The following is a 71,445-nucleotide window of genomic DNA, read 5'->3' as shown; positions in this document are numbered from 1 at the left end:
ACTATGACACTGTGGACTTAATAGTCACCTGATAATTACTATAACCACCCACAAAGCCTTTTCTATACAGTGCCAGTCTACCCAGCTGTTTGCCTGCCTCTCCCCTGTTTGCACAGAGGACTGCATCCACACCGAAACCTGCGCCATCCTCCTCAACTTGCATGGTCAGGACTAATGAAACTGGTGAGCAAAGAGGGGGCTGGGCATGGTGACCATACAGTGATCTTTAGTGCTGGCAGGTGGAATTCTATAACACCAAGGGAAAAATCATTTGGATTTTCCAAAACACTGCTTAGTTCAGCCTCTCTGCAGGGACACCTGACCAGCACAGTAGACAACTCAACCCCTATTCCATCTGTCATGAGTCACATTATTTATTTTTTAATTAAATCTCTGCTTATTAGTGGGAAACTCTTCCAGCACCTCCAGATTCCTTGCTGTCACCTTGGAAGACACAGGTCAAATAGCACATGTCCCATAACAACCTAAGCAAAGGAGAATGTGATTACAATGCAGGCACCACACAGCTTTATTCATCTCTGAGGAACAAGGAAGTTCAGGTAGGGCTTCCCAGAAACAACAGTGAAAGGGGGTCTTTCCTAATGCTTGAGCCACTACCCAGCACAACCTGCCCCACTGCAAAAAGTCCATCTTGATACAACACCCATTTTCACTTCACATTTCACGTGTGGAGGGTAGTGACTCTACAAGGTCCCAGCAAGGTAGAGCGTCAACTTCTATCTGGAGGCTCTGCACCTAGGCTGCTTGGCAGCTGAGGTAGATAAACCATGTATTGAAGTCTCTCAAGAACCATGACAAGGAAACCCATCAGAGCCACCTTGGCTTCTCCTACAAACTTCAGCAAAAGCTGAAATTCAACATAAAATAGCAGCAAGAAACAGAAGCATGAATAAGGAGGAAGATTCACAAACTTTTCCAGCTTTAATGAAAGAATTAAGTCTGGAGACTTTTGACTGAATACCTTTATCCTGAAATACCTATGAATCACAGTTGTCTGGGATGTTTCATGCAGGATACAGACCTCTTGTACAGACCATCCTCACCAGCGAGACCAGGGCACTCTACCTCCTGCAGGGGTGGTGAGGACAAACCAAGTAGATCCATGGAGGAACTGGTAATGCCTATCTCATGAACTTTCCCTCTTTTATTTCTCTTCACACTGAAGAATATTTTGATTGACATCAAGCTTCTAAGCTAATTTAGATCATAGAGGAAGACAGAGCAAATATCTGTCAAATTATCTGTATGTTTTCTTTGTTCTGTATCAGGATCTCCATATCATTAGAATCTGCTTTACTAATTTGACCTGAAATGGCTGAGGAGCAAGTGCTTTAGCACCCAAAGCCCTACAGTTTTCACAGCTGTAGTTGTCATTGTTTCCTCACCTGACAATGCCATAAACCTCCTAGCTCACAAATGGCCAGGTATCAGGTTCTCTTGCCATTGTGAAATATTTTGGGTTTAAAGGAATACGAAAGAATAAAAAAAAATCCCTGCTTATCTCACATGCACAGCTTCTGTAGGATGAGAGAGTATTGCGAGGGCATTGGTGCTCGGTGAGATGGATGGGGCAGTCCCACCTCACCAGGAGGTGCAAGCCATGCCAGACCATAGCACACATGCAGCATAATTCCATCAGTCTCAGTAAGAAGGATTCACCCTCTTTCACAGTACGAGAGGAAGGCTGGAGAGCACTAACAGGAGTATCAAGGAGGTTCTGGGATGCTGCAGCACCCCATTTGATCACCCATTTGGACAATTCACGTGCTGGCCACGCAGATCCTGCTTCATGAGAGGGCCCCATAGTTACTTTTCTTCCACTTGGCACCTGCATTGGCTGTTTCCAGCCCATTAGCTGTTCTGTTGCAGCCTGGGTGTGGATGCTTCCATTCCTGGGTCATGGATGAGGCCCCATTGATGGATTAACCACTTCAATGGGCAGCATGAACAGCAGGCATGATTTGTATGCTCAGGCTGCAGCTGCCAGGAGGAACTGAATTTTAATCTCATGCCGCAGGGGTCATATCCCGAGCTCACAGCCTGAATCACATCCTTGCCTCCCATTTCTGACCCACTTTCCAGCACAATCCAGCCCCATTTGCAAGGAAATGGAGAGGGCTAACTCCAAGAACATCCCTGAGGCATCTAAGGGGAAAACCGTGATTGAAACTCCCACTAGAACTGGTGGGAAATGGGAGCAGCTGACATCCCTTTAGGCTTGGCCCTCAGGAAGACAAATTCAAGACCTCCCTTCTTCCTTTTTAAGGAGAAAAGAGAGAACTTCTTGGAGATGGACATGAACAAAAAACCATTGAACCCACAGCTGCATGGATTTGCTTTCCTACCCCTCTCACACTACACCCTCCTAGGCGGTCAGCAGCCCAGAAACAGCAAACCCACCTGCGCCCCTCCACTTAGCCTTCTCCCATATAATCGGAATCAGGTCTGGTCCTTGATTTGGCAAATGCCCTGCAAATTACACAAGAAACCTCTGGTTACATAAAGTGCATTGCACAACACGTTATATAAAACACAGGTCACAGCCCAATCAACCAGCACTCAGCTCCCTTACATCAAGAAAAATTAATCTGAGGAGCAGCAAGGTAGGGAAAGAAAGAGGAGGATATGCTCCTTCTCTTAAAGACTCAAGGAGAAGTTACAACAGGCATGATGGGGCATACGGGTGTGCGCAGACAGCAGGGACGCAGCTTTCCTCCTCAGGTGATGTGAATGGGGGAGAATAACTCGGGAGACCTTTCTTTACAGCCAGAGTCCCCATGGGTCAGGTCAAACAAGTCCTCGGGAGTGGAGGTACCACAGACAGATCAATGTGCTGCAGCCTGGCTGGGGCACAAAGGGAAACTCATACCCTTGGAGCCTGCCTGAGCTCAGCAGTCACTGTGACCGCTGGGTTTGGGCTGATGGGCAGAGGTGAGGGGGTTGCTCCTAGGTACTCCTTCCACCCATCCTCCTTTTCTTCCAAAAATGGTGTTATCTAGGGATTATTCAACATGCATCGTCTTTTCTGTGCCAAGGTTAGTTTGCTGAATCACCAGATGGAAACAAATCCTATGCCACTGTGGAGATAATGGATGTAATGCAAGAGCAAGAGGGCTCTTGCACAAGACTCTGGGTTCCCAGTGATGACTAGCCCCACACCTGGCAGAAAGCTGCAGATTTTCACACTCCATGTAAAATTCCCAGGGCAGACATGAGATGCCAGTCCTTGGGACTCATCCGGTCAGGAAACTTGTCGTGCAGCATGACCAAGAAAACCTGTCCCCAACATTGCCTGCACTAAATCCTCCATTTATGTGAAACAACATTGGAGGAGTGATTCCATTCACGCTTTCCCCAAAAAGACTGGTGTGCAACTCACAGCTCTGTCTCACACAAATGGTGTGTTCAGGCAATGCCAATTTACCAACACAAACGCACTTTGCACTGTGACATGTGCAAGGGGAGATAATCACGAGGTCATGTTATTCTTATTAAGCTCTGGTTTTGAAGCTCATATTGCCTGGAGAAGCGAAGGCTCCTAGGAGATCTTATAGTGACCTTCCAGTACCTGAAGGGGCTACAGAAAAGCTGGAGAGGGACTGTTTACAAAGGCTTGTGGTGATAGGACAAGGGGCAATGGATATAAACTGGAGAGGGGCAGATTTAGCCTAGACATAAGGAGGAATTTCTTCACTATAAGAGTGGTGAGGCGCTGGCACAGGTTGCCCAGGGAAGCCGTGGCTGCCCCATCCCTGGAGGTGTTCAAGGCCACATTGGATGGTGGCAGCCTGGTCTGGTGGGAGGTGTCCCTGCCCATGGCAGGGGAGTTGGAACTAGATGATCTTTAAGGTCCCTTCCAACCCAAACCATTCCATGATTCTGTGATTCTATGATTAACAAAAAGGTCCCATCAATGTGAAACAGAAGACAGCAGAATTTGACAAAATAGTCTCACATATGGTCCCAGCAAGTCTTCAAGACAGTCAAGTAATCCAGGAACCCGTTTGATATGCCGTCTGATGCCTCATGGGGGTTTATCACTGTGGGTACCACCACACAACTGCTCTGATGCATAGGGGACGTGAGACCCTCCAGCTGCAGAGGAGCCCTCCATGGGTCACAGCAGAGGCGAGGCAGGCTGGCACTTGTTTTCCTTCACCAGAGAACCATGAAAACACTTCGTACCAAAGAATAAGGCTCAGAGGAGAACATCGAAACCTGTTGAGGATCAAGCTATTCACCAAAGCAAGTGACAGAAATTACTAGAGGTGCACACCTGGCCAAGGAATGACTGTGTTGGTACAACACAGGCAGTGAGTGAGAAGAGTTCCTGGCAAGGCACTGGCCCATCAGCCCATCTCCCAGGGCTTTGTCAAGCCTCAGATATGATGCAGAGAAGTCAGCACCGGCCTCCTCCACCCAGCGGTCTTCACCTGAAGAGGGATCCATACCCAAACCTCTTCCCTCCCTGAAGAAATCAGACTCCAGACTGAAAAGATCAGCCCCTGTGTTAGCAGCTACCCTGAGTGTCAGGTGGCCATGGGTGAGATTTCCACATCTCTCCTTTGGAAAGCTTTCCCACTTTGCATCCACTTTTTGAGAAAGAAGATGCCACTTCCATCAGAAAGAGGATGGCAGGAGAGCTGGTGAGAGCCCTTCTCCTCAGTGCCCTGCTAAGTCCAATTGAGCTTTCACGAGTGACTTGTGTTTAGGTCTCTGCAGGTGGGGAAGAAGCTGGACCTGGCTCTTCTGAACACTGGATGGGATAGAGAGGTAGAAAGGTAAAAATAGGAAAGCAGATAAAGAAAGAAGGGAAGCTAGTTGTGGGAGAGGAGAGACCAAGGCTACGTACCCTTCCCTGCCTGGAATTAAGGGGGATTTAATTAGTAGGTATTTATCTTAAATTCTCTGTTATCAGACTGAAGCATTTGGGGAGTTTTCAGAATCCCCCTGCCGTGCACTGTTCTGTGCAAATGCGACAGGGCACATGATGCTGTGTGTCATGGTTTAGCCCTTCCACGACCAGGTGAGCAGGTAAACATGAGCAGTTGTGTTCAAATCCAGCCCCTCCACAGGGAAAGGGAAATGAAAGACAGAGACTTCTGAGTTGAAAACTAAAACCAAAACAGCTTTAATGAATCAATAATAATAACAATAATAAATAAGAAAAATAATATTAATAAGAAAATAATAAAATACATACAAATATATGAAATCGAAGCCCCCAGTGACTATACAACACCACTGATGCTTCAAGGCAGACATGGGGAAAGGTCCCAGACTGGATTTGGGCTCAGGAACTGGATTCAGGAATGCATTAATCTGAGATCAGGGGCAAAAGGAGAGATGCAGTCTGTATTAGATGCCAGCCATCAGAGAAGAGGCTTGACCCTCATGATCCCACAGTTTTATACTGATTACACTGTATACAGAATGGAGTGCTCTGTTGGTCAGTTTTAGATCAGTAGTTCTGTCCATTCCTTCCTGCAGGTGTGATCCTTTTTTGCCCCTTTGACTTAAGACATTCCACCAACTTAAGAATACCCTTGGTTTCCACAGGGAAAAATGTAAGCTATGGCTTTTCTGCATACCAGTGCCCCCTCACTTTGGTGATAATCGTAAATTTTAAGCATTATCACTTCTAGAGACACACACTGTCTGAAAAACATGCAGTTACCTTTCAGAAAATGAAGTTGCTTAGACAAGGCTTAGCTGAAAAGTTAGAAAATTACTTCTGCTTTATGTCAAACCAGAACACTGTGTTTCCTAGATGGGAAAGGCCACTGGGATTAGAGATGTTCCTGTCCCACAGCCATCTTCTTCCCCAGGCATCCCAAGGAAGCCTTGCACAGGTTGAAAACCACCCCTATGGAGCTGCTGTGCCTCAGACTGTGCAGGGAGGGATGTGGAGAAGAAGACCACAAAATGCTGGTGAAGTAACACTCGAGTCACCTACAGTCCAGTGCAGAAAAGACCTGGTTGCTGCTGCAGGGTCACTAATGCACCTACTGCAGTTCAGGGTTATTTATGGTGACATCTTAGAGAGCAGAGGCAACTACGTCTTGTAGGTCCAAAATCACCCTCTGTATGACACCAGCTGACCCGTAAGAAGACCCACAACTGTGTTCACCCCTCCCCAGGCTGTAGCATTAAAAAAACATGTTGCTTCTTCTCCTTGTTTCTGGGGTCCAGTGTCATGCTAAAGAATGACAATGGACGGCAAAACACGCATGTAGGAAACAGGTGGTGGTGACATTCACAGTGATAGTTACCATTTGATGTAGTTATATTGACATCATTGTGTTTTTCTTGCCAAAATAAAACATTTGCCAGCATTGTTCCGTCATACATGCTGTTACCACAAACGTTAAAGTATTTTCAGGCTGATCTACATGCACAAGGCCAGGCACAGGCATGATGGAAATTATCCACACCATACGAAGGAAGGGTGCCCAAGGGATTTGCAGAAGGTAGGAACTTGTTGTCTGGTCCAACTCAGTCAACAGAACTGTGGATCTAGTGTCATGCTGAAAATCTGTGTGGGATCCATTGCCTGGCAGACACTCTGCCAATAAGTTGCATGCCTGGTTTTGATCAAAGCAGATGCAGCATTCACCGAGGAGTCCAGGCAAGGAGCACTGCTGACCCAACGTGGTGATGCCCTGCGTGTGGCATGAGACGGACAGCCCTTGCGCCACCACGATTACTGCTTTCCTCCTCGGGCACAGGAGAAACATCAGCACAGCACAGAGGGAGGCAGGTTGTCAGGCAGCTCAACAAGCAGCTCTCTTCCTTGTCATCTTTATCAACCTTTTACCTTTTTTAATTTATTGTTCACCTGCTGCTAGAGGTTTTGGTTGCCCCTTGCTGCCCAGCCACAAGGCCAATGAAGTGTTACCGGGCAAGGGAGGCTGACACCTTCTCAGAAGAGGGACACATGGGCAGCCACAGGCAGAGCAGAGCAATCGTGGCTGTAATATCAGAGCACTCACATCCTCTTCCTCAGGTCAACCAGGCACTCCTTGCACCTTCAGCTGTTGCTGTGCACTCTCCTATCCCTGCATGTGTGGACTGGCTCTTTCTCACATTGAGATCAACGATAAAAGTGGGGAATAAATAAATAAAGTAACTTGAGAAAGATCAGCTCTTCAGACCAAGTGCAAACAGTATCTAGTCATCCAGAGAGCATTTTGTAACGTGCAAACAGGAACTGATAGAGATCCTCTTCCAAAGGCTGAGCCTACTCATAACTGGTGGATTCCCTTAGCCAAAACCTCCTCCTGCATATCTGGGTGTGAGCACTGCTATCTACTGCTGCATTGTGCACAGCACAGATCTCTCATAAGCCTTGGGCAATTCTCAAATTAGAGAGAACAGAAGCATCAACAGCGGCAGATCTGCTGTCCTCATTAGTCCAGCATGTCAGGGAGCATTTCAGGATGAAAGAGAGGAGAAGAACATCCATTTTTATCTTGTCACGTTCTTGCATAAAGAACAGAAGGGTTGAATCCCTGTGGTGAGTTCCCCTAGCTGACCAAGCCTGGATGCAGGACCTTCTTGTGGATCTCATGCTACAGTCCACTGAAACATCACCTTGAGAACAACTCCTGGGGCTGACATCTAAAAAGGGCTCAGTGCCTGACAACTACAATGGTGGATAAATAGCCTCACTAAGGAGTCAGGGCTCTCAAGGCACTGCAAATTTCTTCACAGCTAATCTCACGGACAGCAGGTCAGATTCTTCAGCCCAGGACAGGCCACGTAACTATGTCCCATTCCTGGCATTGTTGCCAGTGACCCCTGTGATCTGCAAGGCAGATGGACCATAACCATCAAGGCTGACCACTGGCCTCACCCAGGCCAAACAGCTCCACACCCAGTGATTCCCACCCTTAGCCCGTCCATCCTGCTTGGTGGAGAGTGTCTCGCTTCCAGAAACACACCAGACCTTTTTGAAAGGCTGTGCTGTGCGGGGACACTTCACACAATCTCTGCCTGAGGGAGGATGGTGTTAGGAAGCAGCTGGGAGGTACCACAGGCAGAGCAGCCAGCTCACAGTGGGGTGCAGCACTCAGTGGCCCATCCTTGCCTAACACCTGCTGGGGTACCTCCTCTCAGCCCCACACAACCTCCCCCAGCCCCAGCACTGTACCCAGGAATTGCTCAGGGCAGGGGAAGAGTAAAGGAGCAGAGAGAGAGCATGACCATGCTCAGCTTGCTTACGAAGGGTCTGGAAGAACAGAACCTGCCTCAGCTTGGCCGTGGAGTTGTAAAGCAACATAGACACACAAAAGACAGTTAGGACATCATAAGCTCCTTAGCTATGTATTACTGTGCTCACCACCTCAGAAAGGTGAACAAAGAGCCTTGGCTGATCGGGGACCGTCTGTTTTCACATCTCCTCGTGATGCCCCCACCGTGGTGCCCAACACACCCTGTGACTCTTTGCACTTTTTGGTTTAGGATTTTGCACCTCTCCCTGCTGTTGCCTTCTCACCCAACCCACCTCTGTCTGCAGCCTTACCCTTCCCAGGCCGATCGCTTCCCCACCACGCAGCGAGGGCATGACAGGGTCAGACTTGGGATTTCAGACTTGGAGAGGTGACCCCTACGAGCAGGGAATTGCCCACAGATGGGGTTGTAGAGAGGTGGGGTGAGGGTGGAGAGGGGGGGTGTCCTCTGTGCTTTTTGCTTGAGCTGTTCCACCTCACAAGACAAAAAAAGAGTTTTTTGAGCCAGAGAGCACATGAAGAGCAAGCACAGCTCTTCTGTGAGTTATCTCTGGTTTAAGACAGGGAAGTAAAGATGATGTTTCCCACACCCTGAACACAAGGGACAGTCTGGCATTGCCACATCAAGCTGAGGAAGCGTATCTTGCAGGGTAAGAGAAACGCAGCCTCTGGTGACTGCACAAGCCATAGATCAGCCCAAGCTGAGCAAACATTGTGGCACAGCTGACCTGCGCGCTCCAGCTGCACGTCTTCTGTGACATTCATCAACAAGCCTTTGAAACCCCATCTTAATGGAGCCAGGACCCAGCCTACAAACACAGAGCACGGTCATCATCCGACCATCTGCTGGAGACCATTCCTTGGATGTGTTACTGCTGAAATCCTGCGAGGATTAAAGATGCATATAGGAACTTCCCACACTACTGCCACACTCCCACTAGAAAAATTAAACTAAAACCTACCCTTAGAGCAGCCCATGTTCTTTGTGTTGCTGCAGAGAGAGCAGCAAAAGAAGTTTCTGCCTGCTCTGCTCTTCCCAGCATTTCCTCCCATGTGCCAGGAGATGTTACCGGATGCAGAAGCAGCATTTGGGACAACTGCTTGTGGGACCCATGGCACTCAGGATCCCAGCTAAGGCCTCTCTTCTCCCACAACAGGACTGGACAGTGGTCACCCAGTCACCCTAGAAGGCTGGTGGGAAGCTAGATACTGTTCTCCAGCCCTCTCAGCTTCTTCAACAGCCAAGCAGACACGGGGCTCGAGGCACAAGCTGGATGGGCACAGGTCGTTCTCCTCTCAGGGCTTTGTAGAACTTTTTGGGGATAACACAGGTTCAGGCTGTCCTATTGGGCAGTGCAAGAGTAACCTGAAGCTCAAGGGTTTAGCTGGAGCTGGGAATGCTACAGAAGGCAGCATAGAGGCAGCTTGGGCAAAGCAGAGGGCAGTGCAAGCTTTACAGTCCTCTCAGTGTTACATCTATGCCTGTCACTCCTACTCTTAGGTTAGGTATTTTTGTTGGCAATCCACGCAGCGTAGATCTATGTCTTCTTGATAACTCAGTATGGGTGAACTTCAAACAGACCTCTGCTCCTGTGGCACCACTTGTGGTGTTGTGCATGCTGCACTCCTCATCAGAGCTGCTCAGACCCCAGAAATTCAGGGACAAGAAAAATTACTTTCTCCTCTTGGGAGACCCAAATGGCTGCTTTAGGAGTGAACTCATCTTTGCTATCACTGGCAGCTCCCAACAGAAGCTGTTGAGTTTATTTCCAGGAGATCAACACATTCCGAGGGACTGCAGTGCATGTGCTGGCAGAGCCAAGGTCCACCCTGGCTCATGCCAAGACCCATTTGCCCCAGGGGTACCAGTTCAAGCTGTAAATCCCAGCCCGAGAAAGGCCTACCAGTTCACATGGCCCAGCCAAAATTCCTGAATAAAAACTAATACTAAAAATTAAAGGTTTGCTGGAAGTGCTGGCAAGAGCCAGACAGAGGTTGCTGAGTTTTGCACAGAAACATGGCAACAGCATTGTGGTTTCAGATGAAACTCAAAACACATCAGTTCTTCATTGGAGTTCCACTGCTGGGATTCAGTGTCCACCTAGGCAGCAGGAACCTGCCACTGGTGCAGGATGCAGCACCAAACTGATGGCTGGGAGTGCAGCCACCTCCCTCAGCCCTTCCAAGCCTGGAGCAGCTGGGCTGGTTCAGGAGGTGGAGGGCATCTGTTTCTCCCTGTACCTGTGATAACAGGGAGCCCCAGCACTGTGCAGGTCACAGATTTTGGCTCACTCCTCATAAAGTGGCAAGGAGGCAGCCCAACCTTCTCCAGTTTGCACCGTGGATGTAGCAGAGGCACATGGGGGAGGCACCTGGCTTCCAAGGCACAAAATGCAGCTGAGACCTGGGCAGGCAGCGCGGGCACCCAACCCCTACCAGCCTGATCCAGTGCAATGCGCATTGTACCAGTGCAACGCGCATTGTACCAGTGCAACTCATGCTGACCACCCTCTCTGTCATAGCCAGCAGCGCTGCCGCTAGGAGCTGCAAGCCCAAAGCTTCATCCAGCTCCTCAGTCTCTCACCCTGTATCCCCAAAACACTGAAGCTCGTGGGTTCAGGGCTGCTCGCTGCTAAGCATGCTAGTTTCTCCATCTCTCATCATCAAACAGATTTTCCCCCATGCGAAAATGCAGTCAGGCCTCCCCCTACTTCCAGGGGTGATCAGTTCCTTGCAGAGGAAACCCCTACACTCAGGCAGGGCTTTTCTGCCTTCATAGCAGGAGGGACAGCATCTTTTCAGCATCCCATTTCCACAGAGCTGCCCCGCGGCTGCAATCAGAGGTGCAGGAGAAGCTTTGCAGAAGTGTGTTACGGGCTGCTAGTTTATCTTGGATCACTCCTGAGCACCGACAATCCCACACCCCTTGGGAGAAAACCCTCTTGGCAGCTTTGAACGTCACCCTTCAGGTGCAGCAGTGGGCGTGTGGAAATACCTTCATGTTCAGGGACAAGTTATCTGTGAGATGCTGCACTGCCCTTTCCAGCCTGAAAAGCCCCGAGGCACTGACAGCTTGTTAGCAGAGGGGGCAAGAGTGGTGGAAGCCACGTCCCAGCTCCCAGCCCTGCAGCAGCTCACCCAGTGCCATTGGCCTCGTTGCCTCCACAAGCCGCACAGAGGCCAGATGAGATGGGAAGATAAAGGCAGCCCCGCGCTGTGACTGGAAGACAGTGTTACAGTGCTTTTCGCTTACAGGCAGCATCGCAGCCGTACACGGAAACCCTTGGGTTTACCCCTATCCCAGCCCTGGGAAGGTGGGAGAGCCGCTGCTGCACTGGGGAAATGGGCGCTCAGGTCTGGAAAGGGACAACACGTTTCCCCAGCACGGTGGCAGCATCAGTGCTGAGATGGACAGGACATCACGGGGTGAGCAGGGGTGCCAGACACACTCTAGGACGCTTTTGTTGAGGGCTGAGGTGAGGTCCATTTCCAGGGCAGGGTAAAGGGCAGAGGAAGGTGCCCCGCAAGCCCACCTCGCTGCAAGCCAGCATGACTAGAAAGGGAGCCACCCTCCTGCCTCAGATGACAGGACAGGCTTCCCCCATTTTCGGGGTGAGTCCAGGACCGATGGCTGCAATGTATCACACCATCCCTGCCCTGGACCCTGCACTCACCCCCACGCTCTCTCTTTATCTGCTGCTCACACCCTTTATGCCTCATTCCACCTCCCTACACCCGTCAGTGCTTCAGGGCAGGGAAAGTATCTTGTTGCCTCTTTGCGATGGGCTGTGGCAAATCGCTGGCACTAAACACACTGCAGTTCCTGATGGAAAACATCACAATCATGGGGCAGGAGCTGTATTACTCACCCGTGGAATTGCTTTCAGCTGTGTCAAAAGGGGCCAGGAGCGGGAGCTGCAGGGATGGAGGCTGGGAGCCCTTGCTCTCAGCTGCTGGCCAGTGGTGAAGCAGCACAGGCCACCAGTCCTCCAGCTACCTGTGCCAGGGAGAGGCATGTGCTCCCCCAGCATCTCTCTGTCCCCCAACACGGACCCCCAAAACAGTGACAGAAAGACATAGGCATACCTGTATAAGGTACAGGGCAAGACATTGCCCTGTGTCCATGCAAGGAAGGGACATGAAGGTTTGTTTTGCTGAGGAAATGGAAAGGTTCTTGGGCTGGGACTGCCAGGGGAAGAAGGGACAAGGTCCTGGCACCACTGCCACAGGAGGAGGGTTAACCTTCTGCAGCCCCAGGCTGGGTTGGAAAGAAACCTGAGATTCAGTTGCCCATTATTCCACCTGGCTGAGCCTTTAGCGAAGCTAATCCCCACTGACAACACCTAACAGTGAGAGCTGACTCAGCCCTGCACTGCAGAACACCCCTAACACCAAGCAGTCCTGCCCTGATTCCCCTGGATGGAGAAAAGACATCACCACACGCTTCCTCCACTCTTCCTTTGGTTTGGAGGAAGAGGGGCTGCTCTGGGTTGGGGGTTGGCTGCTCTCTGGCTGCACTAGGGAGCTGGTGAACCACACCTCATCCTTTGCCCTGCAGTATTACTGAGGTCTCCAAGCACGGTTGCCCTGTGGCAGCATCTCCAGCCCACAGCCACGATCTCGCCCTGCATTAACGTGAGGAAGGTTAAGCATTCAGCAAAAATAGGCAATGAAGTGAGCTACAAACTTGCAGCCCAGTGGAGGCACCACTGTAGTTTTCATCCCAAACTCTGCAATCCTCGATGTTTTAATATGCAGAGAAACAAATGGCAATTTAGCCAAGAGAGACATCAGCTAATAAGCCAACATCAGCCCAGGTTCCTGTCATGCCCTTTGCTGGAACCACGTTCCTCCACCTTTCCAGGCACATCCAGGAGCAACATGGACAGGAACACTGTCTGGTATCTTCACAGCAGCGCAGGAGCCAAAAGCATAAGGTACACCTGTTTCTGTGACCACTCATGGCCACTGCAAGCCCTGAGCACCTTCATTAGTGACCGCAAATGAAGCCCTAAGGAGCAGATCCCCTCTCTCCCACTCTCTGGCAGGAAGAGGTCATGAGCTTTCTGAATCTGGGCAAGATGCTTAGCAGGGAAGTGGAGTAATGGAGAGATCCTTGATGCATCCCTGGTTTGTTCTCCTGCAAGAGCCTGCCATGGCATCACCAACCACACAGCAGCTCACCACCAGGCTCATGAACGATGCTTATTTTTCTCCTGGTGGCTTCTGAGCCTTGAGCAGCTGGGTCTGGTGCAAAGACTTCAAGGCACAGGAGGCTACATCTTTGTGCCACCCCATACAGTTTAAGCAACCTGCAGCATAGCCTTGGGATGCCAGCCGCCAGCATCACTTCTCCCATTGCCAAATTGACTTTTCTTTGCCAATCCCAGCCCCTTTCCAGACCACATTTCTCCTGTTTTTCAATTCCCCCACTGGATCTTTTGATTTTCCTCTCCCTGTGATGTACCCAGCACTGGCTATGTGCCACCCTCGTCCCCTGAGCAGCATCACTTTACCTTCCTAGGAAGACTATACACAACAAAAGCTGCCGCCTGCCAGAGCTGCTTCACTACTGGTGCTCCCCAAAAGCTGCTATCTTGGCTGGGAAAAATCACTTCAGGGCTAGAGCATTTACCTGACAAAAGAAAACTCTGCAAACGAGCCATCCTCCAGCTAAGTGGACAGAAAACCAGTGGAAGATACTCCCTTTCTGTGCCAAAAAGCAGCCAATTGCTCCTTCCCCAGCTCGCGATGCAAATTTAGCCTAAGTGTTCTATAACAACCAGTGATTGCAGATGCCTCAGCAAAATGCTGCTACAAGGGCCTTCATTTCCAGGAGACACATGCTTCTTGACTTCAGGGGATCAGCCTGAAGTCAAACAGCTACATTGACCCCAAACCACCTCTAAAATGGTATTGATGAGCAAGGGCTGAACAGTTCAGTGGGCAGGGAAACCCTACAATGTTCAGCCTGCTCCGATCATCCCATCATCCCACCTCTGTCTCATCAACTTGCTTCTCCAGCTTCCTTCCATAAATTTTGTAATTGCCACTCAGAGCTGCCAAGGGAGCCTGGCAAGCAGGAGTTTGCTGCAGAAGAAAGATTCCATTATTGACCCCTTCTCCAAAGTCAGCACAAGCTGTGCCCCAACAACTGTTTTTTCAGCCATCATCCTTGTAAAGCATAAGAAGATTCTTCTAGGAGAAAGTTGTCCAAAGGGGGACTCGGGTAAAGACCCAGGAGGACATACCAGCTTTTGGAAAGGTCTGCTAGAAAGCAGTTACCACTGAGCCTGGTCCTGGCTGACCCCATCCACATACCAAGGGTGTATTAACATTGCTCCAGACCAGCTTTGCATTCAGAAAAATCTTTGTGCACAGCAGACTTGCTGTAAAGACCTTCAAAGGTAGCTTTACAAAATCAACATGCAGAATCACAGAACCATAGAATGGTTTGGATTGGAAGGGACCTGAAAGCCCATCCAGCTCCAACCCCCCCCTGCCACGGACCAGGACACCTCCCACCAGACCAGGCTGCTTACAGCCCCATCCAACCTGGCCTTGAACACCGCCAGGGATGGGGCAGCCACAGCTTCCCCAGGCAACCTGTGCCAGTGCCTCAGCAGCATCATCTGGAGAATTTCTTCCTAACGTCTAATCCAAATGTTCCCCCTTCTGATTTAAAGACATTCTCCCTTGTCCCATCACTCCATACCCTTGTAAAAAGTCCCTCCCCAGCTTTCCTCTAGCCCCTTCAGGTACTGGAACCTGCTCTAAGATCTCGCAAAAGCCTTCTCTTCCCCAGGCTGAACAACCCCCACTCTCTCAGCCCGTCCTCATAGCACAGGAGGTCCAGCCCTCTGATCAGCTTTGTTTGCCTCCTCTGGACCCGTTCCAACAGCTCCATATCCTTCTTATGTTGGGGATCCCAGGACTGGACACAATACTCCAGGTGGGGTCTTAGAAGAGCAGCGTAGAGGGGCAGAATCCCCTCCCTTGTCCTCCTGGCCACGCTACTTCTGACGCAGCCCAGGCTGCAAGTGCACATTGACAGACCACGTTGAGCTTCTCATCAACCAGCAACACAGTAGGAGTGCCAACGCATCAAACCCCATTGTAATCACCTCAGCTCTAGCATTTCCCTCCTTTTCCCCTCATCCCACCTCATGCGACAAGACAAGGCACGGGCTCTCTGGGGCAGCTCCGTGTTTGTACAGCTCTTGTTTATGGACAGGTCCACAGCTAAGCAAATGCCTGCAAGCAAGTGCCCACTCACTTCTCTGGAAGTGGAAACCCAGCACCGGCTGTCAAACAAACGTGCTCTGAATAACCCAAGCCCTACCCCAGCTTTCACAATAGAAATTAGTCACGGAGCAAAGGAGTAAATCAGGAGATAAAGGACAAAAGGAGTAAATCAGGAGATAAAGTTGAAACAGAGACCTCACTTGTCCTCTCTTATATACCTGAGACATCCCCTTTCTTTGGACCTTTCCTTTCCAGACCACTAAAGAGGCAGAGAGACCCTCTGCTATGGAGGAGGAGGTGATTGTCCTTTGCTTCAGATACTAACTGTTGCTCAAGAAGTCAGACAGCACCAACACCTCATCTCTTAAGTGCATCCCCAGGCTTTCCAGCTAAATGTCAAGGTGGTTTTGTTTACCCACAGTAGCCTGACTTTAGCAGATGAAAAAGCATGACCTAGAATCATAGAATCACCGAGACTGGAAAAGACCTCTAACATCCTCCAGTCCAACCATTAGCCCAATACCACCATGCCTACTAAACCATGCCGTGAAGTGCCACATCTACACACTGTTTTAACAACGTCAGGGATGAAGACTCCACTACTTTCCTGGGCAGCCTGTTCTGATGCTTCAGCACTTTTTCAGTGAATATATTTTTCCTAATACCCAATCTGAACCTCCCCTGGTGCAACAGACCCACAGAACATTCATAATGTTTGACTATCCAAACAAGGGCTCCAGAATGACTCAAATGTGCTTTTACTTGGATACTGGGGGATCTGGGGCATTGAAAAGTTACTCTTCCTCTGCAAGAGAAGACAGGAGCCTGTAGATCAACGATGGCTTTGGCCACATGAGGAACACCACAAGCACAGCTGCAATAATGTGCTACTTGGGTAACTTTTGCTGAAACAGATGTATGCCCTCCACATTATGTAAACTGGGCTAGCAGTGGTCAGTTTTGCCAGTCTCCAATGCATTTATTTCAAGGCCTTTTTGCTGTGGTACCTGTATCTATCACCAAAGTGGCCCTTTACACCACCAAACATCTGAAGCACAAGCCTGACCAAGGCTCACATCTGGCTGCTGAGCACAGGGGCATGACCTTGTACAAGTACCAGCCTGCTGGTGTTTGACAAGGGTTTGGTTACAAGTGAGTTTATTTATGATTACTTGTCTTGGCATCACTGTTTTTGCAGGTGCCCAGCCTGGACACTTCCTGCCCCTTTGCTGCACACTGCAAACAGCAGCTTTACCCAAGGGCAGGAGCAGAGAGGGGATCGAACAGAAGGTAGCTTGAAGCTACACACCGATTTATGTCTTTTTAAAGGCAAAAAGTAGTACTATGATACCTGACAGCATAACAGAAGCAGATAAAAGCACAGGTGCTGCAAGGCTACCCCTATAAGGGTACAACCTTCCCAAACCCCACGAGCGACCCCATTGCAGGAGCTGGGCTGGGAAGGACAGGGCAGAGGTGGATCACAGCACTCCTCAGCACAAAAGCAGGGGCCATCTCTCTCTAAGTACTGCCAGGCAGGGAACAAGCCAGAAAGAGGCCACTTCCCATGACAGCCCTGGGGGAGGAGGAGCAGGACATTCCAGTTCACCTGGTGCAGCAGTGGGACTGAAGGGGCTCTGCTCCTGTGTCAGCTAACACAGGCTTTAGCGCACGCCTCTGCCCTAGGGAAAAGCACAGATATACACACTGAGTAGTGACCCGGCCCAAAACCATTTACACCCACAACAAGGCAACAAGGGAAACAGCGAGGGCAGGACAGGGCATGGAGGACAAGCAACCAGTGCAGCAACACTGCAGCAACACGAGTGTTGTCCAACAATTGTGTTGGCAAATTTACAGGATCCCAACGTCAACTTGCAGCACAGGCAGATGGCACAAAGAGCAGGAACAATCTGACTACCGAATAAAATTAAAGCCATTGCTGAAGGCAGGTTGGGCGATTCCAACATCTAAAGGATGATAAAACAGAACAAAGAGAAGCTTAAAAACTAATCCCTGATTAACTGCTCCTGAAACCTGTCGAAATCACTGCCTGCATCTTGTTTGCTAATGGACCTGTCAGCAGCTTCTTATGCTGCAAGGGACACGGTATCAACAGAAAGCACTGCTTTGTTCTCAAGTCTGGTGTCTGTTCTGCCCACTAAGTGCTTGTGATCTTCTCAATTTCAGTGTACTGAAAAAGCTCTTGCAAGGAAAGCACAGGCAAAGGATTTTACCTACAGCCTCGCTCAGCCACTGACAAAGGAAAGAGAAAAATGTTTCTTCTAATTATAAGATAGCAGATATATCCAAAACTCAAGATGCTGCACATGTGTATCTATCCCACAGGACACACTGTGCCTCCAAATACTAGGGTGACAGCATCAGCCCTGTGCCACATCTCTGCCACAGTCCACTTTTAAATGCTTCAGAGTAAACATTTGGAAACAAGTTGTGAAACTCCTCCACAAAGCTTTGGAAAGACTGCCAACAGCTGGAAAGGCCAGTAGGTCTTGAAGTAACAAATTTAGCACTCCATCCAAAACGCTCCTTTGCCAAGCAACAACTGCCTACAGTTACAAAACTGCTTTAACATCCACTTGCCTTTCCAAGCTTGATCTGTTTCTCACTTTCTGCACTATCAGCTCTCATGAAGTCTGTTCTTTACCCCACATGCAATATACAACACAATGTATACAAAACATACATTTATACAATATACACAATACCTGTGCTTTCCTGTAGGAACATGCGTGCTGCCTCCATCAGCAGAGTGGGTGGGACTAGAGCATTCATTTGGTCCTCTCTTCCCCCATCAGGAATCTTCATGGTCATTTCACTCAAAGAGAAATAATCCCACATCCTGTTCAGAGTAGGGTTACCTAGAGCAGGCTGCCTGAGACCACATCTAGTTGTATTTTGGATAGCTCCAAGGAAGGAGGCTCCACTACCTCCCTGGGCAACCTGTGTAAGTGTTTGACCACCCTTACACCAAAAAGTGTGTTTTATGTAGAACTTCACACACTACAGTTTACATTTCCAGCCCATCATTGAGAACCACTGCAAGGAATCTGGCTGCATCCTCTCTACTCCCCTATCAGGTATTTAAACATACTGGTAAGATCCCCCCAGGCCTTCTCTTCTCTAGACTGAACAAGCCCAGCTCTGGTACCTTCTCCTTGTGTGACAGAGGTTTCATCCCCTTTATCTTAGTTGCCCTTCACTGGACCCGCTCCACATGTCTCTCTTCTACTGGGGAGCCCAGCACTGGACACAGCTGCCAGATGTGTCTGATCAGGGCTGAGTAGAGGCGAATAATCTGGTCAGTTCTGAATGGCAAGGCATTTCTTTGATTTTGGTAACCACTAGAATAACAGTGACTGCTATGATCTCCGTATTGAACTAGGAAACAGCCTTCTGAACGCACAACTCAGCCAGAATCTTCAGGCTTTGACGTTTTCACGTGAGTATGGCTGTTTCCTGCAATAGGAACACTTCCAAAACTTTATCCCAGCTTTATATTTTCTTCAAAATAAAAAGGCATTTGTATTCTTCAAAACAATAACAGGTCCCATTGCTTTTCTGAACAAGGCATATAAAGATAAATACAATAAACCACACAGTTCTGTGATTTACAAAACCGAAAGCCTTTTCTAGGACCATCCCAGAGTGAACGACTGTCTGACATGTCTCAGTGGCCTCAGATAGTCCATTTCTCAGTACGAGCTTCCACACTTTTGACTAGGCCATCTCCCAGAACCTCGAAGTCCTCCAGAATTGCCTCCACGTTGGGAACACAGACCAGCTCACTGTTCAGAGTTGTCACCATCCTTCCTTTCATGTTGGAGACCTGCAGGACACAAATACTGCTCAGAGCTGCTTTGCAACCTCTGCAAGCCCCGAATAAGAGAAGTAAATTGCTCTCCTGCCTTGTTACATCCAACCCCCGCCATACCACTACACTACATTTCTAAGCTTCACTTATCAGCACAATCACTATTAGAGCTAGCGCTCTAATAATGCTCATTAGTAGAGCTAGTGAACTGCAAAAGTGGCCATTCCAAACTCTTCCAGAGTTCAACCTCGAGCCACAGTCCAAAGAATACAAGGGAAGAAGAGAAGTAACAGCCAGGAGCATGCTGGAGATGGGAAGAGCACATGGCTGCATGGCAGAGACTGTGTGAGCAAAGCAGATGGCGTACGCAAAATGGACCACGCTGTAAAACTGAGTAAAAGATGCCAGGGCTCTGCTCTTTGGTGGGTGTCAAGACCTCAAATGGGAAGAGATCCTTGGCTCCAATCACAAGAGAAAAAAAAATACTCTCATGTTTAATCAAGCCACACTCAACTCAGATGCAAACATCTCCTCCTCTAATTTCACCACTGTGAATAACTAGTTTTCGCAACTGCAGCTAGGCTGAGTGGCCAATGCCTTCCGGCCATGAAGAGAGGGGAGGTAAATCACCCAGAGACTGACAGCAGAAGAGCTTCGGATGCCAACTCTGAGCCATGAGTCACAAGTTTCTTTGCGTCTTTCCTTCATAGAAAGCAGGATGAATCACTCCAGTGTGCCTCACACCTAGTCTAACCACCCTCTAGAGTTTGTCAGCCCACACGCTGTAGCTGGAAGAAGTCCCCACAGGACTCAGGCACCAGAAACCTAGGCTTGCCACCCCAGCTTCCTGCATGCCAGGTATTGCTGGGTAAGACACCCAAAGGCACAAGAATGGGACAGCTTGCTGAACGCATCAAACATCTTTGGTAAATAAGGCAATGCTCAGCTCCCAAGAGGGGACCAAAGAAAAGCACCTAGGACAGAGAGCTCTGTTCTGACCCAGGATTATGGTGCTGGGGCTTGCCCGGGGACACATGTTCCCTTCTCAGCTGATGACTAGGGGCATGGTGGCCACAGCCCTGTCTTGGTTTCACCATTTCTAAGAAGGGACACAGGTATGATAGCCATTTCTCAAAGGGCTTCGGGTCTGATGAGAGTTACACAAAGCAATTATCCTGCAGAAAAAATGCCCTCAAAGCTTTCAGGCCATAAAGGTAACACGAAGCTTAAAACAGAGTCAAAAACCCACCTTAAAAGGCTGAGGCTGAAAGCTTAAAGGTTTCCACAAAACCGCAATCACTTCTCCACCATGCTTGTCATAGAAGAACAAGGCGAGGTCACTGAAGGCATCCTAGGTAGAAAACAAATCAGACGTTATGCCAGACATGCCAGAACCTGTCCACAATTCAATACCTTTACACAGTGACAGTAGCTCTTCACCAGCCAGGAGCAAGACTGTAACTCTTCCAGCAGATTCACAAGACAGAAAGCAACTGGCAGCCCATGGACAAGTCCTAGGTGCCTCCTGCTGCCTCGTTTTCCCCAGCCTTAATGGATACAGTGCACTACAGACCTCATCACTGACTACATCTTGCTGTCCAAGAGAGCAGAAACATGACTCATCACCTCTCACAGGCCTGTAGCAGCACCCAGAATTCAGTGACCAGCTTTAGGACACTAGACTGCAATAGGTGACAACTCACTGAGTGTTCCTCACCACAGTCCCCATCAGTGGGATCTAACACCACCAAGATGTCCTATTCCAGTATCCATCAGGCACGTCCAAGATTTCACAGTGCACCAGATGTCAAGAGGCAGGCCCTGCCCAGCAGGCAACCCTGCCACAAAATGTTTTACTACATGGCAGCACAGACAAACCCTTGGATGCCACCATCTCCAGCTCCACAATTTGTGAGCCAAGGTATTAAAGCTGCCTTTTCCCTCAGGATAAATCCCATGTGTGCTATCAGTAGACAAGGAAATGTAAGAACTGAAATTTTATGCAACACCAAGTCCTCTCAGGTGCAGGGAGACGGAATGTTCAGTGGAGGCACTGCAGGAATCTGCCCTTCTTGCTCCTGTGTTTCAGTGGCTGTGGCAGCTCCTTTGATGGTGCTGGGCAGCAGAGCTCAAAAAGACACCTCACATAGAGAGATGACTAACATTCACAGTCTGGTTTCCTCCAAACCCACGCAAGCTGGATTCCCAATGCTGCAAGGAGGCAGGAGATGAGCACTGCAGTAGAAGTAGACAGTGCTGTGTGCAAGCAACTTTTCAAATGCAAAAGTCTGGCCCTACAGCTCAGCACCAAGCACACCAGTAGCTGTAGATATGCATCCACAGCACAGCTGACCAAGACAGCCAAGTTCCTGCTCCCTAACACTGGAGATGAACATCAAAGGCTCATGTTTACTGGGCCGAGCAAACAGCCCCAGCATCGGTACAAAACAAGCTCCTGCACACGGCCTCACCAGATTCGGAGCAGCCTACTGCAAGAAATACAGACCCTCTGCTCCCTCTTCAGCCTTCCTCTCCAACCCCTTACTGTCCCCAGCTGCAATTCTGCCAAAGAGAGGTCTCTGCTGGCTTCATTGTATCATGAAGTTTTCATGAGGATGTACATGGAAAAAACTCAAAGGCAAGTTTGGAAGAGGTCCTGTACAGACATAGTAGCATTGCAGGAGGAGAAAAAGGCTGATTGGGTCAGTGTAAAAAGTGACACCAAAGGATGAGGTGGCATTGTAAGAGTAAAGACCTGATAAGGAGGGAGAGGTGGTGTTGTCTGCAACCTTCAGAGACAGATTTATGAGATCAGATCTGCATGGGAGAGTCTCAGTTTAGCCAAAAGGCAGGGGAAGGTGAAACTCAATGAATGGCAAGAAAGTTCAAGGCACACTGACTGCCAGCATGCAGCTTTTTGAACTAAAGGGGAGCAGAGCATGTGAGAACCTGAAACAGTCCTGCTTCTCTATAGGGTGAGGTCTCAAGTGCCACACGATGCTCCCTCCAAGAAAGGTATTTCTTTTACAGGCACGTCTTGCTGGACAGGAGCCAGAAGCACTTGCAGGAAAGGAGCCCTCCCAGGCTCAGCTCATTTCCCAATAAAACCACTGTTTGGCCTGATACCCAACACCTTTTATCTAGAGAACAGAGAGCAGACAGCAGATGTTAAAAGAATGGCATCCAGCTCAAAATCGCAGGAAAGGGAAGCTTTTGCACTTGCACTGCTCCCAGCATCACCCAGCTCCTGCACTTGCAGTCACACTGCTCCCAGCGTTGTCAGCTCTACCAGGCTGCGGGGGCGCACATTCAGCTCTTGGGAAACTGCAGCATGGAAAGGGTCTGATGTATTAGTCACCAGACTTCTGTTTGTACAGAGGCTTGGGGAGTAAAAGCAAACAGACTTCACCTCCCTTTCCACATCCCATGCTCTATGCCTAGTGCCACTGGGCTTGCCTGAGCCTGCAAACACCTTCCTCAAGGGAAAGTTTAAGAGAAAAGGGAGAAAAGGCAGGAGTGCATTTGAACACCTATTCCCTTCTTAAGCTGCTGTACTTTTGGTTGCAATTCAGCTTTAAGGGCCCAGGGAAAGCTCTCCCTGCTCAGAAGGATCAATTCCATCAGCAAAACCTACAGCTGGTTCCCATCTTGCAGAAACATGGGGGACCTGCAAGCTCAGAGCTGCAATTCAGAGGAGTCTCATTGTCCAGTGAATGAGTACATGATGCATGGAAGATTAACTCAGGATTTGTAAGAAGCCATCTGGGTTGTAAAAATGAAAGGATGGAGAAAGGTGGCAAGTAAAACAAGACCCTGACCTAAAATGGGATTACTGGATTAAGCAACTGGGGCTAAAGCACAGGTTTTGCAATGAGGTAAGCACTCATTGCTACTTAAGCAACTACATTAGTGTTGTTTAGAGATGGTTTTTTTCACCTAACCATTTATCCATCCATTTTTTCACGGCTCCTATCCAGAAAACAGGCTCATTGCATCACAGCTGCTGGAAAAGCTTTGTAGGGAGGTCTCTGCACCCAAAACAAGCTTAGCAGCCCTTCCTGGTGCAGCAGCAGTTCAAGTGGCAAATGCATCAATCAACATTTGCTCAGTGCTTGGAACATTTAAGTGTTCTCAGCAAGAGATCTACCAGTACAAAACCCTACTAAAGCTACTTACTTCTAACAAACAACTACATTTGTGGTTAACACTGAGGTTCTTGTCATCCTACTGTGACCTGCTCTGATGTTCACAGGTTACACGAGACAGACAAAGCCTTCCCTCATGCCCAAGCAGAGCAAGAAGCACTGTCGAGAAAACCGGGCTGAGGCTGCTGCTGTGTTAGAGAGGTTTTGAAGCAGAAAAAAACACTGAGTTTTGGATTCATCTGCTACAAGGTTTTTCAAACTATCCAAACTCTTCCACCTAAAAATGCTTTATCAGAGCCACACACATAACGCTGTCCCAGGGGTTTGGGGCAGCAGCAAAGTACGGCAAGGAAAAAGCCACCCGTGTTCTCCTAGCTGTTCACAAATCAACTAAACCATTTGAGACTAAACAGCCACTTCCTACAGGACAACTGCAGGACCTCTAGGAAGGCAGTACCAACACAGAAGAAATGCAGCCACAAGTACCCTGTGAGCAAAACCAAGGGACACAAGGGACTGATGCCTTGCTGAGCACACATGTGCATCCACCTTCAGCCCTGGGCTCTACGCTGAGGGTCACGTAGCTGCTTTGCAGCTGTAAAAGGCAGTGATTTCCTGCCAGCTCTGCCCCTTCAAGGGTGTAGATCCAGACAGGAAGGTTTCCCCCATGGTACAAGGGCACACAGAGCCTTTTCAGTTCATCTCTGCCTGCCTGGAGTCACCATACGAGGAGTCAACCCTGTCAGTCAAAACAGGAAGAGAACAGTCTGACCTGGAGATATTACCAGTTCCAGCTACGTTCCATAAACACATCTTATACAGTGTAAGAAACAGAACTTTTAATACCATTAATTCCATCCCAACATGCAGTACCAAGATACACGTTCCTACTCTAAGAGGAAGAAAGGAAAAGGCTGTAAGTCTTTCAGAGAGGTCTTGTCTGAAGGTGCAAGAAATGCAAAACATTGCTTAAGAGGGGAGTATGTTTACAATAAAGCAAGAAACATTTTCCTGCTTATATGCACAGGAAAGATCTCTCATTTACAAGATGGGCAGCTCTTCTGCCACAAGCTCTTCCACAGGCACGTGCAGCCAGAGGAAGCCAAATGTCAGTGAGAGAGAGCCCTTCACGTCCAGTGAACTAAGCAAGGCTAAAGTGCTGGTAAGAAATGTTAGGTCTTTTAAACAGCCATTATAAACATGCAGGTGGATGTGGCACAGACAGCTTAATCCAATTTTCCCCACCATGAGAGAACAGCTCTGGATCTCAGGGAGACCTCTGGGCTTTGAGAGCTCCTGAATGCATGCAGATGGGCATGATCCTCTGGATCATCTCTTGAGTACAGAGGACAACCAAGCAGCCCCGGAGCTAAAGCTGCCCTGATCAAGCCTTCCTATGCTGTGTCCCCAGCAAACACCTTTGGGTTCTGCAGCTCAACAGCCACCACGACAGACAAGCAGTCACAATGGAGATCCAATGGAAGCCTCATTTGAGACACTTAAAGTTAACTTAGCTTTGCTGGACAACCCCTGCCAGGACACAACCCAGGGTTTCCTCGGGACCATAAGCAGCAGGGAGGCTGGTGATGGGATGAAGCTCAAGGAAAGGCCTCTTTGAGGGATGTCTGGCACTTGCTTTCCCTCAAAAGCATCTGGCTGCAAAGGCTTCTTATCAGGACAGACTCCCAGAACACCCCTTTTCTATCAGATCTGCCCCAGAGTTGAAGAATTTGCTGTCTGAATCCCACAACTTTCATCTCTACCTAGAGGCTTCCAGGCACCAGAGCAACTCAGCCAGAACAGCTCCTGCAGGACACCTCCTTGGAGCAGGAAAAATTTAAAGCAGGAAAAAAAATTAAAGCAGTCAGGACTCAACATCTCCCCTTTCATTTTCTCCTGTGATTAGGCTCCCTGTGGAAGGCGTGCAGCAATCCTTTGGCTCCAGAGCACTCCTGTCTTGCTAACCCCTTTGATTTGAGAAGAACAGAGACCTCTCGGGAACTAACAGGTTGGACAGGAAAAAAGTGGGTTTCCTGGTTACTGGGCCAAGTAACTAGGAGATGGGGAAGAGGTACCTCCCTGCCCCTCTCAACTTAAGGCATTTAAATCCCTTTCTCACACAGGAAGCTCAGAAAAAGTCAGATGTTTCTTCTCTGCCCATAGATGAGACCAAAATCCCGCCACACTGCTGCACAGCAGATGTCTCCCTTCATTGCTATAAACCCACCACGGCTGCACTGTCAGCCTCGGCTACAACTCTGTTGCTCAATTCTGTGGTTTGTGCTATTCAGGGATAGCAAATTACTCTGAGTCAAAGCCAGACAACTTAACGTCCAAGGGCCTTCTCATCCAAAATCTCTCGTAAGGACTCACTGCCATGACCACACTACTTTCCGCCACCAGCTTCTTGATGCGCTTGGATCACCCAGTTTGCAGAGCTGAATGCTGCTTAGTGCAGTGAAAGCCTGGAGAGGAGAAACACAAGGGTGGCTAGAGGAGCTACCAGCCAAAGCCAGGTCAAAGCACAAAGGCAACGCCTTTCCTTCAGGCAAGAACACTGGTATGCTGAGACAAAAAGCCAAGTGGTTTCTGATGGAATAGTTTCTACTGACAGCTCGGCATCACCTGCTTGCTGGTGACCCCACAGTGCAAAGTCAGATTTGAGGCCTTCCAACAGAGGCGAGCACCTGCAGTATCACCTCTGCGATTTTTCCAGGAGAAGAAACACTCGTCTGCCCAGAAAGAGATATTCATCAGTGCCTTCAGGTCTGCCTACTACAGATCTAGAAGCTGCAAGAGACAAGTGAACTGGTACTGCAAGATACCTCCAATACATAAGCCACAAGAGAACACAGCCATACCTATCTTAGAGCCTTTAATATGAAGAAAAGCCTCCCAGACAGGGCTGCCGAGGCAGACTCCAGGCTTTCTACCCCACAGAGAAAATTGTGACCAGTTCCTGCTCTGCTGACTCCTGAGCACCCTTGGATCAAAGAACACAAGACACCAAACAAATACAACACTGCTTCCAACAAGGCAACGTAATCTTTGCTCATATCAATGTTTCTTCATTGGAATGTTAGTATATTGGATTTAGGACCAGCTGTAATTTGTAACCAAGCCAAATGCTATTCCAAGTCTATTATTACCTGTATTAGAGAAAAAAAGCAGTAAAAAAAAATCAGACAGCTTGGATCTCACTATTGACTGGATCAATTAAGTCATAATTGCTTATGTGACAATGAAAGTTGCTTTCCAAGGAAGCGTCTTCTGCACCTTTCACTTCTGAAGCCATCTGCTGACACTGAGTTGATCAGAAGCACAAAAAAGTCCTGTAAACTGCAACACACCTATCAGAGTGTGCTTCTCAATTGACAGCCTCCTGCTGGGCGCCCACAGTGCTTCACACTGACCCCTTTGGGGACATGGAAGCTTCGGACCTGAGCATAAAGGCACCTCAAGTGCCTTGGCAGCTGCTAAAAGGCTCTGTTCAGCTGTAACCTCACCTTCCATAACAGGGTGGAGATGGATTTCAGGCTTAAAAAACACCTTTTCCTACCCTCATCTATACCTCCTGGTTGAGGTTTCATGGCAGCAGGTCAAATCCTCAACATTTAGGGCACAGAAGAAAGAGGCTGGTCTTGATATTCCTTCCCAGATCCAACACGAGGAAAGAGAGTGCAATAGAGAACAGTTCCAAATCACCGTGCTTCCTGCTGCCTTTTAAGTCTTGTGCACAGTGTTTCTCCCCCTCCTTCTTGCACATCCTGGGCCCCAAGAAATTCCCTAGCGCTCTCTACAATTCACCTGCAGGATCTCCAGTATCTCAACCACCTTCCTTCTCAAAGGCAGGAGAACACTGAGCATCTCTTCTCTGCCGTGTCCTTCCAGCTAGAGAAGCAGTGCTACTTGCAGGGAAACTGTGGGACAATTTTGAGGTCTTCCTCAATTGAAAGAGGCCTTATACGCATTCCTGTCTTTCACTCCCTCACCCCCTAAGACTGTCCCAACCTGCTGGGGGGTGACAGGATTGAACCTGCACCTTGCTAGACCTGGTAGCTCCACTGAAACCACAGATGATTCCCATGGGCAGAGGTCATCATGCAGTGCAGCTGGCAGGCAGCTTGCGACGTAATAGGGCTGTGCTGGGGAAACCTTCAAAGAAACCCTTGCAAGATTTCTTTGCCTGTCTCCTAAGCTACCTGGGCTAAGGTGAAAGGGGAGCTTGAACTGAAAGGGCCCAGCATCCTCAAGCCTAGTGTTTCAATTCTGGGACCTTCTTCACAACAGTGGCCAAACAGGGTCAGCGAGGTGGGAAATTTCCAACACTGGAGAACATTAGTTGTTAACAGGACTGCGCTCTGTGCAGCCTGCTCTAATGTCTGCTGGCTCTGCCCTAAGTGAGGAACAGGCCTCGAGACCTCTGCAGCAACCCTCTTGCCAAAGCCAGCCTACAATTCCTACAGCAGCTCTTACAATTCTCACAGCACTTCTGTGGGTAAGCACCAATGGCACTTGAAAGTCAAGCCAGGTTTTCAAAAAGGGCATCACAGCCCCACCTCTCTGCATGCTAACATTTAATGCAGCTACCACACATGAAGCTGGGGAGGGTCAAAGGCAAAGGCTGCACATCTGCAAAGCACTGGTTGTGCAGATCCAGTATGGATTGCTGCTGCCACCCAGTATCTTCCTTATCTCCCCAGCTTGCTGAGGCTTTGGCATGGCCAAATGGTGGAAAGGAACAGGGTTGATGACTTGGAATGCTGATGGTCTTCATACACCCACACTACTAACCTTCTCTGCCATCATGTATGTAACCAGCCCAGAGAAACAACCCTGTGATCATTACTCACCTTCTATGGCTCCTGCCATTGCTCTGACAGCAGGAGCCCTATTGGGACCATGCCATGGATTCCTGTACATTTCCCTAGAAAATACGGGTAGTTACTGTTCATCACGCACTCCAGATGGTGCAAGAAGCCACAGAAAGTCAATTAACTGTCTAGAGGGAAATGGCTTAAAGATACTTCTGCATTGAAACAGAATATTCTTCAGCAAAAGCTCAGGTGGTTTGTATCTGAGCTCATTCTCACATCAGCGGCACTCCCAGTTCCATGGAATGGGCAGTGCATTCACCAGGTCTTCTGCTGAAGAAGAGACTTCAGGTGCACACAAAGACTGAACAACCTTTGCAAAATACATAGAGATGTCACCAACAAGGTCCTGCAGTGGCAGGCAGCCTGCACGCTAGCAGGCAGCTCCCTCCTAAGGAGGCAGCTCCCTGTGTCTCCCCAGTGGGCCATGCTTACTCTCAGCTCCTGGAGATAGCACTGTACAGGGTCATAATCCACCACAGGAAAGAGGATCTTCGTGGCAGTGCTGTTCTTCACCACGCCCCGGGAAAAGGACTTCAGCGGACGGTCCACATTCTCCAGATGCCGAGGAATCTGGTTTGGATTCAGATGGATTAGGACATCGTAGAAGTCCAAAGGAGGGCGGAAGACCATCTGCAGGGAGAAGAGACCAGTGCTACTCAATATGGGAGACAGGCAAGGAGGACAGATGAGAGAGATTTCCCAAGCCCTTGCTTGCATTTTATTCCTTTCTCCTTGGAAAACAGTAGACAAAAGCCAACAATTTTGTGAGATTAGCGTCAGAAGTTTGCCAGAACATCCACAGGAAAAACATGACTGCAGTGGAGCCACAGGATGCTCCAGCCCACACTGGCCACCCCATTCACTCTGGGCTGAGACACGTCCCCGTTCCAGCAAAGGTTCTGTTCAGGTCAGGACTTCACACCCCTAAATCCCATGCAAGTGCTTGCGTAAGTTTTGGCTGGAATAGAGTTGATTTTCTCCATAGTAGCTGGTACGGGGCTATGTTCCGGATTTGTGCTGGGAACAGTGTCAAAAATACAGGGATGTTCAGTTATCACTGAGTGGGGCTTACACGGAGTCAAGACCTTTTCTGCTCCTCACCCCACCAGCGAGTAGACTGGGGGTGCACAGAAGCTGGGAAGGGGCACAGCCAGGACAGCTGACCCTAACTGATCAAAGTGATATTCCATACCACGACATTATGCTCAGCATATAAAGCTGAGAGAAGAAGGAAGGGGGTGACATTTGGAGTGATGGCATTTGCCTTCCAAAGTAACCACTGCAAGTGAAGCAGCCCTGTTTTCCTGGAGATCACCGAACAGGTGCCTGCCAATGGGAAGTATAAAACGAATTCCTTGTTTTGCTTTACTTATTAAATTGTCTTTCTCTCATCCCATGAGTTTTCTCTCTTACAATTCTCTCCCCCGTCATGGCCCAGGGGAGTTACCAAGCAGTGCCGTGGTGCTTAATCGCCAGCTGCAGTTAAACCATGACAGAGCTGTAACAAGGGCTCTGTCAAAGACAAGTTGGTTCCACCATGGCTATCTCCTGATGGATAAGCTAAATGTCCTCTGGACCATCACAGCCCACCAGGAAGGACATGACTGATTGCCACAGTCCAACTGTATCGCAAGCTCAACACTTTGAGAAGGGAGCTGCTCCCTGTCCACTTCAGATGTCTAGCTAAGACTACACACTCTACCCTGCTGGATTCCCAGGTCAGCAGAAATATCTAACTGCGGTTCCCAGGACTCGCAGATGGTGCCTGGAGAAGAGCTTTCCACAGGGCCAAGATGGTCCTCTCCAGCCCTACCCACAGACCCCAGGAAGCCCACCTGAATGCAGAACAGTGGCGGGGGGCAGCCTAGAGAGGGACAGATGGTGACCTGAGACAGGTAACTGCGCACATTTGGCAGTTCCAGAATGAAGACTGGAGTTAGGAAGCTAACAAGGGCCAAACAACACTCAGAGGACCTGAGGAGCTGATTAATAGCGGGAGGGTCCCGTCTGTCCAACAGGAGTTAGCCCAGAGGGCAGCATCATCTTCCATCAAGCTGACAGAGGGTGAGAGCAAGCCCCACTAATGGAGGGAAGCAATTCCAGACATAAAAGTATTTGGACAGGCAGGATTTGGCACTGTGGATGCAGTTGTATTAAAATGGAAAAAACTTAGAATTACGTGTACATTTTCATGGAATAAATTACGCAAAGACATGAACAGAGGCATGGAACTCTGCTCAATTAGGCATTGGCAGAAAACCCACTGCTCAGAGCTGGTTTATAGCCAGGGTGGGGAGAACACACATGAAGAACGTCAGTGACCAGCCTCAAGTCCCAGCTCAGGTCCACGCAGACCCCTTTTTCCCAATCCAGATGACCAAGCCCATGGTTCTCTGTACTCCTCCTGGGAGCAAAGAAAAAACTTATAAATCTAAGTCTGCATCTGCATGAGAGTGGGCACATTCCCAGGTAACCCAAATGCAGAGACAAAAAAAACAAGCTCAAAGCTCCCTCTTAGATACCTATGAAGAGAAGGCAACTCCAAATTGCACTGCAAAGGCTTTTCCCTCCTCCCTGCCCCAAGCTTTGCTTACAAATAGATTAGCAGCCCTGGAAACAGAACCCTATGTTTATCCCTAAGAACATCACAGGCCTCAGAGGACACTGGTATGGACCACAGAAATACTCTGGGGATATGAAAGGATCCTGTTGCAATAGCCAAGAGGAGGGGAAAGGGAAGGAGGAACAAGGAGGACAAGTTGAAGCGTTGGGCGGATGCTAGGGACAAACGATGGTGCGGTCAGTTTGGAAGCTAACCACTCCCAGCTCATCCTGCATGTCTTGGATTCTGGCTGTGGTTCACACTGCAACTGCAACACATTGGACACATCCCACATGTACAGCATCTCACCCCTTCGCAGCCCAGTAACACACACTGCTACCACCTCAAGCACATCACACCCCAATAATGCTTCCAGTGCAAAATACAGTGAAACTGAAAGCAAAATCAATAAATTCTTTTTATATGGTTACAGGACTGGTGCCAAGACAGGGTCTTGGCTACTTAAGACAAGGGAATCGCTTCGAGGAACCTGATCTGCTTGGGGTTGGTGGGGTCCATCCATCAGAGAAGCATCCTTGGTCATGGGTTTGCCAGGCTGGTGAAAAGGGCTTTAAACTAAAACTGCAGGGGAAAAGGAACCTCAATCCATCCCTTCTACCAGTCTGATGCCAGCCATAGACACCCAGAACCTGGACAAGGACCAAAGGTCAGTAGGAAAGCACCTGAAAAGGAACACAAAGGAATTCCAGCCACTCCAGCCAGTAAGCCAGCTTTATCAGGGCCCAAACTTTAGTGCCTCTATGCAAACACACGGAGCATAAGGAACAAATAACAGGAGTTAGAGACAGGTGCACACCTGCAGGGCCATGATCTCATTGGCATCAAAGAAACACGGTGTGATGGATCCTATGACTGCAATATTGGAATGGAGGAATATAGGCTGTTTAGGAAAGACAGGCAGGGGAGACAAGGAGGGGACAAGGGCCCTCTATGTCAATGACTACTTGGAGTGCACAGAGCTCCACCTGGGGATGGATGAGGAGCTGACCACGAGCCTGTGGGTCAAGATTAAAGGGAGCACAGGGACAGATGAAATTATGGTGGAGATCTGCTACAGGCCACTGGACCTGGCAGAACAAGCAGATGAGGCCCTCTATAGACAGGGAGGCACAGCCTCGCATTCACAAGCTGTAGTCCTAATAGGGGACTTAAACAACCCCAGCATCTGTTGGAGGATCCAACATGGGTCCAAGCAGGTACATGAGGGTATAGCAAGGTCCAAGGAATCCAAGAGGTTCCTGGAATGCATTAATGGTAACTTCTTTCTCTAAGTGACAGAAAAGCTGACAAGGAGAGGTGCTAAGCTATATCTTATTCTTATCAGCAAGGAAGGGCTGGAGGGGAATGTGAAGCTCAAGGGAAGCCTAGGCTGCAGGGACCATGAAACAGTAGAGTTCAAGGTCCTATAGGCTTCTATAAGGTCTCCTTGAAGCCTTCTCTTCAGCCTGGAGAAAGCTCTGAGCAGACCTTATAGCAACCTTACCTGAAGGGGGCCTACTAGAAAGCTGGGGAGGAGCCGTTTACAAAGGCTTGTAGTGATAGGACTAAGGGAGAAGAGCTGTAAATTGGAGAGGGGCAGATTTAGACTAGACATAAGGAGGAATTTCTTCACAATGAGGGCGCTGAGGCACTGGCACTGGTTGCCCAGGGAAGTTGTGGCTGCCCCCTTCCTAAAAGTGTTCAAGGCCATGTTGGATGGTGCCTTGGGCAGCCTGATCTAGTGTGAGGTGACCCTGCCCATGACAGGGGGGTTGGAATTAGATGATCTTTAAGGTCTATTCCAAGCCAAAGAACCCTATGATTCTATGATTCCTAGGGCAGCAAGGAGGGCATGCAGCAAGCTCACTGCTGCGGACTTTGGTTGAGCAGACCCTGGCATCTTCAGGGATCTGTTTGGTTGGGTACCAGGGGATAAAGCCCTGGAGGGAGAGGGGCACAAGAAAGCTGGTTAATAATCAAGGATCACCTCCTGCACATTCAGGAGCGATGCATCCCAACAAAGAGGAAGTCAGGTGAAAACATCAGGAGGCCTGCATGGATAAAACAAGGAGCTCCTGTACCAACTCAAAGACAAAAAGGAAGCTTACAAAGGGTAGAAACAAGGGCAGGTAGCCTGGAAGGAACACAAAGAAATTGTTCAAACAGCCCAAGTTATGAAAGCTAAAGCCCTGGTAGAATTAAATCTGGCCAGGGAAGTCAAGGACAAGAAAAGCTTCTATAGGTACGTTGGTGATAAAAGGAAGACCAGGGAGAATGTGGGCCCTCTCCAAAAGGAAACAGGAGACCTGGTTACCCAGGATATGGAGAAGGATGAGGTACTCAAGGACTTTTTTGCCCCAGTCTTCACCGGCAAGAGTTCAAGGCACACCGCCCAAGGCACAGAATGCAAAAGCAGTAGCTGGTAGAGCAAGGAACCCTAGGAGTTCTCCTCACTGTAGGACAGAATCAGGTGTGAGACCATCTAAGGCACCTGAAGGTACACGAGTCCATGGGGCCTGATGAGATGCATTCAAGGCTCCTGAAGGAACACCGTAGATGAAGTTGCTAAGCAACTTCATTCCAGGGCAACCACATATGGCCATAGCATGAATCCTCTTAACACATCCCAGTGATCATCACAGAAGACCAGTATGCTTTGCCAGAGCCTGAAAAACGTTGTGCTGGTGCCCCAGCTGGTTACCTTCACATCCTGGTTGTTAAGTGGGTCCATGAGCTGCTCCTCCAGGGCACGTAAAGACTCCGAGGCCAGCACAAGAAGGCGCTGCAGGATCTGGGGAGGGAAGAAAAGTGAAACTCAGCCATCCTGGTTTTATCAGGATGTGATACTCACCAATCAGAACTCCAGCACTGGGAGCAGAGAACTGCCCCAAGCCAGGAGCCTCCATGGGGCAAGGACAGAGAATCCAGCTCACCTGCACTGAGGGTTGCTCCTGCGTCCACATGGAGCTCCACCGGTCTTTGGGGGTGGCAATGAACATTACAGGGAGGCGAGAGCGAGCAGCCAGAAACTTGCTCTTGATCTCTGTGCAGTCAGCGTCTGGAGAGGGCAGGCAAACAGGTGAGAAATGCCATCCACAGCCCTCCAACCTCCTCGCCCATGGATTGCAGACCAGAAAGGAGCAGTACAACAAACTCTATTCTCTGCCACCCTCATATCCCACAGTCCACATGCAACTGTTGCTCCAGAAAGACAGCACGTATCCAAAACACAATCAAGAGACAAAACACAAGAACAGTGCAGCACCACAGATCTGCCTGGATAAGCCAACATGCTCCTTTGGAAACGAGGAGCTTTGCAAGGAAATTCTCAAGGATCAGGTGGTAACAAAACCTGGAGGACTGCAGGCCTCCTCCCTTGCAGGTTTTGCAGTCGGGGCCTAGCAGATGATCCCTGTGATCCGAGTAGCTTAGTTCAGCTCTTGGAGCAGACAGGCAGCAGGAGGCTTTGAAGCTTCCTGTTTAAGAGCCTGGCTGCTCCCCCAGCACAGGTGAAGGTTTGGCCCCTGGGAGCCAGGATAAAGCCTCAAGCAAAAACACCAACTACGAAGGAGCAGAGGGCTTCAAAGACACCACCACATCCAAAAACAACCAGGTTTATCACAGATTTCAGTGAGAGCAGAAGCAGCAATGCATCATAATGGAAATCAGTTTCTTCAAAGGCAAGCAAGAGGAACAAAAAAAAAAAAAAACACACCACAACTAAACCCAGTCCAAAACCATGCTAAGCACAGCAGGACAGGAGTAAGGGAGTGGAAAACATCCTTGGCCCTGACAGAGGCTGTAACATTTCCATGTGTCCAGGACACCTGGCACTTGATGCTGACCAAGGAGTGCTCATGCCATGGCTCTGCTGAGTGCTGCCTGCTCACCTGTGAGGCCAGCATTCAGGTTGATGATCAGAGGGCTGTTTTTCCAGTCAAAGGTTGCCAGCAAGTCAAGAAAGCGCAGGAATCCCACCTGGGGAGAACTGTAGGCAAAGCAAAACAGTTCAACACTGGCATTTGCTATCCTGGTAGCAAGAGGGGCTTGGCTTGGGGGTGACTTAGTGATGACCACCCCATATGCAGCACATGATGGGATAGACCTAGTGGCAAAGGAAATTCTAAAACAAGCACGACACACTTCTCCAAACCATCTGGAGAAAATCTTTCCAACTTGTTCCTTGCTCCCCAGGCAAAAGAAACCAGCAGAAAGTGAAACACTGCTTCTAGTTGCCCCATCTCCTGACACTCTCCCCACTCAGCCTCCTGCTGTTAGAGCAAGGCAGAGGTACAGACGGGGCTGCTGCTCCCCATCCCTGATACAGCTCTCAACACTGGCCAAGTTCCCACTATGCCTCTTCCCCTGCAACACAACACAGGTGTGAAGCATGGCAGCTGGGAGATGGGGCTCCTGCTAGCAAGGTATTTTAGAAGACAAGAAAGCATTCTAGGCATCAGGCTATTATTCCTGCTACTTTTGGGAAGGAAATCAGACCCTGAGTGCAGGACAGAGTAATCTTTAGTCTCCATGCAGACTGAATCCACTTCCTTTAACTTTATTTCACTCCTCCCAAGTCGTATCCCACCCACAGGCCAAGGGCCAGCAAGCAATTGGCCCCACAGGGTTATTTACCAATGTGCTACTCTATTCAGCTCTCAGCAGCCACCCTCTTGCCCTTCCCTCAGAAGTCCTATCCAGGATAAGGGGAGGCTGCAGCCACCAGCATCACCACAACATCCCTTCCCAGGGAACCTAGAAGCCCCAGTGTGCTGGTAGCCACAATACAGCTCTCATCCCTGCTTTTCCTGGTCACAATCCCCAGGAGGCAATGGATCCCACCAGCCCTTAGGATGACCTAAGACACCCCATTGTTGTGCCACCAGGACCCAGAGGCCACAAGGACACTCATCCCCACCCTTACCTGCTTCCCACCTTTCTCTGCAGCACCCAGAGAGGGGAAACCACAGCCCAACAGCATCAAGCATTTCCACCTTCTCTGCCCAGACACTCCCAACAGGACAGGTTATGGCAGCATGGGGGCCTTGTACTCCCTGCTCTGCATCCCCCAGCACCTCCTGCCCTAGCAGAATCCCATTTCTCCTCCATCTCAGGTAAGAAAAGAAACACTAAATCCTCCTCAAGCCAGTCCAGACTCCTCATCCTCACCTCGGTGGCGTGAAGGGGGCTGGATGGACGAAGAGAAATGCCACAAGGAGATCCACACACTCCTCAGAGATGTTGTCGCTCAGGAGCTGGGCACTGATCCAGCGCTTGGCCAGACGGCAAGTGCTGCCGAAGACAGGATGCTGCTGCTGGAGCCTACGAAAAAGAGAAACAAGCTCAACCACATATCTCAGGATCCAGAACGGCCTTTTGACATGTTGCAAGAGAGAGGAGAGGGGCGAAATTCCGTGAGAAACATATGAATAGCATCACAAGCAAAGGGCACTCTGTGTATGTTGAGGTTTTGGAATAATGAAGGGGAAATGCTGTCACAAGCTCCCCTAACCATGCTGCTCTTTGGTGCTTGTCTTCCTGTAACAGTCACCTCTGCTCTGAGAACAGGGACAAATGGTGCTGACCCCATCTACATGTGTCCCTCCGTTCTCCCACAGGGCCTCTCACAACATGGGATGAAGGGGCACTTCCCACGGCGAGCTCCTCTTCCCACCACCACCCTCCAGCGCTGAAAGGGACCTCCACACTGCCTTCCAGCCACATCCCGTGTCCTGGCCCCCAGGCACTCCCCACTTCACCTACCCATGCAGCGAGCTGGTTAGATAGGGCAGATGCAACGTCTCCAGCTCCAGCTGCCGAGACTCCTCCGTGTCCTGGTACTTCAGCATTCCTTCTGGTGTGACCACTTCCTTCAAGACCAGGGGCTCACGGTGATAGGCTACTTGGAGACGGAAAACGTAGCCATCCTGAAATGGGAGCAGAAGATGAAGTCAGGCTGGCAGTAACAGACTGGGGTGCTACACTGCATCTCAGGGACACAACAGCAGCATCCTGGCATCAGCAGTCTCACCACGCTCTCTCCCAAGCCCACCTTCCATATCATGGGTTTGTCCAGCAGGACAGGACCACTCCCACAGCACCTTGCCTGCCTCCTCAGTAACACATCAGGTATGGAGAAGGTCCCCACTGTTCCCCTACCTTGTACACATCAGTGTGGGTGACCGCAGGCCTGCAAAGCAGCTGGTGCTGATGCTGGAGGACTTCAGCCAGCTGGAGGTGGAAAGCTGCCTTGATGCGCTTGATGGCTTCTTTGTCCTGTGGCCACTGGCCACTGCCTTCCATGTGGCAGATGACTAGAGGCAAAGCGACAGCAGGAAGCCAGTGAGCCCCATGCAGGAATGAGGTGCTGGATAGGGGTGGCAGGAAAGCAGGAGGAGTCGGGGCTCTGCTCCTGCCTGCAGCAAACCACTGCAGCAGTCAGAGCCAGCATCACTGCCTGCCTCCACCACCCCATACCAAATCAGCCCCAGCTTCCATCTCTCCCCACTTACTCTTCAAAGGGGCTATGTAGGCTGGACAGGGCTTCCCCTCCGAGGGAAGGAGCAAGTGCTTGGTCTTGATTCGGGTATGGAAGGAATAAATCGGCTTCATGGGAATGGGAGGGAAGACCTGGGAGAGAACAGCCACCTGGGGACTGAGAACAAGCAGCAGAAACCCCAGGGTATTGCATACCCCCTCACCCAAAACTCGTTCTCCTAGCAAACCTCTCCAGGCACAGGCGGCTTAGCCAACTTGTACATAGCCAGCCTGAGGGACAGGACAGCAAAGAGAAGGAACTTCTCTTCAGAGAGCTCTTAGGAACCACAGAAGCAGAGAATGACTGATTTTCTTTATCCCCTCCTCACACCAAGACATCCCCTCCCACCTCCCTGCAGATCCCCACACATGGGCCATGCCCAGGGACACTCACATCCGTGTAACGGAGGGCTGGATGGACACCCTGCACAGCTGTGACCGTCAGCGGCAACCCCTTCAGGTTCCAAAGCTTGCGGCTCAGGTCGTCGTAGGAGCAGACAACGCTGACCATGGCCTCTTCACCCGTCCCCGATACCTGCAAACACACAGGAAGCCTCTCCCTTCACCTCTCCCACTCCTGCATGGGCGACCACCTCACCTCCCTCCTGGGGTGACACTGCAGCCAAGCTCCAAGAAGCCAGTACTGCCATCCAGGGAGCAGCTTCTGGCAAGAGCACTCAGCAAAATGTGGAAGTAAGAGCAAGAAGCAAGACAAGGGCAAAACTGTCTGTGGCTCCCCAATAGCCAAAGGCATCCTAGAGGCTACATCTCAAGTGGCAAGTGAAATTATTTCCTATGCAAGAAACTATGGCAGCACCAAGAGTTGTACTGCCAGCACTGTCTCTAGGAAGGGAGAAGCTAAGAGTGATTCAGGAGTCAAGAGATCGCATACTGGCAAGGTCTGCTAATGCCTCCCTGTCAGGTACTGCAAATCCAGCAAAGGTGGCAGTTAACAAAAAACTGCACCAACTACATCCTTAGCCGAGGCAGAGCAGAGAAGCATAGCAAAAGCAAAGACAGAAAACACCCAGAGCATCGCTGAAGGTCCAGGGAAGGCAGATGAGAAGCACTGAAAGGAGAATTGGTTCTGCCCTTGCCACTTCCCTCTCCCCAAAGCACAGGAGAGGAGCCTGAATGAGGAGGAGACACCACTGACTCCAAATGGCTCAGCCCAGAGCACCCAGCCAGCCTTGGCTCTACGGCGGAGCAGCAGCACCCTCTGCAGGGTACACCACGAATAACAAAACCCACTTCTACCCATCTCTAGAGCTGGCTGCCTTGTTTATCTTCCCTTGTCTCCCATGTTCCTCAACCATCACAGACTCCCCAGGCTGCTTGCACACAAACAGCTGGAGAAGCAGAAATAGACACTCCTACCCACCACCCCTCACACAACATCAAGTTTCTCCTTTGCTCCTCAAGGACTGGCAACAACTGGGTTCCTAAATGCCCTTCAGGCTCTGGGGAAGTGCATGCCCTCACAGCATGGGCATTATCAACCCTGCTTGCCCCAGGCTAGCTTGCAGGGACATGGCACACACACAGATCTTGTGCCTCATCATACGAAGGGCTGTACAAATCAGCATCTCATCCCAAAACCGACATGCAGCTCTGACCAGACTGCAACTGGTTCTAAAGATTCTTTCACCTAATTTGCTCTCCTTTGCTCTTAAAAAGGGGAAAGGAAACAATTTCTTCCAACCATCCAAAAACCAGGCAGAAAGCTGCATTTAACAAAGACCAGAAAAGCGATACCAAACTGCTCATGGCTCATCTCCAGGCTTTAATTTCACAAGCTGGAGAGCAGAAGGAAGGAGGGGCACACTTCCCAGCCCGCAAAATTCATCTTTTCTGTCTCAAAGTGACATGTCATTGTTCTATCTGCCCATCCAGCTGCAGCACTAACTAGGGCTTGATAGGCATGATCTAGCACTTTGCAACATGACAGGGAAGATCATCCTGTAGGTCTAGTTGGGAAACGCAGGTAAAGGAAGACACCGAAGTGTCTGGCCCACATCCTGAAGCAAACAGGACCTGAAAGATGCAGCTGGAGGACCACAGTGGGACAGTGATATACCCTCAGACAAGACGGACATAGCAGACACAAGCAGAGAGAGGAGGGCAGTGGGATGCCTACAGGGAAAAAAGAGGTGTAGAGGCCACCAAAGCAAGAGGACTTCAGTGGCTATGCCTTGGTTGGCACAAAAGGCTTGGCAGATTCAAGGAGGGCACCACACTGCCCACTGAACTGCCCACAGACAGGAATTCTCCTTACCTTTATTATCTTAAGAACCACTCACCTACCTCAGGGTCACAACACCAAAATGACCTCCCTACAGCTCTCCCCACACCACCCTTCCCAAAGAAACTCACAGCCCCACTGAGGGACCAACCTTACCTCTTTCCCAGTACTGATCACAGATTCCAGCAGGGCTCCCATGTAGGAGATGGAGGATTCAGGTATGTCCGCGTGGCTACACAGAAGAAGACAACAGTGCATTATAGCTACAGCATGCTAATCCACCCATTCTGACACTATGCGCTGCACCACAGTCAAGGGTCAGTCCAAGGATGAGGAATCCCTCCATACAGGAACATTGCAGTGAGAAGACCAATCTCTCTGTGTTCCTGCCATGCCCAAGTTACCCATGCAACACGGCACAGCAACTCATGCAGCTTCAAAGGATTCAACATCAAAGCTGCCAACGTGCAGCCCCTCCTCAAAAAAAATTCCTCCTCAAGCTAGGACAAAGAGACCCAGGCAACACCTTCATCCTGTGCGACAGGGTCTTGATTTTGGCAGAAGGGATAAACCACCACAAGGAGGCTCTCCAATGCCACAGGAAAGCCCAGAAGGCACACACTGGGCCTTCTGTGAACATTACAGGGCATCAGAGAGTTTTGTGAAATGCCCTGGAAGGTCCAGGAGGCTTCTCTTCCAGCTCTGCCAACAGTGAGTGTCCCACCACCCCTGTAACATCTGCATGTAAAGGTAGGACCATGCCACCCATGCCCTCAGCATCACCACTAGCAGAAGCTAAGGCAGCAGGTGTTTGCCCTCCCGATCTTCTCTTGGGAAGCAACTCACAGCATCACGACCACAACTGAAATTACTTCCAGAATTCTCAAAGCCAAAACAACCCACAGAGTTAGCTTTCCACTTCTGGGGACAACGGGGATACCACAGACAAGAGCAGCAGTGACACACACACAGGTGCTGGTCCCCCAGCCTCAGGTGATGCTTGGCACAACTTACAGCTTCAGCAGGTGCCTGACGATCTGCTCAGGAATGAGGCGTTTCTGGGAGGCAGTGTCAGCCTCCCACAACACTGCCTCGCAGATGCTGCCATCCTGGAACCGACGCAGCTCCGATTTGTTCCCCCAGAAGGTTTGGAAGTCCAAAGCCTGTGAGAAGACATTGGCCAAGCCAGGCCATGGACACAGGTCACCACTGGGACCAACCAAACCATTCCCATGACTGTCAGCCAGCCCCACAGCCGTCTGCAACCACCAGCTCTGCTCCACCCTACTCAACACAAGCACAGCTCCCCTCACCTCAGGGTGATCGGCCTGCGGTCCCTTCTCCAGCACACTGGCAGCAAACCCAGGAGTAAACAGGATCCCAAATGTCAGGGGTCCAACATCCTTGTGTTTTGGGGGCTCAGCGTCAATTGGCCACTGTGGGAAAATGGGAAACATGAACCACAAGGACAGATGATGCAGCTGGAGCAGCAGCTGCTGGAATACTGGGCAGCTAGATGAACCTCCCGCTATGTGCTCACAGGTGCCTAGACAAGCATGGCTAGGCAAAGTGTGATTTAAGGGGTCTCCCCAGTGAAAATATCAGTTGTTTTCACCCTGACACATTACTGGGCCAGGACTTCTGACAGACCAAGCCTCCCAGCTGCACACCACACCCCAGTGAAGGGCCTCAGGTCCTCTATCCCCCACAAAGGGTACAGGCCTGTCTCCCTCCCCATTAAGCAAAGGTCCCCTCATATTCCCAACAGCGCCACAAGAACCCACGTGCTGCAAAGTATGCAGGGCCACTGCTGAGTGCATTACCTCAGGGATCTGGGGCAAGGAGTGAGCCACGAGCAGCGCTCTCCTAGCCAAACCACGGGCCAGCAGTGAGACAATGAAAGGAAGGGCTGTGGCCACATAGTTCCCACCCCGATCCATCAGTTCGTTCAGTAGCTCCATCTTCTTACAGGCACCTTGCAGCTTGGAAACATGCTTCAGGCTACAGGAGGAGAAAAGCTGGTCACACCTCTGCCACTAAATCCTTTCTGAGAGAGAGATACACTAGAGGATGGATGAAGTGGGGAGCTGAGGGCCCTGGCCTAGGATAGGGGCTACAAGAAGAAACCCTGCACTTTGGCATATCAAGATGCACCACAGGAGGTGCTTGTCCTTGGGACAGTCATCATTCCCAAAGGCCAAAGCATTGCCCTCCTCCTCCTGGGAGACCATCTAGACAGCAGAAGCAGAACGCAAGAAGCATCAGTGTCTACGTCAGAGCTAGCAGAGCCACCTCTCACTATGCAGGTCCGAATCCACTCCAGTCCTAAGCCAGAAGCAGCCCTCCTCTATGAACAGGCTCCTCAGCCTTACCCCACCAGTACAGCAAGACTCACTGGAAGACATGGTCAAAGGTTCTGAGCATGGGCTTCGCGGTCATGAGCAGCACCTGAAAGCCATCTACCATTTGATCATCCAAAATTTCCATGGATCGCTTGGCTTCAAACTGGACCTGAGCAGGTAGACAAGACAGAGAAAGAGCATGAATAGGAGGGTATTGGGAAAGCAAATTCCTCTAGCAGCAGTCATCAATGCTCCGCAGCCAGCCACAGTCATCCTAGCTTCATGGTCACTACCAGATCCTCATTCCAGACAGCCTCTGTCCTCAGCATGAAGCCAAGTCACCAACAGCTGTCACTACTGGCCCGACAGTCCCTTCTTGATATCCTTGCCATCAGGGTGGCTTTTTTCTCCTCCAGAACAGTTATTTCTGCTAAAAGGCCACTTAGCTTCACTCAAAGGTGTCCAGGAAGAGGAGAACAACTTTCATACATCATTAAAGCAAGACAGACAAGGCAGCAGTACTTGCAAGTACTTCATAAAATCCATTTCTAGGCTTCTGAGCTGGAGAATGACATTAAAAGCTTAAAAAGCAACACTGAACCCCATCCCTATGACCAACATCCTCCTCCAAGATGCCCAACCATGCTCTGCCTACATGAGCTCACTCCTAAGACAGCATCTCAGGTTGCCACCACAACTTGCTCCATACCTGGTGGTATTTGCTGGCAGTTATATCAGCACAGAGATTCACCAGCCCAGAGGGATCCACGAAGACCACTTCAAACACCTGGTGGAAGTCATCCAGGGTAGGCTGGAAAAGCAAACACAGTGCTACAGCACAGCACAGGCACCATCACCTCATAACATCACTGTAACAGGTACAACCCTGCCCAGGCAGCACAGCCAGACACAGACACAAGAGCCCTCAAGGGCTGCTCACCAGAGAGGCATCCACATCCTTTGCTAGGCTGATTCCCATCTCGCTCAGGTCAGTGGTGGCTGTGTGCAGACAGAAAGAAAAAAGTCACATCATCACCACCCACAACTCCCCTACTGGTGACACGTGCCAATACCACCATGGTCTCGCAACATTAGCAGTGCTACAACACAATGCTGGCCTCCACCTTGTGATGGGACCTACCTACTCCTCTGCAAGCTGGGCCATCCAGCCCCATCCTGCTGTCTCATAACTTCCTATCCATCCCGCACACAGGGTTTCAGCATCAGAGAGAGAAAAGCCATGATTCTCCCCTCCTTCACTGTTTGGGCTTCATGGAGAGATTCTGCCGACCCCAGCCTTTTGCTGCCATGAAAGGCCCCTGGAAACTCACCCAGGAACTGCAGGGTGCTCCTCAGGACCTGGTACCCACTCATCATCTTGACAATCTTGCGTTTCACCAGCAGGTAGGCAACCAGCATGGAGATCAAGAAGCCACTGAAGCACCCCAAGCCCTGTGAAAACAGAGGGCTGAGTCAACAAGAGGTCAGTGAGGCACCACAAGCCCCAGAGCCCACCCCGTGTGACTGCTTCTGGCCTCTGTCTTCACTGAGCCTCAGTGCCCTCAGGGTAAAGCCCTTGTACAACAAGCTGAGATATGGAACCCCTTGAGGGAAGGCAACACCTCAAAATTCTTTAGGAAATGGGACAAATTCCACCACCTGCAGAAAAACCATACCCAAAAAGACAATACATCATTCCAGGGATCTCAAAAAGCGTGACTGTCTGGTACACAGATTCAATTCAACTCACAGGGGAGGATGGAGCTCCTTGAAACCTAACAGAGCTCAAATGAGAGTCACAAGCCCACCACAAACACACACTAGGACCAAACAGTCATCCTTCCATGCCTAGGAAGGTAGAGAAGGGCAAAGGCAGATTAGCCAGGTGAGCAGAGCCTACCCTGTCCCCTGGCACAGGGCATACCTTGCTGAGCTGCCGCTGGTTCAGCCAAACTTTGAGAAGGGCCAGGCCATCCTTCATGCCTGGGAAGTCCGAGGCTGCGTTAGACAAGAAATGCAGGTGGGAGACCAGCACCGTGTCACAGAGGATAGAGTTGTTGTAGTGTGGAGTCGCGGGCTCAGCAAATCCTGTGTGGGTAAACAACAGCACGTTTGACCTAATCATAAGCCTCCGTTCACAGGAGTGCACCCGCTGCAGCAAACCCGCCTCTGAGTGCCAAGTGCAGTCTCTGGCTGAACTGAGCAGGCTCATGCTCCCCCAGCCCCAGGCCCTACCTTCTTTAGGGGTGCTCTGCTCCATGAACCAGGCTGTCCGGACATTGTTCTTGTTGGGATAGAAGCGGCTAGGTTTGAAAAGATCAGGGGGAGGACAGGCATGGAGTCGGACAGTAACCATCTTCTCATCCTTGCCTGTAAGCACCAGGGGATAGATGTGCAAGAAGAAGAGTTGTCAGAGACCAAATTGACAAAATAGGGAGCATCTCCACCTTAGGGAAAGGAAAACTCTCCTTCCCAGCAAAGCTCAACAGCAGTGGAAATCACCTCAGAGCAGAGAGTGACCTCATCCCACGGCCAACAACACCCTGAGGTCACACAGCTCATGTCCCAGCCCCACCTTCATGCGCACTGGCCGGCCTGGCACCCAAGCACTCTCCAGCCTGACCTCGCCTTGCAACATGAAATGCCTTGCCCCAAACCCACTATCGCCTGGGATCTGCATAAAAAAGCATCACCCAGCAGCCTATGCATCTCACATCACCTCAAAGAGCCAGGCTGCACAGGGCAGCCTGGGGAAGGCAAAAGGATAGTTGAGAGCAGGTATGGGTAGAGCAAGAAGGACAGAGCTAAACACAGACATGTTTTTGAAGGGTTTGCTTCACATTCTGCAGTACCTACAGGGTGGGCCAGCCAGCGAGGCCAAGGCTGGGGAGGTCAGCCAGGCTGCAGAGGGGGATTCAGAGGGGAAGAGACCTTAAGGACTAGTCCAGCAGGTGCTGGTCTAGTGGGTGCTAGTCCCAGTTGTTGTGTGGAGGGAAAGCACAACTGGGAGCATCAAAGCTCCAAAACTGATCACCAGTTGCGATGACAGCCCTCACCAAACGGCCTGTTACACAGCATAAGACCACTACCACCCTCCTCTTAACACCAGCACCCACTCACAGCTCCCACCAGAGCAAGGCACAAGTGCTACCTTGAGGCCTCAGGAGCAGGATAGGCTTGAGGTGATTGTCATTCATGTAGGCAAACTTCACACTGCTGAACAGCTTCTCCTTGGACAAGTGCTGCGCGATGTGGGCCAGGTACAGAGCTCTCTTCCGGTGGTAGCGCTGATTCAGGTTATCTTTGTCCTGGAAGATTTCCTGGGAAAAGAGGAATGGGGCAAGCCTCACCTGCCTGCAGAGCCTGGTTCCGCCCAAGGCACCACACCACCCCAGGTTCCTCTGGAACCCCACAAGAAATGCTATCTCAGGCATGTGGCTACAACCCCAAGGAGCTCCAAGGCAGTCAGGAGCACCACCTAGCTGCCAGCTCACCTGGCTCTAGGATCACAGAGCACAGACATACAGATAAATAGGGCATCAATTCATCTCAAACCATGAGAACAAGTCTGGGCAGGAAGGGGAGGGAGCACTAGAGGGGTAACAACCCGCAAACATCACCCTCCCTTTAACATAGAGTCTGCATCTAGAGCATAAGTGCAATACGGTACAAAGCTGGACAGCATCTATCTCCCTGGCAACATGGAAGAGGTTCAGGACAGATAGAGAGAAGGAAAATCCTCATGAGGAACTAAACCTCAAAGCAGCTGAAAGCTCTGACTGAGCGTGCGGTGAGGCTGCAGTGTCCAGCTCCCCATGGAAGCCACCACACAGCATGTCCAGATGCTGCAACCTCAGTCAGGAAGAGTGAGAACAGGATAGGGGCTGCAGGAATTGGAAGGACCTCAGCCGAGCCCCAGCCCAGTCAAGAGCAGGCATGACCAGACTCACCCGCGGCATGGTCACCGCCATGTCCACGTTGACCTCTGGCTTAATGCAGGTGCCCAGCAGGTAGCTGCCCACCACCTTCAGCTCAGCCGGTGGCAGGAAGCGGAACTTCCCCTTCACACTGAATGGCACCTGCAGGAAAGGAACCTTCACGCCGCTGGAGAGCCAGGTCTGATCGGTGAGCTGGGAGTAGACAGAAAACAGAAAGTGCTCTAAGCATCGCTAACAGCAGGAGCAGGGACCGGGACTCCTCTCCCGAGCCTGCAGCCCGTTGTCCCCTCTTGCCATCAAGATAAGGCAGAGTAATATCTTTTCAGACCCTTAGGGAGATCCTTGAGGACTTCTGCTTGCACAGCAACTGCCAAGCTGCCCCATACAGAGGTATTGCCAACATCTCCTTCATCCCTCTGGAACCTACCTCTGTTTCTGAGGTCTCTGGGATAGCATTGAGCAGGCTGTTAATTTCACGGAGGAAGGCATCAATTTTCTTCTTCTTCGTCTCCTTTAACGTCACCTCCTTCAGAAGCTCTTCAATCTGTAGGCAGAAAGGGGACCATCAAAAGCAGCTGCAATACTGGAATTGCTCCTACCCCTTGCCTTCTTCCCCCAGCACCAACCACAAGCCCGGTGAAGCGGGCAGCAGGTGAGCTGGGGAACAAAGCCGTGCTTCTCCACAAACGCTGACAGAGCTAGGAGTCAAGTCAGCCCATGGACAGAAGCTCCTGCCACGTCCTGTGAAGGACTGGATGGCAGTCAGCTCCATCCCACCAGCTTCTGTGTGAGTTCCAGCCACAAAATGCTGGTGTGATCCATGCAGGCACAGCCCTCAGAAAGACTAACAGCTAACACATGACTGCTTGCTTTCTTTCCCAAGACACAAATAATTCCCCCTGTTCCATACAGAGGCTGCTCACAGACAGGAGCCAGGGGCAGCTGGTGATGTTAATCCTCTCTCCGGTAAGCAATAAACCACTGCAGCGAGGGGTGTGAAGGCCACGCTCTCACCACACTGTATTTATGTGATGGAGAGGTTCAATATTCATGGTACACACGAGGCACAGAGCCTGGCGCAGCATGGTGACAGGAACTGCAGTGGAAAATATGGAATCATAGAATGGTTTGGGATGGAAGGGATCATGAAGGTCACCCAGTTTTAACCCCCCTGCCATGCACAGGAGCATCTTCCACCGGATCAGGTTGCTCAGAGCCCCACCCAACCTGGCCTTGAGTGTTTCCAGTGATGGGGCATCCACTACCTCTCTGGGCAACCTGTGCCACAACTCAACATAACAAATTTCTCCTCTTTACTTTCAGACTATTGCCCCTTGCCCTGTTGTCACAGACCCTGCTGAAAAGTTTTTCACCATCTTTCTTAAAAGCCTCCTTTAATTTTTCAAATGCTGCAGTAAGGTCTCCTCAAAGTCTTTTTTTTCCAAACTGAACAACCCCAGCTCTTTCAGCCCCACTTCACAAGGGAGGTGTTCCAGGCTTTTGATCCCTTCTGTGCCCTCCTCTGTACCTGCTCCAAAAGGTCCATGTGCTGTAGGATTCCAGGTGGGGTCAGTATCAGCAATACAGAACCATGGAACGGTTTGGGTTGGAAGGGACCTTAAAGCATGGACCTCCCACTGGACCAGGCTGCTCAAGGCCCCATCCAACCTGGCCCTGAACCAGGGATGGGGCAGCCACAGCTTCCCTGGGCAACCTGTGCCAGTGCCTCACTGCCCTCACCGCAAAGAATTTCTTATAAAGCATAGGAAGATTCCTCTAGGAGAAAGCTGTCCAAAGTGGGACTCGGGTAAAGACCCAGGAGGACACATCAGCTTTTGGAAAGGTCTGCTAGAAAGCAGTTACCACTGAGCCTGGTCCTGGCTGACCCCATCCACATACCAAGGGTGTATTAACATTGCTCCAGACCAGCTTTGCATTCAGAAAAATCTTTGTGCACAGCAGACTTGCTGTAAAGACCTTCAAAGGCAGCTTTGCAAAATCAACACACAGAAGCACAAAACCATAGAATGGTTTGGATTGGAAGGGACCTGAAAGCCCATCCAGCTCCAACCCCCCTGCGATGGGCAGGGACACCTCCCAGCAGACCGGGTGGTTCATGGCCCCATCCAACCTGGCCCTGAACTAGGGATGGGAGCAGCCACAGCTCCCCTGGGCAACCTGTGCCAGTGCCTCAGCACCATCATCTGGAGAATTTCTTCCTAACGTCTAATTTAAACGTTCCCCCTTCCGATTTAAAGACATTTCTCACTCCAGGCCCTTGCAAACACCCCGGCCCGCCCTGTCCCTGCCCGGATTCTCGGCGCTCGGGGGGCTCTTCCCCCGGGGATCCCTGGCCCGGGGCTGACCTGCAGGCGGAGCAGGCTGGAGTGGAACAGGTCCTCGGTCTCCTTGAGGCGGCTCAGCTCCTCGCTGGTGGGCGGCCGGTACAGCTCGGCGCGGCTCAGCTTGGCGGGACGCAGCGCCGGGGCCGCCGCCGCCTCCTCTTCCTCGCCGCGACTCCTCCTCCTCTTCCCGTCCCGCGCCGCCTCGGGAGAGCCCTGCGGGGACAAACCGGCTCGGTCGGACCGGGGAGCGCGGAGCCCCGAGCCCCGCGGAGCCCCGAACTCACCGCCATGGCCGCCCCGCACGCGCCCGCGCCGGAAACACGTGCGGAGCCGCCCGCCCCGCCGCGCGCCCGGAGCCGCTCCCCATTGGCTGCGGAGGAGAGAGCCGCGCGGCGATTGGCTGCGCGTCAGGGAACCGCGCTCCCATTGGCTGGGAGTGAGAGCGCTGGGTTTCTATTGGCCGGAAGTGAGAGCGCCGGGCTCCTATTGGCCGGGAGTAAGAGAGCCGGGCTCCCATTGGCTAGAAATGAGAGAGCTGGGCTTCTCTTGCCTGGTACTGAGAGAGTCGGGCTCCTATTGGCTGGGAGTGAGAGATCCGTGCCTCTATTGGCTGGGAAGGAGAGAGCTGGGTTTCTATTGGCCGACAGTCAGCACACCGGGCTCCTATTGGCCGGGAGTAAGAAAGGCGGGCTCCTATTGGCTGGGACTGAGGCATGCTGTGCTCCTATTGGCTGGGACTGAGGGATGCTGTGCTCCTATTGGCTGGGACTGAGGGATGCTGTGCTCCTATTGGCTGGGACTGAGGGATGCTGTGCTCCTATTGGCCGGGACCGAAGGATGCTGTGCTCCTATTGGCTGGGACTGAAGGATGCTGTGCTCCTATTGGCTGGGACCGAAGGATGCTGTGCTCCTATTGGCTGGGACCAAAGGATGCTGTGCTCCTATTGGCTGGGAACTAAGGTTGCTGTGCTCCTAATGGCTGGGACCGAAGGATGCTGTGCTCCTATTGGCTGGGACTGAAGGATGCTGTGCTCCTATTGGCCGGGACCGAAGGATGCTGTGCTCCTATTGGCTGGGACTGAAGGATGCTGTGCTCCTATTGGCTGGGACTGAAGGATGCTGTGCTCCTATTGGCCAGGACCGAAGGATGCTGTGCTCCTATTGGCTGGGAGTGGGAGCACCTGTGTGTAAAACTTCCCAGAAATCTTATTCGTATTCTGTAACTCCCCAAGGTCTGAGTTTAATGTTATAAACTTTACAGCAGTGAAGTCCCCTGCTAATTTGGAGCTTGCTCTGTCTCTCCTTGCACTGGTGGTGGAGAAAGGCTTCAAACAGAAGGGATTGCAGAGGGCACACCTGCCCAGCACATACCACGATGCATACAGAGATTATCATCTCCAAAGGGTGAACCGTGCCTGGAAAACACTGGAAGAAAACACGTGATCAGAGTGACATTCTGCCTAATTGTCAAAAAAATAAAATTGCTTAGATCAATTTAACTCTAGCATCAATCAAAAATATTCCACTTTTGGTAATACTATTTCTTGTACCAGGCTCCATATGCACATTCAGAGCAGGGCTGCACACACGTACACACACACACACACAGAGCAGGGATGAATGGACATACAGGGCAGGGATGAACACAAACACACACACAGAGAAGGGATGAGCGCACACACACAGAGCAGGGATGAATGGACATACAGGGCAGGGATGTACACATACACGCACACAGAGCAGGGATGAACGGACACACACACAGAGCAGGGATGCACACACACACACAGACACACAGAGAAGGGATGAGTGTGCACACACACACACACAGGGCAGGGATCAATGGACATACAGGGCAGGGATGTACACACACACACACAGAGCAGGGATGAACACACACACTCACACAGAGCAGGGATGAACGGACACACAGGGCAGGGATGCACACATACACACATGCAGGGATGAACACACACACACACACTCACACAGAGATTAGGGATGAACACACACACACACACAGAGCAGGGATGAACACACACACACACACACAGAGCAGCAGCAGGGCTGAGCGCAGACTCTGAGCAGCATCACCTGCCATTTGCACCGTGCAGTTTGCTGGGAATAAAATCAAAGGCCTGGAACACCTGCCCTATGAAGGGCGGTTGAGAGACTTAGGGTTGTTCAGCCTGTAGAAGACTCCAGGGAGACCTTAGTATGGGTTTTCACTACTCAAGTGGGGCTTAGAAGAAAGATGGGGGAAACACTTTGAAGTTTAAGCAGGGCCTGTAGCAACAGGACAAGGGGTAACGGTTTTGAGCTAAAATAGAAGAAGTCTGGACTAGGTGTTAGGAAGAATTCTTTTATGCTTAGCATGGTGAAACACTGTCACGGGTTGCCCAGATAGTGGTGGATGCCATGTCCCTGGAAACATTAAGGTCAGGTTGGACTGTGCTCTGAGCAGCCTGATCTAGTTTAAGATGTTCTTGCTCACTGCAGGGTGGTTGGACTGGATGGCCTTCATGGTCCCTTCCACTCCAAAGCATTCTATCATTTTATCATTCAAAAGGGCTGAATAGGGCCTTGGAAATCTTCCTTCTCTATTCAGAGCCTTGGATGGATCAGCAGCAGAGCTGTGCTGCTCTCTGATGTGGGGGGTTTCAGGCAGCCCTGCATTCCCCAGCATTTGCTAAACACAGTGAAGGCAGAACCATTCCCTGCACCCAGAAATGAGATTTATTTGCCAAAGCAGCCAGGCTGACCTGGTAGGGTGAGTGCAGAGCTGCTTGTGCACCAGAAAGCCAGGCACTGGTGTGTTGGGTTAATCAGGGTGGACGTCCCCTACGTGACATACAAAGAGCAGGAGCAGGGCAGCCTGAGCCCTGGAACAGGCACCAGGAGCAGGGCTGGGTTTGCAGCTGCCTACCTGTGTGTTACTGGAATGGGAGAAGTGTCCTCTTGTATATGCCATTACATATATACAGGCCTTTACAGAGGCAACTCCAAACCCCACATCCAACTGGATTTGGGTTGTCAGGGTGTTTAAATGCCCATCCCGCATGTGTCCCTGAATCAGAGGTCACAGATTTTGGACTCAGATAATTTTAGTTCTGTTTCCAGCTGTTTGACTGACTGTATAGGGTTTCATTCACTTTCCCGCACCCTGTCGTGCACCTGTGTGAAAAAGATGTTGTGACTCCAGTAGGACTGTCCTTTAGAAACACTCTGCTCTGGAATATGCAAACCCAGCCCAGAGCGTGTCATCTCCACGCCAGATCCCAATTCTTCTCCCTGAACCCTGGCCACCTTCAGTTCTGTTTTTTTTCCTGCACTGTGGGAACCCGATAAGCTGGATCTCTTTGAGAACAAATACACAGGCATGTTAAGACAGAGGGCAGAAGATCACATATCCATCCTGAAGGTAAACGTAGGAGTTCAGAGGACTCCCCAGTGGATTGGGCTGAGCTCCATTCCCAACACAGGATGCCTAGCAAAATCATCCCATTGCTGTGGGCAGTGCTTGTGGGAAATATGAGCAGGTTTAGGGGAAAACAAGCAGGTTTAGGGGAAAGATAAGCAGCCTCAGTGTTGGAGGGAGAAAAAAAAATAACAAGCTGGGTGTTTCAGAAGATGTTTGCCACTGATTTTCTGTCTGCCCTGAAGGTCTTTGCTGCATCTGGCTTGCAACAGAGCAGGGCATGCTCTCACCCTCACCTCTGCTAGGGAAAGCAGAGCGATGACATGTCCGCTGGTGCCTGTGGCTGCCCAGCTTTCACCCAACAGAGCTTGTTTGCACACGCTGCTGCTGCACAGCATCTCTGCCTGGGAAATGCCGGTGCTATGCTCCTGCTTAGGGCCAGGCATCATTCCCATTCCCAAAAAAGGGCTGGCATCATCCTACGTGTCTCCTGACCTGCTACCTCGCTGGGCATAGTCGCTAGCATCACTGCCAGGAGCCCCTTCCAGCCTCATATCCCCAATATTTGACAACTTCCATACAAGAAAACCTGCTGAAAGCCGAGTCTCAGCCTTGTGTCAGCTAAGGGACCACAGCTCATGCAGGTGGGTATTTGGCTCCTGCTTTCCAAGGAGAGTCTCCTGAGAGACAAGCTGACCTGTTGTTGTATTTAGGGACCACCTCCTGCACACACTTTGCAGGGGATACGAGTGATGGCTAAAGGTATGAGGTGAAGCTTCTGATCCCTGTTACTGCTTGTGGCAGCTCCTGCCTGGCCACTGTATCACAGCCTCTCAGTCCCAGCCACCAGCAGCAACTTCCACAGCCCTCTCCAGAGCATCCCAGAAGAGGGGGTTTGCCCTTTGTAACCTCTGAATCACTCCATCCCAGTGGCCAAGGTTGGGTCCCGGCCCCTTGACCTGTGGAGAAGACCTCACTTCCTTCACCCACGCCCATCCACACACTCCATTGCACTCCCTTGCACCCCAAGGTCACCTCCAAAATTGACTTCCAGTTAGTGTAGGTGTTTGACTCCCATCCAGTTTTGCAAGTAATTCTTATGCACAGCCCCAGTGACTGCACTGAGTGCAACTACAGCGTCAGCTCCTAACATGGGAGGAATTTGTCCAAAAGAAACAGATACTTTGCTAGAGAAGCTCCCGTTCCCCCTTCTCCCCTACCGCTCTTGACATGACCCTGTGTTCCAGCTGAGCTCCTTTCTTCATTCCAAATTCATCACGCTTCATCTCCACTGTGCCACACTCCTCCCCAAGACGTGATTCCCTGCCTGACACCTCCAGGTGCTGTGGGCATACCTACAGTGTCAGGCTCCCCTCTGATTTAAGGTGAGGGTAATTACTGCTCTGGCAGGATTTTTAGGAAGGCTGGGAAAACCAGTTTGGTCATCCTGGGCCTCAAGGTCACATCCTTGTGTTGCCTGAGAGCAAGAGATGAGGATGGACTCAGTCAGCAGCAGGTCCATGGTCACTGGGGTGCCCTTCATACAAACTCCTTGGCACCTCCCTTATCCCCTACCGTCCCCGAGATGGGTTGTAGTGCCCAGCTAAGGTGGAAGAACCAGCTCCAGGGCTGGCCCCAGGAAGGAACTGGATAACAGGGATGTGCTTGGAGCCTCCCCGGCCTCCTGACACCCGCTTCCAACTCTCACCGTCCCCACATTTCCAGCTGAAACCCTTTACCCCACAGCCTCCCAAACAGGCATGTTGCATGTGCAGACACAGAGATACACGTGCACATGTGAACGTAGTCCCTTCTTATGTTGGGGATTCCAGAACTGGACACAGTACTGCAGATGAGGTCTCACCAGAGAGGAGCAGAGGGGCAGAATCCCCTCCCTCACCCTGCTGGCTGTGCTGCTTTTGATGCAGCCCAGGATACAGTTGGCCTTCTGGGCTGCGAGCGCATGTTGTCGGCTGATGTTGAGTTTCTCATCAGTCAGCACCCCCAAGTCCTTCTCCACAGGGCTGCTTTCAATCACATCATCCTCCATCCTGTATTGAAACCATGGACATTAGGAAGTATCTAGACATTAGGAAGTATTTCTTTACCGTGAGAGTGGTACGACACTGAAACAGGTTGCCAAAGAAAGTTGTGGATGCCACATTCCCGGAGGTGTTCAAGGCCACGTTGGATGGGGCCTTGGGCAGCCTGATCTAGTGGAATGACCCTGCCCATGGCAGGTATTGGAACTAGATGGTCTTTAAGGTCCCTTCCAACCCTAACTACTCTATGATTCCATGATTCTATGATTGCCCCAACCCAGGGGTAGGACCTTGCACGTGGCCTTGTTGAACCTCATGAGGTTCACACAGTTTCACTTCTCCAGCTTGTCCAGGTCCCTCTGGATGACCTCCCGTCCTTCTGCTGTCACAGCGCAACACTCAGCTTGGTGTCATCTGGAAACTTGCTGATACATATAAACACATATGCACACACCCCCTCCCTACACACCCCTACACATACACATGCACGTGTACACACAGACGTGCACATAAACACACATTTGCACACGTGCATGCGCACATACAAATACACATTTACACACATACAGACTTACAAAGATGCACATATATGTACAGACACACAACTACAGATACATACACCACTCACTGCACTCGCAGAGGGAGCCACAGCAAGAAGCTGCTGGCTCTGCTGGAGCCTAGGGGACCTGGGGACACTGCAGGGAGCTCAGGGAGGTTAGGGGCACTGGAGTGGGTCAGCACCTGGATGTGTCCCCCTGGGGCAGCCAGGCAGCCAGCCTTGCAGTGGGACATACTACCAGTGACGTCTTTCCCAGAACAGGTTATTTACTGAAGTATTTAAGGACATAGCAAGTCATTAATTACAACCCATCCTTCTGCACTAATACAAGCAATAATAAAAAAAAAAATTTTACTGTATTCCACACCTTCTGCCCACCCTTGTAGGTGTGACACACCTCCCACGATCCCACCTTGCCCAAAGAGCTGCAGCATGGTCCCAGCTGCCCACACATTGCTGAGGTCCCACTTCCAATCACACTTCCTCCTGCATGAAACCCCCCAAGGAATCAGAGAAGTCCTTCCTCGTGACTCTTTCCCCAGGAATCTGCAGATTCCTATCCCAGGTGAAGTTACTCCTGGGTATTTCTAACCAAGGGTGCACATCCTCAAGCTATGTGTACCAGCATTTTCTCAGCATGGCATCCCAAAGCTCCTGCTTCCCTCAGAGGCACAGGCGGATGGCAAGCTATCATCAACAGACCCCTGGGAAAAACCCACATTCACACCAGCTGTCCAGACACCACCACCAAAATTCAACAGTGACATCTTTCAGACAGCAAAACTCCCCAAAATAACCTTCATATTTCCTTTAAAACATCTACATCACCCTAAAGAAGCCACAACACAGCTCCCCGCTACTTTCACAGACACAGCTAAGCCACCCAAATACCTGTTGCTGTGTCCTACACAGTCAACCCCAAGCCCCAGGAGGTCCATGCCCATCAAACTGAGAGCAAAACCCACAATCCATCCCTTCAGTCTACACAAATAGAAATCATGTGTGGGCAGCCTGTCACCCCACACTCGGACGAGCTAGTGCAGCAGCCAGTACATGAAATATCTCCCATAATGGTATTAGTGGCATAACAGGCATAACCCGTTGGGTTATTTCTGCTTCCATCTGTTCCTCACTTGGTGCTTCACCAGTGCTGGCAGGGCAGGGCTGTCCTTTCCCCTGGGACACGAGGCAGACCAGTGGTAATGTTGAACCACTGGCAGGGATTGCTGGTGTCCCAAAAAGGGGGAATTGCAGAAGAAAAAGGAAGTTGCTGCTCCCATCCACCTCTTTATGCCTGGCAAAATGAAAAATCTGCTGGTGATTTCTGGACACCATTCCTGCAGTTTTTTTTCAGGGGAACCCAAATCCCTTTGGCCTGCTGAAGCTTTTTTGAAGAAAGGTGCTAGAGACCCCAGCCCAGCAAACTCATGCCCCCAGCTTTTGAACCCACTGAGCTGATGGAGGGGCCACCAGGAGCATGGGGAGACACACGGCTGCTTGGTGCTGCCTTTCCTGGGAGCATCTTTCAAAAACCTGAGCACAAGCAAACCTCAGCCTACTGTAGAGCTGATGCCCTTGACCACGTGGCTTAAACCTCTGTGCACAAGCTCACATCCACAAACACGTCCATCCTAGCTCCCTTTGCTCCTACCCCCAGGAATGCCACTAGCACTGTACACATCCAGCGGGAAAGAGCTGCAGTCAGATGGGGCTGCCAAGCGTGTTTAGTCATCACAGTGACCCCAGCTCCTGCTGAGTCTGCCCTTCCTCCACACTGCCTCATACCACCCCAGGGCAATCCCACAAACACCACTGCTACAGAAATGCTCCAGTCCTATGGCAGCTGCAGGGAGCAGAATCTTGAGCTAAAACCTTGGTATGTCCTCAGGCTCAGCATCACCTGAATATGTCTCATGCTTCCTGAGGGGCAAAGCCAGCTCTTCCTGGTGCTCCCCCCACCAGACCCTTCCATCCATCCCTAACTTCGTTTGGCCACCCATGCCTGGTTTTTTTTTCTCCAAGCCCCCCAAAACCTGATGTTAGTGATAGTCCCTGGAGCGAGGCAGAAGGCCATGGTCCAGTCACGTGGGGATGTGGCGCTTCTCATCACTCAATCAATCCCTTCCAGCAGCTTTGCCCAGGTTTGATGGAGTTTCTTGCTTCTCCTGGGGAGTGGGGATTTTGTCCCACCTCAGTAGAATCTGCATTTCATTGTAGGATTAAATAGTTCCTCCCTTTGGTTTCTAAAGTACTTTCAAGTGCTTCAAATTCTCGAGCATTAATATATGATAGAGTCATCTGTAACTCCCAGACCAAAATAATCTGGTACACGGGGTGATGACACAAGAAAGCACTTCTGTAATGCTTGACAGTCCATCCCAAGTATGGCCATACCACAGAAACATGTAGCTAATGAACAATCTTCTCAATGGCCAAGAAGTGAGGGGCCACATCAGGGCAAAAAATAGGGTAAAGGAGATGTTTGTAGCCACTGAAAACAAAGCAAAACCCCAAGGGTTTCACCTTGGGATTCAGGCAGACACCCAGTGCATTCCTGGCAGCCACTGAAAGAAAACAGGTCCCACGAGAGCTGGAGCCCAGCTTCCAATTCTTCCCCCAAGGGGTCAGAGGGATGCCAAGGTCTCTCTCAGAGCTCAGGGAGGACCCAGGCAATGCAGTGCCATGTTGATTAAAACGAGTCTCAATCATCACTCTGTTGTTTGGACAGATGATGGCTCATCAAGTCTCACCTGGTTCATTAAGTGTTACCTGTCTGCATGGGGCTGGAGGAGACACTCTGCATCCCCCTGCCAGCTACAGAAGTAGCTCCAGGGCTTTACAAGGTTCACGGGATGGTACAACAGCTAGAGCCCTCCTAGGTGGGTCATACATGTACACTGGCTGGGTGCGTTTTCTGCTCCTTAGGAAAAAAAAAAAGTCTAAAAGGTCAAAAATCCAGAGATGACTAAACCAATCCATACCTACATGTCAAGGGTGGAGAGGGAGAGACTGATTTTGGCTGTCCAAAGTCAGTGTCTCTGGCAGCTTTATCTCAAATCTGTGGTGACCTAAATTACACAAAAAAAGCTAATGGGAAGTTGATATGCTTCCTAACATGCTAGCAGTGTTTTGCCTCCTTTTAAATCACCAATTTGCTTTCCACATAGATTGTTTTGTGCCCTTGTTTTTATTTTCCAGTCGCTTTTGTTTGCTTTCTGCAACAGGCAAGAGAGCAAATTTATCTGATTTCCTGGCTGTTGCTGTGGGCTTTATGCATAGCAACAAGGAGAAGAGAGAGGTTTTCTTTATTTTCTTTTTTTTTTTTCTAGTAGTAAGAAACAACCTCCAGCTTCCAAATATCACATTGGAGACACTGAGGGAGGGGAAAACCCTGTCCTCTTTCCTCTTGCAATTGTGCCATGTTTTATCAGCAATGGTTGCTTCGCCTTGTCTGTCCCACTAAAACAGCCCTCAGCAATCTCCCTGCAGTAGAATAGTGCTCTGTTTCCCCCCTCTCCCCATTGCCGTAAAATAAAAATTCAGTCTCCAGGGCAGCTCCTGAGACTAGATGTAGTGGAGAGAGCCAGAAACACGCAAATGCAGTATTTATTTATTCATGACTTAAGCCTCCAGGTGCCAAACAACCTGCAAGTGCTCACGCCCTCCCTCCTTTTCAGCCAAGCCCACTCCACATGGCACGGGCAAACGTCAGCAGAGGTGATGATTATGATAATGATGATGATGATGACTTTATTAATTGAAATATTCAGGCTCACCTGGCTCAGATTTATCAGCTCTAGCCCTTTTCTACTTTGCCCCAGCCCTCTCATCCCCATGACTCTTCAAGACAGGTATGGTTCATCCTTGCTGACTTGATGGGGAAACTGAGGCTGAGCAGGGTGCAGGAAAGCTGAGTCAAGATTGGCATGGGCATTTGTGAAATTCCTTCACAGTTCTCCATTTTGGTCTCACTTCCCACAGAAACACAGCTTGTGCAACTGAGTTGTCTGTCTGTCTTCCAGATCACCACATAGGCAGCTTCAACTCCAGATGTAGGTGTTTCAGGGATGTTTTGTGGAATTAGGCAACTCAGCTGGGAGGAGGAGAAAGACCAAAGTGTTCCTCCACTGGGAGGAAGACAGCAGGGCATGCTGACATGCATTACTAACCACCCAAGGCTCCACAGAAAAGGGTGTTATCAGAAAGCAGCTTCAAAGATCTGCCACTCCTGCAACATCTTGCAAAAGTCTGACCTTGTGGGTGATGAGGCTGTTCTCCTGGGCCTCCTTCTCCACATGGATGAGTCCCTCAGCTCAAGGGCTGCTTTGGGGCTAGAAGGACCCTGGCTTTGGGCTGGGATGAGCCCCTTTTCCCCAGACCCTATAATCCCTGCAAAGCTGCTCTGCAAGCCAGAGCTGTCATCTGCTGAGGTCAGGGATGGCTCCCCCTTCAGGTAAGACCTCTTTGAGATATACATGAGGGTTCTTCCACTACAAAAAAACCTGGGCACTGGCTTTGGGGAATCTGGGCAAATCTGCTTTGTTGCCCTTTAGCCTGGTTTGGCCTCAAAAGGTAGGAGTTACCTGCTTTTGCTTAGACACCTGGGAGAGATGAGATAAGTCAGGGGATTACAGGGCCTTCTGAAGGCTGAACAGGGAACCGAAGGCTTTGTGCAGTATAACATCCATGTAGATCCAAAAAATCCCAAATGCCAAGTGCAGGGGTGACAGGCATGCCTGAAACTCCCAGCTGGGTGATCTCACTGGAATATCTCATACTGTCCTGTTGTGGCTTACTAAATCATCAGCAGAAGGTTCCCTTGCCCCGGGAAACGAGTCTCTGTCCTGAAAGAAACTGGCTACTGCACTCGAGTTTTGTGCTGGAGATGATTGACTCTGCTGTCATTTGGGGTTTCCTTTGCCTCCCTTCTGCCTAGTGTAGGAGAAAACACAAAGAGACAGATTCCTCGGGCAGCAATTCCTGCAGTCTGGGTGAGGAAAGCAGCAGCTCCCAAGGGAGAAAATACAGGCAGAAGACAATTTTAAGTCATCTGGGAGATGGTGGACATCTCACTTTGGGGTATTTGCCTTTGATTTATCTTTGAAACAATTGGGGGTGGGGGAGAAGCAGGGGGAGTGCAACCAAGTCTCATGGTACTTATTATAAAAGGGATGGAGTCAAAGGGGAAATCATCTGCAGCGTAAGGTCTCTGTGTCCATAGGAGGAACAGCTGTGTAGGGTGGGACTGTCCCCAGAAGACATCCATGGGAAAGGTAATGGTAGAGGCCACAAAACTGTAAGGGGCAGAGTGTGCCTGGATAGAAAAGGACCACTCATCATCATCTCCACTCTGAAGATGAGGGCATCAAAAGATCTAGCAGGTGGCAGGATCAAAACAAACCAAAGGAAATGATTCTGCACCCAAACAGGTCGTTAGACTGCGCAGCTGTTTGCCACAGGATGTTGCAAACACTTAAAATTTATCTAGCTTCAAAAATAACTAAACAAATTCACGGGAGAAAAATCTACTAAAGACTATTAAATACAAGGGCACCTCTGACTCAAGGAGACTGACTCACAAAAAAATGCCAGAAGTCAAGGAAACATTCTGGGGGAGCATCGCTTGTCCTTTCATGCTTTCAAGGGTGGACTTTCAGAAAGAGAGCTGCGTGGCTAGATAGTCCATTTCCAGATTTAAGAGTATGGAAATACTCTGTGCTGAAATGTCGTGATAGGTCTGTTACCTTACCTGCTTGAACCTGCCCCAAGAGGTTGTGGCTGTGCTGTGTAAAGCATCTCCTGGAGTCATGGGTTGTGGGGAGGGGAGACACATGGCACCCAGCAGGTGGGGAAAGTAGATAGCACCCCGTGGGACTCATGCAGGCAGGTCCTTGGAGATAGGGCGACAGTGGGGGAGTCCTTCAGTGCAGTGCCTTGATAGAGCACCAGACGCTGGCTCTTGAGCTGAGAAACCGAGCCTGAAGGCCGTGAGATAGGGGGAGTGCAGAGGGAAAACAGCCCTTGACCTGGCAGTGGGAAGTTCTGAATCTCCTGTTTTGTCCCTGTGGTGCAGGAAAACAATAACAAAAAGGAAACTATTCAAAGTGGCTAACACGTGCTCAGCAGTTATAGCCCAGGCCAGCTGCCCCAGGCCCATCTGCAGGGTCAGGCTCTGAAGGCATGAGCAGGGCATGTGCAGTGTCATCATGACCTTCATGGCCAAGATGCCCTGAGAGCTGGATGGTGAAGCACTGGTAGGAGCTGGATTCGCAGTCATCTGAATGGATGGTAGCACCTTTCAATCTTCTGGGCTGCTCTCACCTCTGTATCTATAAAAGAAACAAGCTCATTGTCCCTAAAACAGCCTCTAACTCTTCAAGCTACCACCTACCTCCATATTACTGTGCATCCACTGAATGGAAAGAATTCCATCTTCACACCAAGGGCTTTGCAAAGTGTTACCATCCCTCTGTCTGTGTGCGAAGTGGAGCGAGAGTCAGCACCAGAAGAAAGCCTCAAGGTCTCAGGTCTGGCTCTGCAGCCATACCTAATGTCAATAAAATGCTGCCAGCCACATCACCAAACAGATGCCCATGAAATACAGTCCCAAGCCTCTGCAAATATGTTCAAGGATGAGAGCAGCCATGAATGACACAGATAATATATATGCCCATGTCCTGTGCTCTGAGAGACCCTGATAAAACATTATTTGAATGTTTATTATTTTTTACAAATAATCAGAATGTTAAAAGCATTTTCATTGTGCTATTTTATAAAATCCTTTGACAGCTTTTGCAGATTTTTAGACAGCAATTAGATGTGAAAGAAGCATGTATTTTTATATATTTCACATATATGTGAAAACCATAATGTTGATGAGTGTAAACAGAAAGGAGGATAGGGCAGCAGAATTAATGGGACAATATTTTCACATACATGAAAACAAAACTAGAAAAAATGTCCTATGATCAACTCAAGCTGAAATGGAGACGGCTCTGGAAGGAACAGCTTTACACTGTTAGAGAACAAGCAAGGTGTGATGTTACTAAACCCTCCCTTATAATTTCTTTTCCTCATAAGTGATCAGGTAAATGAAAATATGTCTTACTCTAGGGAAAAACTGCATTTCTGAAGATGAGCATGTGTTCTTCTGTCAAGGGAAGGATCTGAGTGCCCTGGCAATGCTCACCAGTGCTGCGCTCAAAGAAAAGAGAAAGGAGAAACATTAAAAATGGATACTGAGGGAAGAACACGCCTGAGATGGAGAAAAACATTTATCCCAGTTGTGTGGCCTCCACGGTATTTTGGCTTCTTCTTTGCAAAGGGAAGGGTTTGCTCCCTAAAAGATGCTCGCTGCTTCTTCCAGTTCCCATTTTGCAGCATCTGCTCCGTAAGTTTTCCCTTCGAGGAAGATGCTTTCAAGCCACCACTCCATGGAGCTTCCCTGCTTTGCCCCACTCACTCCCCTCTTACACCAGAGGGACAGCAGAAAGAGGGAAGCATCTAGAACTCATTGGTTTTGGTCCTTCCTGCCAGTCAGCAAGCACATTCAGGCTTTTTTCCTTCTCCCAGGGCAAGAGCAAGGAGGGGTCCTTTGATTATCTCAGAGATACAGAGCATGCAGACCAGAGCACGAGCAAGGAGGGGTCTTTTGATTATCTCAGAGATACAGAGTGTGCAGATTAGAGCACAGGATCAGGCTGCAGTTAGGTCACACAGCTGAATACCCACCCTTGCAGCACCAGTGAATGCATTGCCCTCTCCCACCCATTTCCCATCCCATACTAGAGACAAGAACAAAAGCATTTTAATTGAAAGCAGTGTTGAAATCAGGCTCCAGATGCAAAGGTATGAGTTGGCTCTTAAACTTCTTCCCTCCTACTCTTCCAGAGTCTTGGAACATCTGTACAAAGACAAAACAAACCTCTCTGAGATAAAATCAACAGCTGATATTCTGTGCAGCATCAGAAAACTTTTAAAACTGTGATGCTCCTGCAGAGGAAACTGCCCCTAGTGCAAGCGTGCAGCACAGAACTGGCTCACTTTCATAGAATCATAGAATAGAATCACAGAATCACTAGTTTAGAAAAGACCTTTGAGATCATCAAGCTCAACTGTACCTGTCCACTACTAAACCATATCCCTGAGCACCTCATCTACCCATCTTTTAAATCCCTCCAGGGATGGGGACTCCATCACCTCCCTGGGCAGCTGTTCCGGTGCCTGAGAACCCTTTCTGTGAAGAAATTTTTCCTTGTGTCCAATCTGAACCTCCCCTGGTGCAACATGAGGCCATTTCCTCTCCTCCTATCACCTGTGACTTGGGAGAAGAGACCACTATCTACCTCTCTGCAACCTACTTGTAGGTTGTTCTAAAGAGCAATAAAGTCTCCCCTCAGCCTCCTTTTCTCTAGGCTGAACAACCCCAGTTCCCTCATCTGGTTCTCATAACACTTGTTCTCCAGCCCCTTCACCAACTTTGCTGCCCTTCTCTGGACACATTCTAGGACCTCAATGTCTTCCTTGTAGCGAGGAGCCCAAAGCTGAACACAGTATTCGAGGTGCAGCCTCAACAGTGCTGTGTACAGGGGCACAATCACTTCCCAGTCCTGCTGGTCACACTGTTTCTCATAGAAGCCAGGATGCCACTGGTCTTCTTGGCCACCTGGGCACACTGCTGGCTTGTGTTCATGGCTGTCAATCAACTTTTTTGCTATCAGCCGACTTTGTGCTCTGCCAGCTCTTGTATCAACAGCCAAGGTTCAGAGAAGAGGAACAATCAATCCTATGGGCCAGGCAGAGGCTGCTGAGATGTGCACAAGGACATGGGATGTCCCAAACCTACCATGCATTGAGAGCTTCAAGTTGTTGTGGCCAAGTGTTTCCTGCAGGATGGAGAAGCATGCAGGTAACTAATGGAGCTATGGATGTGGACTGGGATGGCAGTGCAGTAAAGTACAGAGGCACAGCACCTGCAGGACACAACCGCCCTCTGCCTCAACCACAGCTCCTCCAGGAAAGTTCTCACAAGGCTGAGCCCTCCGGCCATAGCCATGAAAACTGGGAACTGACATGCTGGTGTTGCCCCAAGCTCTGCAACTGGGTGCCAGTTGAGCAAGGAGGACCAGAGAGGGGCCAATGGAAGGAATATGGGTTCAGGGGAACTGGTGGGGTCGAGGGCAAATGTCCAACCATCAGCCATTGGCTCCTGAGCCCCTGCTCCTGCAGTCTGGCATTTAGGCACCTGTCTTCTCCAGGAGGGCCTCGCTTTTCCACAAGGGTGCATGAGCACTGCTCTCCCACACAGACAACAGTGCAGGATTTCAGCCTTGTGAGATGAGACCAGTGGTTTTCTGGTTGTTTTTTCCCAGACCCTTTAGAAGTTCTTCCCAAATTTCCGCAGGACAGCAAGCCCCAGGGTGGGGATGACTGCGCTGCTCAGTGCATTTGGGCCAGGCAGAGAGACTTCTCCAGACTTGTTCGCCTGTCTGAGAAATTTGCATTAATTAATCCTGGTGATTCAGGCTCCTGCAGGAAAGTTCAGCCTTCTCCTCTTCTCCACGCCCAAGCAGAGAGAGCACTTTTCAGGACTGAGGTAACGATCACCCTCTCCATCCCACGCAGTGCTGCTGAGCAGGGCATCTCACACACCACAGTGAGGTTACCAGAGGTCATAGCCTACCTGTGTGTAGAGAGGAGTGAGACATTGCATCTGCCACAAAAGCCCTGCAAGCATTTTTGCAGAGGGATATCTCATTTTTAGGAAGCTGGAGGTGGAGTCTCTACGAGAACATCCCCTGCCCCAACCCCTTCACTGGACCTTCGCGCCTAAGGGAGTCTCTCTACCATTCAGCCACCCGAGTCTGTTGCCTGTACCTGGGGCTTGGTGCTTACAGTGCAGTTTGGTTTTCCCCCTCTGAATCTGTTCATATTTGTTGTGGGAAAGATCATTAAAAGGCCAATTTCAGCCTGAGCCAAACCAGGTCCAACTCAACTCACTTGGCCCTCCCTTTGTTTCCTAATGGAAATTATTCTTTGCAATCAGTTTACAAGGCCCTGGGAAGAACCTGAGCTGTGCACCTTCAGCTGGCCATGCATTTTAACAGGGCTGCTGGCAGAAGATGACTGCATCGTTACTGGAGACCAGCCCGCAGAGACCACTGGAGGTACAGCAGTGAGTGAGGGTGCTTGTAAGCTCAGCTGACAGCAGCCAATAATGTGCTGGAAGTTAAAGGTCTCGACCCACAGCGGATCATGGTGTTGACGTGCACCCAGCCCTTGAACCAGGAGTGATGTGAGACCCCAAAGGGCTTCCTCGTCCCCCTCACTTGCCTTCTGTAAAATGCTGTTCCCTCTCACTATGGCTTCTGCCCAAATACAACAAGCTGTCTGCTCTGAAGGTAAAATCAGGGTCTGATGGAGCCACTCACAAGTCCACTGGGCAGCTGCTCTGCGGGCTTCTGCTCCTCCACCACACCACCAGTGTCCACCTAACCCAGACGGCTCATCCACAGGAATGGGGACAGCTGGAAGTCCCTGCTTGATGGTCACTCATTATCAAGGGAGGAACAGTCCTAAAGATCTGACACTGCAGCAGAGGTGAAGGTGATGCACCAGGGACACTGGCTTTTTTTGGTGCCTCTGCCAGAGTGCATCCAGGGTCCAACATCAGCTCATGCCAGTGATACTGACAGCTGTGCCATCTCAGCTACACTAGAATGCTTAAGATAGGGGTGTCACATGCAGCAAGAATAACTTAAAACACCAGTCCCTAACAGAGAAACTACTACTGGGACTAAACCATATGGATATCTCCGTCACATCCCCATAAATAAAGTGCTATGTCCCCCAGACCACTGCTTTAGAGGGTACAACAATCACTTTGTGATCAGATCGTAGGCTCTGAGGACCACAGTATGTACCACCGCTGCTGTGTGCAGCTGGAGGACTGTCCCTGTACCTGGCAGGTTGAACAGGCTCAAATATTTCTGTGTGCAGAGGCCAGAAAAGGAGGTGTAAGATGACCTGATGAGTCGGTTACACAAACTCTTTGGAAATGCTAACCACTGTCTGACAGGCATAAGGTCACAGCCATCACCCTCCCCAGGCCCTGGAATCACAGATGAAATAGCGTTATAATATGCTTATAATTTATTCATCAGCTGAATGAGAGCAGCAGCAGGCATTTTGATGGGAGTCTTTTATCAAACCCTTGTGATGGACTTCATCCATTTTAAGAAAAGCAAACTAGAGTAGCAATGCAAAAAAAAGAGACAACTTTATTCTACCCTAATTTAAACAGGCAGGAAAACAGGCAAATCTAAATAAGGTTAAAAAACTACACTATATGTTTTTTTTTTTTCTCTCCCTGTTTTTCTTCTGCTTTGCTGTGGAATTTCCAAACTTCACATTTCTCTGCTGGTGACTACTTTGATGCAAGAGCCTCCTATTAACCCAGATGCTGCCAAAGCATTTTCTCAGCCCTGTGAAGAGTTCTGCCTAAGGATCATTTTGCCCAGTTTTTAGATGAAAGGGAACCAAAGGGTGAATTTTGGACAGCTCTTTATCCTCCAATATTCACATTCACTTTCTTCGAGTACTTGGATACTCTGCTCCCCAAATACAGGAAACTAGTGAAGGTGAGGACTGTTGTACACTCATGCACTCCCCTTTTCAGGACGCGAGCATCAGCCCACACAGTATTGTTGCACTGCTCACTTGGGCAGCAGAGCAGAGAGCTGCACCTTGATTTCCCACACCAAATGCTTGGGGAATTTTTTGAGGGAAATCTTTTCGTGGAAGCAGAGCATTAGTGCCTCATTTGACATCCATCACCGTGGTACTTGTCCACCTTCCAGTCTGGGACTGAAGCATCCAGTGTAAATATAAGTAATCTCAGATTCCTCTGTCACCAGTTCCTCCAGGGCTGAGAAACCAGCCTGCAAAGCCCCAAGTGGTGTTTCCTCTTGTCCCATGAGCAGCATGTGCTGCTGCATTGGGAACAATGTGCTGCTAACACCAGCTACAGCCTTAGCTGGAGATACGCATCCATCCTGGGCACCGGCACTCCTGGAAGAAGATGAGGAAATAATCCTGGAATCTCTCTCTACCTTCCTAGTCCTCATAGTGGTTTGGACAAGAAGAAATGGAATGAGATTTGCACAGGGGGCCACACCTTACAGCTTTCTAATAGGAAGGTGAGCTGAGGATAGAGACGTGTTGACCTAGGAGCAAATGAGCCTCCACTTCAGGCATTTGGAAGGACAAATATTAAAGAACTGGTGGGGCAAATATGTCTTGGGCTGTTTAGGACAGGTTGATGCTGCCTTGGGGCAGGAAGGTGATGAGGTGGATGTCCAGATGTCCTGCTGTGCTTCAGCACAGCCCAAAGAATAGACGGTGGTGGTTTGCATTACAAGAGTCTTGGAGGGGGTGTGCTGTAAGCAGTTTGTAGGAGAGATAAGCAGAGCTCCTACCCCCTGCCTGATATGCATCACAGGAGCATCCATCTGACTTGTCCAGGGTGAAAGGCAGTGTTGAAGTTCAGCCCAGAGTCCCAGGACTCCTGCGGGTGCCTCACCAGAGCAGAGGAGCAGGGAGCAGGCAACAGGAAAGCAGACTGTGTCATCTTTTAGCTCAGGCAAGTCCAGTTTCCTAGAGAAAGGAGCAGTTGTCTTGTCCTTTGAGCTACTCGGGAAAGAAAGCACTGAAGAGCATTGTGTGAAATGATCCTGCCCCAAGAACACAGTAGCCTAGGTGGGACCTGTCCCATCGTCCCACCTCATTTCCTCTCCCTCTGCTAGCCGGTGGGGCAGTAACCCTTAAATGTGGCACTAAGATGGCATTTGCATTTTGAAAGCTTCTGCTGTTGCTAAGCAGAGGAGTTAACTCTGTTTGTCATCCTTCACGAACGTGGCATGCAGGGAGGAGGAAAGAGAAGAGGAAGAGAGAGATTAAAAATAGATGATGAGAGTAAAGGAGAAAGGACTTTGGGAGTTTTCATCTCAGATTTATACAAGATGCCAGGGGCATCTTAAGATCTGGTTAACAGCAACAAGTCCCGCTGCTGAGGGCTGGATTATTGGCACGTGTAGCCCTCTCCTCTCCTGGTGAGACTTCCCCTTCCTGACGCCACGTGTTCCTACGCCATGGGGTCACGTGTTTCTACACCAGACTCTATTTCTTTTTTCTGTGAGCCCAAAAATCAAACCAATTCTTGCAGGTGGAAAAAAAAATGGACATAAAGAGGGAATAATACAGTTTGTGACAGAGCACACCCCATGGACAGCCCCGCTTGCAGGCAGGCAGTGACCATCTGTGAGAGAGCAGCTCGTGGAGGAGAACAAGTCTCTGTTCTTTCATTGTGATATATCAGGGCTAATTAGAGGGGAGAAATGCCATACGATAAACAGTTACATCAGCCTTGGGGCAGCCTGGGCTAGGGGAAGGGGACACCAGGCAGAGCAGCTGAGCCTCCCCAGGAGCACAGGTAAAAATGCAGGCAAGAGCCTTCGAGGGGCTGCCCAGGCTTCAAAGCGCTCTGTTGTTTCAACAGTCTCCATTTTATGTGAGCAGTGGATGTTTTTACAGGAGAGGGGGAAAAATATTGGGGGGGGGGAGGGTGAAAGAAAGACATTCTCTCTTAAAAGCACACCTGATGGAAAAATTTCATCCTGCCCTATTGAATACACCAGGGCTTTCTTTACTTTCTGCCTTAGATGATTACCTCTTTCCTTAACATTCAAGGCAGGCAGCAGGTGGAGAGAAGTCCTGAATAGCTCCAAACTTTGCTTCTTCCATCTCTCCCAGCATTAGTCAGGTTCAGACAATGCCTGCGCTGGAGCCTGGCTATAAGGAAAGGTGTTTCAATTACCATACAAATACGGGCAGCGCAATCCCAAAAGGGCTCAGCTCCCACCCACTGGATCACCCCAATGTTCTCCTCCAAGCCTGAGCAAAGCCATATTTCAGCAGTGAGCACGGATACCACATTAAAAGAGCAGAGTAGGCAGGTCCTTGCAGGCTGCCATCAATGAGGAGGGTCACAGGCCCCCAGGACAGATGTGTTGTCAGACTTGTTAGCAGAGAAAATGAGGCACATGGAGGGGCAGCTGGAAGTGCGTGCTGGGACTGGTGCATCTGGGAATGATGGTAGCTAAAACACTAAACCGGGGCGTTTGGGAGGTGGGGATGGAGGTGTGAATAGGACAGGCAGGGTCTGCAGGGCAATGAAGCATGGGCGGCTGGGACTGGGCTGTTGGGACAGGGAAGAACAGAAATGAAGCTACTTCTTGCTGACCCCTGTGGTGAGGCCAGGTGGGACATGGCAGGTGCTTTCTCTCTCCCAGAGGAAGCACCGCTGAGGGCATTGTGTCTGGAACCCTCCCAGATGTGGCCCAGATGTTGAGGTATTAAGAGGGGTGGCCAAACCCAGCAGTGATGGAAGTACCTGCCACCCAGAAGCCTGGCACCAAAGTCAGAACTTGGCTTCCACCCATATGTCTTGCCAGTCAACTTGATCCCTTACTGATGAAACTACATCTGTTAATGCAAGACAGGAGTAAGAAGAACACAGGTCTGAGCTCCCATCAGAACACACACTCAGCATGGTACAGACCAGCCACCAAGGAGTTCTTCCAACAGTGTTTTGCCCATGCAAGCGTTTGCAATCCAGCCCTCCAGCGCCCAGGCTGAAGATGTGAGAGCAAAACTAAGCAGCTCTCTGTAAATCTGAGCTCACTCCAGGATGATAAGGAGTGGGTGATGGTGGCTGACCAATGCCTGCATGTAAAGGAACACGCATTTTTTGCAGCACAGCTGGGCAAGCCAGGGATGGATGAGGCATGTTCCTCCAGACTACCCCCACAACAGTGAATGAGAGCTCATCCCAGCTCACAAGAAAACCCATGCCAGTGTCCACTGGGACAGTGTCCAGGTTGATACGGGATTTTGCAAGGGTGTGTGCCCCAACATGTCCAGCTGGTCTATTTAGAATCATAGAATCATTGAGGCTGGAAAAGACCTTTAAGATCATCTAGTCCAAATGAGCACTGCCCAGAGGCAGTGACAAGCCCTAGACCAGGTACCAGTGCTGGTTCTGCAGCATCTTTGGAGGAGGTGATGGGGGCCTCCTCGGTGAAAGCCCAAGAGGCAGGAGGAGGGCAAGCAGAGCTGTCACAGGGATGAGCAGGAGGATGCCATTCTTGCCACTGGGTTGACAGCAAATCTATCCTGGTAACAGATGGTGCTTTGGGAAAACTATCCGCCTCCTGCTCTCCTGCCTGTGTGTGGGTCTGGAGAAGGAGCTATGGCTGTCAAGTGCCAAATAGAGAATTTGAGGTTCACCTGCAGTGCAGACTGCCCCAGCTGCATGATCTCACACCAATGCAGGGAGCCCCAGCTGTCAGTCCCATGCCTTTGGGAAAGTCCGTGGCTCTGAAAAAGACAGGAGACAGGTCTAATGGTCACCTGTGCCCATGGGGCTGCCATTGGGACGGGAGAGCAGTGAGAAATGATGGAGGCAAAGGAGAGAGTTAAAGCTGCATAAGGCTGTAGGCATGACAGGACATTTCATCCAGCATGTTTGTCCAAGGAGTAGGGTGGAATAAGCCCTGCCACATGCAGAAGTTTGAAAGAAATGCCAGGTAGAAATGGGTTAAGCTTATCTCAAACATGAACTATGCAATAAATCCCATTCCTTTCTGTGTGGTAACTGTGATACACTCATTATCGTCTGAATAAATGTCTTGCCTTTCTGAACATCTGTGAGTTGTTGGATGGAGTAAAATCCTGCAGCAGCTGAGTCCTATGGTCTAATGAAACAAGAATGCACTGTTATCAGTTCCTACATTCTGGACAGTCCCTGTTTACTCTCCCTGTGTTCTTGCTGTCCTTGGTCACTTCGTTCCTTTAACTCATCTCTAAAACAAACACTCCTCCACCCCTCTCCTACAGCAGCATCTCAGGGTCTTCTACCATTTCACCTCTGGACTCCGCATAATCCAACACCACAGATTTAAATTAGGCCATTATATGATTTTCACTGTTACTCATCCCCAATTTTTATTTGCTCACAACTCCACAAACAGCAGAGATATAACTCAGATAATTCTGACATTTTGGAGGAGACATTTCAGTTAATATAGAACTCATCACAGTGAGTTAGTTATTTCAATTATTCCTTTTAGAACCACATTAATTCTTTAATTCTAGGAACACACATGAGCCTTCCTCTGCCAGGGCTCTTATACCCTTATTATTCTTCCTCTCTGGGCTGAGATAAGTGTCCTGCTCACAAGTGCATCCATGCAGCAGGTGCTGACTGATGGGCAGGGGCACTGATGTTTCCAGGAGTGACATCCACATTCATACCAGCTGGGGATGTGCTGTCCCATTTATCCTCCTCCTGGGTATGTTTTGATTTTTTTCCTCATTTATTTTTATAATAAGTGATATTTATGTTATTCCTTAAAGGCTTGCTAAGGAATAGGCACAAAGGTCCATGAACATCCATAAACAATTTTCTTCACTAACAGGATCATGGGATGGGGGGAAGGATTGAGGCCACATGTGCTGCCTGTAGATCCTCGCCCATCATCACAGAATCATTGAATCGCTTGCTTGGAAAAGACTTTTGAGATCATCGAGTCCAACAATACCTGTCCACTACTAAACCCTATCCTTGAGCACATCCACATTGCGGAGCCCCATGAACTTCACACGTGTGGGAGGGGGTGACTGCCTGCTCCTCTCCTCCTGCTGCAGGAATTTTAGGGACACGCAGAGTTGCTCCTGGGAAGCCACACTTTGCACAAACGCAGCTAGTTTGTGGCCATGGGTGCCAGCTGGCACAGCAGCATGTTCCACTTGTGCCCATGTATGAACCCTGCCCGCTGCCAGTCACAGCCTGAGAGGAGACGAACACAAGCCAGCAGTTGCCTAAGTGGCCAGGAAGGACAGCAGCATCTTGGCTTGGATCAGAAATGGTGTGGCCAGCAGGACCAGGGAAGGGATTGTACTCGATGCCGGTGAGGCTGCACCTCAAATCCTGCATTCAGTTTTGAGTC

General features: G+C 50.1%; 1 protein-coding gene across 1 annotated transcript; it reads right to left on the bottom strand.

Moving 5' to 3' along the window:
* Positions 1 to 19,044: 19,044 nt before the first annotated feature.
* NOL6 (nucleolar protein 6) lies at positions 19,045 to 48,663 on the bottom strand. Its single transcript, XM_069880915.1, has 26 exons — positions 48,645 to 48,663; positions 48,382 to 48,573; positions 46,443 to 46,559; positions 46,028 to 46,207; positions 45,229 to 45,397; positions 44,313 to 44,447; positions 44,002 to 44,165; positions 43,409 to 43,529; positions 43,018 to 43,076; positions 42,787 to 42,888; positions 42,131 to 42,246; positions 41,559 to 41,736; positions 41,049 to 41,171; positions 40,750 to 40,898; positions 39,892 to 39,967; positions 37,888 to 38,028; positions 37,469 to 37,586; positions 37,116 to 37,270; positions 36,720 to 36,883; positions 36,126 to 36,278; positions 34,847 to 34,944; positions 33,890 to 34,014; positions 33,658 to 33,747; positions 28,787 to 28,984; positions 20,582 to 20,683; positions 19,045 to 19,347 (listed from the first exon to the last, which is right to left on the bottom strand). Exons 1-26 carry the CDS (start codon positions 48,648 to 48,650, stop codon positions 19,198 to 19,200), a joined length of 3,381 nt encoding a protein of 1,126 aa, XP_069737016.1. The 5' UTR covers positions 48,651 to 48,663; the 3' UTR covers positions 19,045 to 19,197.
* Between the last annotated feature and the right edge of the window lie 22,782 nt (positions 48,664 to 71,445).

Source organism: Phaenicophaeus curvirostris, chromosome Z (genome assembly GCF_032191515.1).
Source record: "Phaenicophaeus curvirostris isolate KB17595 chromosome Z, BPBGC_Pcur_1.0, whole genome shotgun sequence".
Classification (NCBI taxonomy): Eukaryota; Metazoa; Chordata; class Aves; order Cuculiformes; family Cuculidae; genus Phaenicophaeus; species Phaenicophaeus curvirostris.
This window is presented reverse-complemented; position numbering and strand designations above follow the sequence as displayed.

What these genes read in the sequence shown, in the direction of transcription:
- NOL6 (XM_069880915.1), bottom strand. An exon ending in CCAGCCTGCTCCGCCTGCAG is followed by an intron (nt 46,560 to 48,381) that starts GTCAGCCCCGGG and finishes TTCTGCCTACAG; the next exon opens with ATTGAAGAGCTTCTGAAGGA. An exon ending in GTCAGGCACCTGCTGAAGCT is followed by an intron (nt 39,968 to 40,749) that starts GTAAGTTGTGCC and finishes TCTTCTGTGTAG; the next exon opens with CCACGCGGACATACCTGAAT.